This window comes from Choloepus didactylus, chromosome 10 (genome assembly GCF_015220235.1).
Source record: "Choloepus didactylus isolate mChoDid1 chromosome 10, mChoDid1.pri, whole genome shotgun sequence".
In the NCBI taxonomy this organism is placed as follows: Eukaryota; Metazoa; Chordata; class Mammalia; order Pilosa; family Megalonychidae; genus Choloepus; species Choloepus didactylus.
In genome coordinates, this window is record NC_051316.1 from 81,171,229 (window position 1) to 81,243,317 (window position 72,089).

The window sequence follows — 72,089 nt, forward strand, 5'->3', positions numbered from 1 at the left end:
AGAGCTTAAATTTTTCACAGACAAACAAATGCTGAGAGAATTTGCTAACAAGAGACCTGCCCTACTGGAGATACTCAAGGGAGCCCTACAGACAGAGAAACAAAGAAAGGACAGAGAGACTTGGAGAAAGGTTCAGTACTAAAGAGATTCGGTATGGGTACAATTAAGGATATTAATAGAGAGAGGGGAAAAATATATATGACAAACATAAACCAAAGGATAAGATGGCTGATTCAAGAAATGCCTTCATGGTTATAACATTGAATGTAAATGGATTAAACTCCCCAATTAAAAGATATAGATTCGCAGAATGGATCAAAAAAAATGAACCATCAATATGTTGCATACAAGAGACTCATCTTAGACACAGGGACACAAAGAAATTGAAAGTGAAAGGATGGAAAAAAATATTTCATGCAAGCTACAGCCAAAAGAAAGCAGGTGTAGCAATATTAATCTCAGATAAAATAGACTTTAAATGCAGGGATGTTTTGAGAGACAAAGAAGGCCACTACATACTAATAAAAGGGGCAATTCAACAAGAAGAAATAACAATCATAAATGTTTATGCACCCAATCAAGGTGCCACAAAATACATGAGAGAAACACTGGCAAAACTAAAGGAAGCAATTGATGTTTCCACATTAATTGTGGGAGACTTCAACACATCACTCTCTCCTATAGATAGATCAACCAGACAGAAGACCAATAAGGAAATTGAAAACCTAAACAATCTGATAAATGAATTAGATTTAACAGACATATACAGAACATTACATCCCAAATCACCAGGATACACATACTTCTCTAGTGCTCATGGAACTTTCTCCAGAATAGATCATATGCTGGGACATAAAACAAGCCTCAATAAATTTAAAAAGTTTGAAATTATTCAAAGCACATTCTCTGACCACAATGGAATACAATTAGAAGTCAATAACCATCAGAGACTTAGAAAATTCACAAATACCTGGAGGTTAAACAACACTCTCCTAAACAATCAGTGGGTTAAAGAAGAAATAGCAAGAGAAATTGCAAAATATATAGAGATGAATGAAAATGAGAACGCAACATACCAAAACCTATGGGATGCAGCAAAAGCACTGCTTAGGGGGAAATTTATAGCACTAAACGCATATACTAAAAAGGAAGTGTTCTAGTTTGCTAATGCTGCAGAATGCAAAACACCAGAGATGGATAGGCTTTTATAAAACGGGGGTTTATTTCACTAAACAATTACAGTCTTAAGGCCACAAAGCATCCAAGGTAACACCTCAGCAATTGGGTACCTTCACCGGAGGACGGCCAGCGGTGTCCGGAAAACCTCTGTTAGCTAGGAAGGCAGCTGGCATCTGCTCCAAAGCTCCGGCCTCAAAACGGCTTTCTCCCAGGACATTCCTTTCTAGCAAGCTTGCTTCTCTTCAAAACATCACTCCCAGCTGCACTCTCTCCCATCTCTTTGAGTCAGCATGTTTTTATATGGTGCCACTGATCAAGGCCCACCCTGAATGGGTGGGGTCACACCTCCATGGGAGTATCCCACCAAAGTCAACACCCACAGCTGGGTGGGGCACATTCCAAGCAAATCTAACCAGCACCAAAACGTCTGTCCCACAAGACCACAAAGATAATGGCATTTGGGGGACACAATACATTCGAACCGGCACATTCCACCCCCTGGACCCCAAAATGACATTATCTTTCCAAATACAAAATACATTCATTTCATCACAATATCACAAAAACTTAAACCATTTCAGTAACAAAAGTTAAGTACAAAATCCCATCAAAATCAAATATAGGCGTGGTCAGTCCTAAGGCATACTTTTCCTTTAGCTTGGATCTGTGGACTTAGAACAAGTTATATGCTTCCAATATACAAAGGAGGGACATTCATAGGATAAACATTTCCATTGCCATAAGGAGAAAGCATAACAGGACCAAAACAGTTCCTAAAACCTGCAGGACAAACTCCATTAGATTTCAAAGTCAGACAGTCATTAACAGAACAACGTTGCATCCTTGGGGCTTGAGAGAGCGGGAGTCTAACCCTTCCTAAGGACCTCCGCGGCAGCCCTTTCCTCTCCAAACACTTGGGTGAGCGCTCCAATATATCCACACATTGGGGAGACCACCTTCTCGGCCCCACCCTCCTCAAACATTGGGGCAGCTCCCGGATTCCCTTCCATCTCCGGGGCACACGCTCAACCCCTTCAGAACAGCGTGGTGGCAGCCAGGCTCTCCCCAATTCCCTGGGAATGTGCTCCACCCTCTTTGGGGCTTGGGGTGGCAGGACATTTCCTGAGCAACGAGGTGGAAGGCCCGCCCTCGACCTCCAGGGCAAACTCACCCTTTCCCTGCGTGTGGGCTGCTCCGCTCTCTCAGCCCTAGACCTCCTGACTCCAGACCTCAACCTCCACGGCTCTGTCTTTGAAGAAATTTTTCCTTTAATTTTTTCCTTGTCTGTCTCCTCCAGTCCAGACCGGCAATGGCTCTGTCTATAAAGATCTCGCAAAAATTCTGTTGGCTTTGCATGAAGCATGCAGGGGTCAAAGCCATCAGACAATAGGAGTTTCCACAAATCCTTTCTGCTTAACTCCTTATCCAATCTTGGCTTGTCCTCAGGTTGGGCTGTAGCTTCTGGGATTCTACCCACTGGAAGCCCGTAATTTTCCAAGCCATCAACTTCTGGTTTCTTTGAACCCAAGAGTTCAGTTCTAAGTTTATCTCTCTCTGCTCGCATTTTACTATAAGCTGCAAGGAGAAGCCAGGATACGTCCTCCACACGTAGTCTGGAGATCTCCTCAGCTAAGTATTCCAAGTTGTTGCTTCCAGATTCTTCCTTCCATCTGACACCAGGACTCAATTTTGCCAAATTCTCTGCCACTTTAAAACAAGGATCGCCTTTCTTCCAGTTTACAACACATTCATCATTTCTGTTCAAGTCCTCATCAGAAGTATCTTTAGAGTCCATATTTCCACAAACAGTCTCTTTAAAGCAGTTTTGGCCTTTTCTATCAAGCTCCTCACAACTCTTCCAGAAACTCCCCATTATCCATTTAAAAAGCCGTTCCAACATGTTTGGTATTTGCAAACTCAGCAGCAAAAGCACCCCACTTCTCTTGGTACCAAAATCTGTTCTAGTTTGCTAATGCTGCAGAATGCAAAACACCAGAGATGGATAGGCTTTTATAAAACGGGGGTTTATTTCACTAAACAATTACAGTCTTAAGGCCACAAAGCATCCAAGGTAACACCTCAGCAATTGGGTACCTTCACCGGAGGACGGCCAGCGGTGTCCGGAAAACCTCTGTTAGCTAGGAAGGCAGCTGGCATCTGCTCCAAAGCTCTGGCCTCAAAACGGCTTTCTCCCAGGACATTCCTTTCTAGCAAGCTTGCTTCTCTTCAAAACATCACTCCCAGCTGCACTCTCTCCCATCTCTTTGAGTCAGCATGTTTTTATATGGTGCCACTGATCAAGGCCCACCCTGAATGGGTGGGGTCACACCTCCATGGGAGTATCCCACCAAAGTCAACACCCACAGCTGGGTGGGGCACATTCCAAGCAAATCTAACCAGCACCAAAACGTCTGTCCCACAAGACCACAAAGATAATGGCATTTGGGGGACACAATACATTCGAACCGGCACAGGAAGAAAGAGCCAAAATCAAAGAACTAATGCATCAACTGAAGAAGCTACAAAATGAACAGCAAACCAATCCTAAATCAAGTAGAAGAAAAGAAATAACAAGGTTTAAAGCAGAAATAAATGACATAGAGAACAAAAAAACAATAGAGAGGATAAATATCACCAAAAGTTGGTTCTTTGAGAAGATCAACAAGATTGACAAGCCCCTAGCTAGACTGACAAAATCAAAAAGAGAGAAGACCCATATAAACAAAATAATGAATGAAAAAGGTGACATAACTGCAGATCCTGAAGAAATTAAAAAAATTATAAGAGGATATTATGAACAACTGTATGGCAACAAACTGGGTAATGTAGAGGAAATGGACAATTTCCTGGAAACATATGAACAACCTAGACTGACCAGAGAAGAAATAGAAGACCTCAACCAACCCATCACAAGCAAAGAGATCCAATCAGTCATCAAAAATTTTCCCACAAATAAATGCCCAGGGCCAGATGGCTTCACAGGGGAATTCTACCAAACTTTCCAGAAAGAACTGACACCAATCTTACTCAAACTCTTTCAAAACATTGAAGAAAATGGAACACTACCTAACTCATTTTATGAAGCTAACATCAATCTAATACCAAAACCAGGCAAAGATGCTACAAAAAAGGAAAACTACCGGCCAATCTCCCTAATGAATATAGATGCAAAAATCCTCAACAAAATACTTGCAAGTCGAATCCAAAGACACATTAAAAAAATCATACACCATGACCAAGTGGGGTTCATTCCAGGCATGCAAGGATGGTTCAACATAAGAAAAACAATCAATGTATTACAACACATTAAAAACTCGAAAGGGAAAAATCAATTGATCATCTCAATAGATGCTGAAAAAGCAATAGATGCTGAAAAAGCATCTATTGAGACCTGGCATCGTGAGACGGAGAACATCTTCTTGACCAAAAGGGGGATGTGAAAGGAAATGAAATAAGCTTCAGTGGCAGAGAGATTCCAAAAGGAGCTGAGAGGTCACTCTGGTGGGCACTCTTATGCACAATTTAGACAACCCTTTTTAGGTTCTAATGAATTGGGGTAGCTGGTGGTGGATACCTGAAACTATCAAACTACAACCCAGAACCCATGAATCTCGAAGACAGTTGTATAAAAATGTAGCTTATGAGGGGTGACAATGGGATTGGGAAAGCCATAAGGACCACACTCCACTTTGTCTAGCTTATGGATGGATGAGTAGAAAAATAGGAGAAGGAAACAAACAAACAGACAAAGGTACCCAGTGTTCTTTTTTACTTTAATTGTTCTTTTTCATTTTAATTATTATTCTTTTTATTTTTGTGTGTGTGCTAATGAAGGTGTCAGGGATTGATTTAGGCGATGAATGTACAACTATGTAATCGTACTGTGAATAATCGAATGTATGATTTGTTTTGTATGACTGCGTGGTATGTGAATATATCTCAACAAAATGAAGATTAAAAAAAAAAAAAGTGAGGGGAAGCCTTGTTTCTTTCCCCTTCCTCTTTCCTGCTGCCAGAAATGCTGATACTGGAACACCCCAGTAGCCTCACTGGACTATGAAGTGACTTTTGGAATAGAAACCCTACAGAGTGGAGGAATAAAATAGAAAGAACCTAGTTTTCTAATACTGTTGATCTGACACAACCTGATCTTAATTCCTCACTTCTGGACTATTCCTACAGACAAATAAATTTTTATCTTATTTAAACCACTGTTTTGGCGGGTCTTGTTTTGGCACCTGGAACAAATCCAAACTTACACAGGTGGGTTCTCAGGAAGGTCAAGCAGGAAATTATCCAACCATTTTACCTTCAATATCAGAAAACTTGGTAGGGGAGAATTTCACTTCAGAACTGTCCGAGGCAAGCAGAGGGAGAAATGTTTAAGCTATCAATCAAAAGGAACGTAGCTAAAGGCTGGAAATATTGGAAAAGAAATTAATGGTATTTATTATTTTAGATCAAAATCCGTTAAATTTCTTTGCAATGTTGAATATGATTTGATCAACTTTGTGCACCGCTAAATGCTTATGGCTTCCTTTCTTTCACCCACATGTAGTTTGCTAATTTTGTGCCATTATTTATGGAAGCACCCATCAAGTAAAATCGTTGTCCTGAAAGAGTGAAATTTTGATAACAGAAAGGGTATTTCAATGACATCTAAGCTGTGTTCACTGTTTTCATTTACAAATAGTTATAGTTCTTAGCTTTAGAAGGAACACATAGCAGGGATTGCCAAGGAAACACTCTTTCCAGATGATTGAAACACTAGCCACCCCTACCGCCACCACATGCAAGACAGGCAACACACTGCCCCTTTCTCTTTTCCTGCCATGGCATCGGGAGTTCATTGCAAGCACTTCATTCAGTCATACAGAACCTGTACCTAGGAGTGAGGGTGACAACACGACCCAAGAGCAGAGGTAAATAAATATCACATCCTTAACCCAAGACAGCCAACAGTTCTTTCTGTTGGTGGGGGGATGGATTGCAGTATTTTAAGAGTAACATATTTTGACATCTGTGACGTCATTCGTTTGAGTGGAATTCAAAATGAAAAGACAATGAATTACATAAATCACTTGTAAAACTGCTCACTGTTATGGATGGAACTGTTCTCCAAAAACATATGTTGAAGTCCTATTTCCAGTTCCTCAGAATGTGACCTTATTTGGAAATACGGTTGTTGCAGATGGAATCAGGCACATTAAAATGAGCTGATGCTGGAATAGGGTGGGCCCTTAAATGAAGAGGAAATTTGGACACAGAGGGGAGAGCACATGCGACGGAGGGAGAGAATGCCAGCGAGTACAGGTCAGCCACCGCAGAAGCCAGGAGGGGGGCAGGAACAGACACTTCCCCACGGACCTCAAAGAATGCACGGTCCTGTTGACAACTTGATTTTGGACTTCTCACCTCCAAAACTGTGAGGCAATAAGCTTCTGTTGTTTTAAGCCACACAGTTTGTTGTAGCTGCCCTAGCAAACTAAGACCCTCCCTTACTTTACAAGTTCATAAATAAATATTTCCCTTAGCCCTTCTTTAGCTTTATCTCTTTGATGCGTGTGACACCATTACCCTCTTTTTTTTTTATCACTTTTTTCCTTTCTTAATTTCCATGAGACGCAATTTCTCTGTTTTCCTTTTTCTTCTTCCTAACTCTGCATCTACTATGCTCCTTCCTGGGTTTTGTTTACTTCCTCCCATCTTCATTTATTAGAACATTTTGTTCCCCTCCCAATTCAGGGCTATACCAAGATACTTTTATCTGCTCTATCTAAACTCACCCTGCTTTTGGAAATTTTGTCTAGATTCATGATTTCAGCTCTCAAATCCATGACAGTGACTCTATCACCTACCTCCACAGCTCTTGCCTCTCTTCTGAATGCTGGTTGTGCATTTCTGTCTGCCCAGAATGCCCCATGGAAGACTCACCAGAACAGATCCCTTAACATATACACAGCTTCCCAAATCTGCATATTCCTGTGTCCACTATTTCAGGTAGTACCAACAATATCTCTTGAGTCATTCAGGCTCAAGATGCTACTGTTCAAAAATCTTCAATGCAGATACTGTAACAGACAAATAAAATATCTTGAGCTTTTGATTGAGGTCTTCAAATCTGCCCCCAATTTTACCAGTCTCATCTCTAATTTATTCCATTAAGGACTCCAAGTATTACAAAACTGAAAATCTGCTTCCCTCATCATTCTTCTTTTCTAATTGTCTCTCTACCTACATCTCCCTCCACCCCAACTCCACTTACCAAAGTATTAACTAATGTTCAGGGTTACATCAAATATTCTCTTCCACGGATTTGCATGAGCAGAAATACTATCTTCTTCATAAAACATCACCCACTCTTCTTTAGTGACACAAAATTTTTTTATCATAATTATATCTTGAATACATGTCTTCTTACTATCACTACATGGCTGTGCATTAAGTTGAACAAGGTCTGGGTTTATGTTTTATTCATAGTTGATTCTTCTTTTCTACAGCTCCAGTTAAGGAACCATACATGCACTAATCTATCATCTGTATTGAATGAATGATTAAGCAACTGAGTGGAGCAAATTAAACAAATTAGAAGAAAATCAGCTTGAAATGCACCAGACAGAGTGTTCGAAAATATTCTGTTTCATCCAAAATGCATCAGACAAAATATAAATGGATAATCGTGGACTTTGGTATCGCTAACATAGATTAGTATTTACTACATAATGAATCACCTTGAAAAATTATTCATGAAATTATTCTCAGAAACCATATTTCTCACTAATGCTGGTTTCCTACATATTTATATGTAAATAGTTTCAAGCATAACTAGATGTTTTTAGTATTCATATCATGGTAAAAGCAAAAGATAACATAGCATTCAATTAGGAGTGCAGCATTCAGTAAAGCCATCTCATCGGCTAATGTAATTAGTTACAGCCTCAGCCCCTTGATGTCAGAAAACATGACTCTCTGGTTCACCATTAGCTCTCCTGGAACCCAACACGGTGGCTGACACACACTAAGTGATAAATACACACCCACTCTGGGGAAATCACAGACACCTGTTAAGCCATCACCCGGACCTCAACTAACCCCACCTCCTTGTCTGAGGAAGTATCACAAACACACACTAAGTGGCCATCCTCAGGCCTTCCACCACTCACACCTCCTTCCTTATTGTGTGTCATTCCACAACTGGGGGAGATGTTAAGTCTAATAAAAATGCCAAGCCAGTTCTTAAACCTAGAAACCAGGAACAAGCAGTCCCAGATGCTTATCAGAACAGGAATTCTCAGTGGCAGAACCCCTCTCCCCAAAGTGGATAAAACCACACTCACGCAGCATAGATTTGTGGCCATTTTGAGCTGCCATCTATCCACCCTGACCTGGAGCAGTTCTCAGCCGCCCCAGGAGACTGGCCATGACGGGACTTCTTCCTCTGCCCTTTTGACTCTTTGTGCTGTGTGAGTAATAGGGAGATTGTTTGACCTTTCTGGACTCTTTATTCTGTGCAAATAATAAAAGGAGTCATTTGCTGAAAGTTTCTGCTGTGCCCTAAACCTGTGTTCTCAAGACACTGTTGTAGCAACTCTCTCTACACCCACCACATAATATTATTTTAAATAAAGAATAAAATACCTCTCTGATTCTCTACTCCAAACAAAACAACCATTATAACAATTTGGTGCAAATAATTTATTATATTTTCCTATGCCAGTACAGCTCACTACCACATGCTCATATTCTCTCTATATATATCTTACCTCTTAATTCCCATAAACATATTTTAGGTAAAGGAAATAATGCTATTCATGAAGAAAATAAATATTTGTTGAATGAATGAATGAGTTAAATGAATTTGAGTCTGGCTCTCCTTTTTTAATCAGACTGATGCATGTGAGATATAGTTTAGCATTCTGATGTTTGCCTTTCTCTGAAAGATTTCAATTTCAAGTACTTAAATTAAATTTCCTTGGGGAAAATATAAATAATTTGTATATATGCACATGAAATGTTATAGACTTTCAAAGTATCGGTTCTCCAGTCCTGGATATAAGCTCTATCTCTATGGACATCACTCATTTGGGATTGAGTATGACAAAGATTTTAATATTTCATTTCTTCTCCCTTCCCTTCCATGTCCCCACTCAGAACAATTTCAATTACAGAAGCCATGTGGACTTATCTGAGGAGAAACAGAGATTTCAAAACGTCAACTTCTGTAGCAAAAACATGATTGTTTACTCATTCCTTCTCTGGCACTCTCATTCCCCACCATATCTTTGTGAATGGCTTAACAGTCCTATCACTTCTAGCTGACCCACAGATACTATAATTTATATTTTCTTTTGCTTCAGAATATCCAAGAATTCAGGGATATACAATGGATAGATGTAGTAACTCCCTCTAGCAAAACAATTTAATGATTTGAAAGGTCTTACAAATGTACTTTACATTCAAATTTCCAACTGGAATAATAATTTGAAATATAAAAATGAACTGAGAAACTCTTACAAATAATAAGAAAAATGAAAAAAGGGTAAAAGACCAGAAAAACTATTTCACAGAAGAGAAAACACAGATGATCAATAAACACATTATTAATATTTGGGGAAGCAAATTGAAACCATAGTTGGGTAAACTTTTATTTTGAATAGATTGACAAAGATTAAAATTCTGACAATACCACATATTGGTAAGGATGTAGAATAAAAGGAATTCTTCGTCATTGTGGTAATATCGTCTCAATGACTCTTAAGCCATTTGATGTTATCTTGCAAAGTTGAAGATATTCCTATGGTGTTTCCCATCAATTCCACCCCTAGAAATTCCTTCATATGAACACCAGGAAACACATGCAAGAAAGTTCATAACAACATTGTTTGTGATAAAGAAAAACTGGAAACAAGCCAAATATTCATAAGAAGGAAAATGAGTAAATCATTCTGATTTATTCACAGAGTGAATAGAGGAGTGAAACTAATGTTACACAACATGTAAAAATGGAAACATCTCAAAAAAACACACAGTTGATTGGAAAAGGCAAGTTACAGAATAGTTTATCTAGTATGATACCATTTGTCTGAATATCAAAAATCCACAAAAATTAACAATATAATATTTATATATATATATATATACACACACACACACTTTTGTATCTAGAAAATCAAGGGCATGATAGACATAAAATTCAAAATAGCATTTACCTTTAAGAGAGGGAATGAAACAGAGAGGTCATAAAACAGCACAGGAGTTCCAATTGAATTGGCAATATTCTTTTCCTTAAACTTAGTAGGGAGTACACAAGTGTTTGACTCTCATTTTTTTCTACTTTATCAATTCATCAACTATTCTTGTTTATTTATGCTATTTAATAAATTAATTAATGCACATACAGCAAAGATTTAGTGGAAATGGTTCTCCTTAAACAAAGCAAGAAAATCAATTTAACTTAAAGATAGATGGCAGTCTATCAATGTCTATGGATTAAAAAGATTAAAAAGAAGATATGGCTACATTTTATGAAAGACACAAGGACTCTTTTGGCAAAAACAAAACTCTTGTTTGTACTCTGAATTGAATCCACTTTAGTTAAAAATTACACTATTGTACATAGTTTAACAGCTAATATAATAATTGCAACTAACAAACCTGAAGCTATAGCTCTGGAATTAAAAATTGGTTTTCTTGGGGAGGAGCTAAGATGGTGGCATAGAGAGGAATGGAAGCTAGTTACTCCCCCTTGGAACAATTCATAAGCAATAGAAAAATTAGTAAATAACCTGGAATAACTGCAGGGAGACAAATATGTCTGTCCACTCATCATACACCAACCTGGACTGGGAGGAATGCCTGAGATCGCAGCATAAAATCTGTAAGTAAAAACTATGGACCTACGCCAAGAGCCAAGAGCCCCTCCCTCACAGAAGCCTCGTGGTGCTAGAGAGCAGAACTATCTGAACAAGCAAGTGTACCTCAGCCCAGCTCCAAAAGGGGTTTTAATGTTAACTGCTCAATATAGACTGCGAATCCCCAACAAGCAGACAGAGGCTTTTGGTGATGACTGTCCTTGAGAGAGTCAGGGGACATATGTGTCTCAGGGCGGGGAGCCCAGAGGATTGGGTGCTATCTCTGGCCGACAGGTGATAGCCTTTTTTTCCCTTTCTCTCTCTGTCAACCTGGGCAGCTCAGTGGAGAAAGCCTCAGCCGTTTTCAGCTCGCAGTGCTTTGCAGCAAAGAAAACCTCAGCCATTTTAAAATGGCCTTTTTGTTGCTCAGATGTGGCCCTCTCTCTCTAGCTAAGACAACTTGGCAGGTGAAATCACTGCCCTCCCTGCTATGTGTGATCTGACACCCAGGGGAGTGAATCTTCCTGGCAACGTGGAATATGACTCCTGGGGAGGAATCTAGAGCCAGCATCGTGGGATGGAGAACATCTTCTTGACCAAAAGGGGGAAATGAAAGGAAATGAAATAAGTTTCAGTGGCAGAGGGATTCCAAAACGAGCCGAGAGGTCACTCTGGTAGGCACTCTTAAGCGCAATATAGACAACCCTTTTTAGGTTCTAATGAATTGGGGTAGCTGGTGTTAGATACCTGAAACTAGCAAATTACAGCCCAGAACCCATGAATCTTGAAGATGATTGTATAAAAATGTAGCTTATGAGGGGTGACAATGGGATTGGGAAAACCGTAAGGACCACACTCCACTTTGTCTAGTTTATGGATGGATGAGTAGAAAAATGGGGGAAGGAAACAAACAAACAGACAAATGCACCCAGTGTTCTTTTTTACTTTAATTGCTCTTTTTCACTTTAATTATTATTCTTGTTATTTTTGTGTGTGTGGTAATGAAGGTGTCAGGGATTGATTTTGGTGATGAATGTACAACTATGTAATGGTACTGTGAACAATCGAATGTATGATTTGTTTTGTATGACTGCGTGGTATGTGAATATATCTCAATAAAATGAATATAAAAAAATTAATAAGTGATGCTACTTTCATCTTTAGAAATATTTTTATATTTATTTACAATTCCTAACCCCTCTTAATTAGAAAGCTATATTAAATATTACAAAATTACCTTCAGAAGGAATGAATAAAAATATTGTTTTAAAAAGCTGTGTCCCTGCCATCGTAGGATTGAGAAAGCCTTCTTGGACCAAAAGGGGGAAGAGAAAAGAAACAAAGATTCGGTGACTTAGAGATCTCAAACAAAGCCGAGAGGTCATTTTGGAGGTCATTCTTATGCATTATATAGCTATCCCTTTTTAGTTTTTTGTATATTGGAATAGCTAGAAGGAAATACCTGAAACTGCTGAATTGCAACCCAGTAGCCTTTATTCATGAAGACAATTGTATAAGTATACAGTGTACACTGTGTGACCGTGTGATTGTGAAAATTTTGTGCCTCCCACTCCCTTTATCTAGTGTAAGAACAGATGAATAGAAAAATTAGACCAAAAAAAAAAAAAAAAGTCACAGCACTCTTACCCAGACAAGGGTGGAGACAGAGTCAGAGAAACAAAGAATCTATTTATCTGCAAATGAACTCTCTCTAGGGGGCATAGCTTCCCAAGAGGAAAGAGGAGGGGCCCAGCTCTACTACCTGCCTTACATTCAGAACCAGAACCCAGAGCATGGAGGAGGTGAGCCGTGGGCCACACCCCCTTACACCAGCCTGTGACAGGCTGACAGGCGCATCTGCTGGGCAGAAAAGCACAGGGCGTGTCAATCCTGTAAGACACACCATCAGGGAAACCGGATACTGAATATTTCCTCCTTCTGGGACCTGAGCCTGCTCTCATCTGGGAAAACCTGATTGGGGTGGCCTGGGAGATAACAGAAAACTACAACCTACACTAAGAAAAACAAAGTTATGGCCTAGTCAAAGGAACAAACTTACACTTCAACTGAGATACAGGCATTTAAACAACCAATGCTAAATCAATTCAGAAAGTTTAGAGAAGATATGGCAAAAGAGATAAAGGCTATAAAGAAAACGCTGGGCATACATAAGGCAGAAATAGAAAGTTCAAAAAACAACTGGCAGAATCTATGGAAATGAAAGACACAACACAAGAGACAAAAGACACAATGGAAACATACAACAGCAGATCTCAAGAGGCAGAAGAAAACACTCAGGAACTGGAGAACAAAACACCTGAAAGCCTATATGCAAAGGAGCAGATGGTGAAAAGAATGGAAAAATATGAGCAACATCTCTGGGAATTTAAGGATGAAATGAAATATAAGAATGTACATATCATTGGTGTCCCAGAAGGAGAAGAGAAGGGAAAGGGGGCAGAAGCAATAATAGAGGAAATAATCAATGAAAATTTCCCATCTCTTATGAAAGACATAAAACTACAGATCCAAGAAGCGCAGCATACTCCAAACAGAATAAATCTGAATAGGCTTATGCCAAGATGCTTAATAATCAGATTATCAAACATCAAAGACAAAGAGAGAATCCTGAAAGCAGCACAAGAAAAGCGACCCATCTCATACAAAGGAAGCTTAATAAGACTATGTGCAGATTCTCAACAGAAACCATGGAGGCAAGGAGGAAGTGGGGTGATATACTTAAGACACTGAAAGAGAAAAACTGCCAACCAAGAATCCTATATCTAGCAAAACTGTCCTTCAAATATGAGGGAGAGCTCAAAATATTTTCTGACAAACAGACAATGAGACACTTTGTGAACAAGACACCTGCCCTACAGGAAATACTAAAGGGAGCACTACAGAGTGATATGAGAAGACAGGAGTGCATGGTTTGGAACACAATTTTGGGAGATGATAGCACAGCAATGTAAGTACACTGAACAAAGATAACTATGAATATGATTGAGAGAGGAGGGTTGGGAGCATGTGGGACACCAGAAGAAAGGAGGAAAAATAAAGACTGGGACTGTGTAACTCAGTGAAACCTAGAATGTTCAATAATTGTGATAAAATGTACAAATATGTTCTTTCATGAGGGAGAACAAGTGAATCTCAACCTTGCAAGGTGTTAAAAATGGGGAGGCATTGGGGGAGGGGTGCAATCAATGTAAACTAGAGACTATAATTAACAGAATCATTGTATTATGCTCCCTTTAATGTAACAAAGTTGATAAACCAAGGTAAATGCAGATAAGAGGGAGGGATAGGGGAGGGGTTTGAGATATTTGACATTGGTGTGTTGTCTGACTCTTTATTTTATTTTGATTTAAGGTTATCTTTCCTTTTGCTGCTTCCTAGCTGTCATGTGATTTTTTTCCCCTCTTCTTTCTTTCTTCTTTTCCTTTTGCCTCTCTACCTTCTTTGACTCTTTCTCCTGCTTTGTGGAAGAAATGTAGATGCCCTTATATAGATAGTGGTGAGGGTGGTGAACACATAAACATGTGACTATACAGGGAACCATTGATTGTTTACTTCGGATGGAATGTATGGTGTTTGAACAAAACCATCTTAAAAAAAAAAAATGGGTTGATGACGAAAACTTGAGGGCAATATACCAAGTGAAATAAGCCAGACACATAAGACAAATATTGTGGGGTAGGAACTAATTATAATATGTAGACTCATAGGCATGAAATGTAAGTTACTAAGATATAGAACGAGGCTAAAGAATGGGGAGTGGTTGCTTAGTATGAACAGAATGTTCAGCTAGGATGACCTTAAACATTTGGAAATGAACAGAGGTGACAGTAGCACATTGTAAAAATAACTAACAGTGCTGAATGGCACGTGAATGAAGTGGAAAGGGGAAGCTCAGAGTCATATATGTCACCCAAAGGAAAGTTGGAGGTCAAAAGATGGGAATGTATAAAACTGAATCCTGTGGTGGGCAATGTCCATGATTAACCGTACATATATTAGAAATCTCTTCCATGAACCAGAACAAATGTATGACAGTACAACTAGAAGTTAATAATAGAGGGGCATATAGGGAAAAAATGTATACCTATTGCAAACTGTATACTACAGTCAGTAGTATTTCAACATTCTTCCATAAATAGTAACAAATGTACTATACCAATACTACGAGTCAACAATGGAGGGGGGTTGGTTAGGCATATGGAAGGATTTGAGTTTCTTTTTCTTTTCCCCCTCTTCTTTGTCTTTATTTCTTATCTGGAGTAATGAAAAGATTCTAAAAATTGAACAAAAATTAATTGTTGTTATAGATGCACAGCTGTATGAGGGTACCAGGGGCAATTGATTGTACACTTTGGAACTTTGGCTAATTGTATGGTATGTGAACAATCTCAATAAAAATTAAAATTAAAAAAAAAATGGTTTTCTTGAAGAGCCAGTTTTATAACATTTTATGGTTCAATAAATGAAGTGTTGCATTGCCCTGCTTCCTACGTGCTAATACTGAATTCAGCAGCAATCTGATTCAATCCCTTAAAATTCAAACCCATACATCCTAAGGCTGTCATTCTTCCATTTCTTTTATCTGAAGTTCCTGATTCCAAGCACATTTTCCCACTTTGTTCTTCAAATTCTTTAAATCCCTTTTTATTTTCCTATCTAGAGTATAGTTACATATTTAACCATAATTTAAATGTAGTATTTAGTGGTAAAGAGCACAGGTTTGAATGTTAAGTCCCGCACTCGACATTTGCAATGATATTAACCTCTCTGTTCCTCTGTTTCCTCATCTGTAAAATGAGGACAATAATAGTACCAACCACATAGCGTTCTGGTGAGGATAACGAGAGTTAACGTGTATAAAGTACTTAGATCAATGCCTGGCAAAGGTAAGTGCTATATAAGATTTTACTATTAAATGATGATGATGATGATGATGGTGGTGGTGGTGATCAGTAGTAGCAGCAGTTGTGGTAGTGCTAATGCTATGAGTGGCATAAGCACCTCCCATCCAGGTACACATATATTTTAACTGGTGTGGTATACTCCTAGATATACAAGTCTAACTGTTTCAATTCTTTGAAATTTTTCAACTATTAAACAACACTGTGATGCTTGAGACATCCAGTAGGCAAATGTCAACCTAGTATTTTCTCATTTACTTCTATTCCCTAACCTCTTGGAAACAGACAAAGAAGAGGGAGGGGGAGAACATGTGAAAAAGGGAGCAGCAAAGAGGAGATCTGCATAGACGTTGCTTCATTTTCATGTAATATCATGAAACAAATATTTGAAAAGATTTCTTATTTTGGGAACTGATAGAATGTATTGCCTTATCAATATAAAGTGTCTTCTAAACACAATTCAAGTATGTTTATAATCTAAATTCACTCATTGTCTTAGCAGTGATTTAAGAGATTGTATGATATGAGAATTTTTCCAAGAAAGACCATATTATATGCTGCCCCTGTCTCAGTTTAGACTTGAAATTTTTTAGACCCAGAAATTCTTTGGATGAACTAACTATAAAATGGGATTTCAAAGTAGAGTTTATAATTACAATTTATCCTTTGGAAGTGACAGCACATATTGTGTTTCTTCATGTGTTTACTAGGATAAAGTCATCTTCACATGTGAAGAAATACTAAATACAGCATTCAAACTCCTATGTGCCGCATTACCTGAGTGATGGGCTGGCATCCAAGTACTCGGATGATGTGACAAGTGTGCACAACCCTTGCTCTGAGTGGCTCCATGTGGCTGCTGTAAACCTTTAGAAGTGTTTGGTCCAGAGCCTGGTTCATTGCAGAAGTAATACTCATGTACCTTCTGCAATGTATAACCAGTCCCATGCACAGGACCAAATAACAAGCAGACAAACAAATGTAGACTCATTCCTCTTCCTGTTTTTTATGGCAGTGGTTATTAACTCAGCAATATGTTGAAATAATCTTTGGTATTTTAAAATATACTGATGCCCAGACTCCATCTGCAGAGTTTCTATCTAACTGTTCTGGGATATGTTTCTCAGGCAATGCTACTTTTAATTTGCCAGTGATTCTAATGAACAAATGGGTTGAAAAACACTGATCTAAGGTATGCGGAAACAATCTATATGTTATTGCTACTCAGGCTTATTACAAATGTGTTCTTTTCAATAGCAAAGGAGTCCAAGGGAGATGCTTACCTCAAAAGATATTAAATTGGTTCTCTGATATAGATTCATAGCTTTACCTATATATATAGAGAGAGAGATCAATATAATCTGATCAGTAGAGGGTGTTAGGAATACAACCATTTTTCAACCAAGCACATTTATTTAAAGTTATTGCACAAAATTATTCCATTCCCTTGGAGACTTCTTATGAAGTTCCATGTCCTAGATATTACTGATTGAAGCAGTGATTAAATGAAAAAAAAGTTTCCAGTTACATTTACGTGGCTGGTTCCTTTTAGCTCATATCTTATCAAATAATAAAATGTTAAATTAAAAATTCTTCTGAGAAATTCCTGGTACTCAACATAAAGATATTTTTAAGGATCTTAAAAACAGAGAGTCTTGAACTCTCTATGGACTTGAAAGCTCGGAGTACTGGACACTTTCAAAGGTAGAGCAGCCACTAACAGACCCAGGGGCTCCTTCCACAGTAACTGTGGAGCAACAGCCCTGACCATCCCTCCCTCCCATAGTTCAGGATGCGAAGGCAAAAGAGAGACCAGATTTGTGGAGGAGAGGCAAAAATAAAGCAAATAATAAGAGGAGATGCCTGTACTCGGATCTTGAGATAAAAGGGACCTCTGAGTATAGAGCATGAATATCGACAAAAGGTACACACTTAGGCATACCCTAGGGAAAATTCTGAATTTCAAGGACAAAAGAACTCCTGAAAGCATCCATAAAGAAAAATAAAATAGGTTGCTAACAAAAGAATCAGATTATCTTTAGATTTCTCATCTGCAAGACTGATGCTAGAAAACAATGTAGTTATGTTGCAGAGTTCTGGAGAGTTCTGGATACAAAGGAGTGTAATCATGGAGTTAGACCCAGACAAATTTTATACACATATATGGGGGAAAAGAATGCATATTCAGACATGTCAGGACTTGAGGAATTACTTTAGGGAAATAAAAATAAAAACAAACAAACAAAAAAACACAAGGTAGTTCTCAATAGGATATTTTTAAACTCTTAAAAGGCTATCATGCAACCTTATGAACTGGAATGGAAAAGAGTGCACAATTTATTAAGGGAAGGGGTTGATGTTAAAACAGTAACTACATCATTATTTATTCTGTATAAAAAATATATATGATACCAACTGGATTCTGAAGTTTAGCATTCTATTTATCAAAGGGAGAGAAAGATAATAGAGAAAAATGCCTGATTCATTGGCAGACATCTGCTTTATGTTTTAAATCCTATCCAGGCTTAAGTAATAATAATTGGACTTCATGACTGCTCAAGCTGGAACAGCAGCTCCTAGATTTCTAGTGAACTTGGATCAGGGGAGCCCTTCATTGGCCCAGCCTGGGTTACCAGAATTCTGATTTGGGGGTTAGAGACAAGGCCCCAGCCACATGGTGCTGTTCTTTGCATCTTTGCACATCTCTCTCCCACCCACCTTGTGGGAACGGTAGTTGTGGTCGAACGCAGCCGTCAGGCATCACCAGGACCCTCTTCAAATGCTGTCAGGTTGTCATCCACTGCCATCATTTACAGGCACCCGAGCTGGGCCAGACATAACGCGTGCTCTTGGTTGCATACTGGCGGGTAGGATGGTTTTGCCCCACTCAAGTTGTATTCACCTTCATTTATTTTCAAACTAGCAAACAACAGTGCAAAGGTTAATCATAAGTTAAAGATACAAGTGAGTGAGTCTATACAGTCCCAGAAGCAAGCCTGAAGTTTGGTGTAGTCAAATGCCCTCCTCATAAATTGAAAACCAGCCAGGTCAGAGGTCTGATTGCATTTTACAATATGCCATTAAGCTAAGGAAGGATTCTCTCAAGGGTGCACTTGCTACCAGTTTCTAGTTCTTCCTGCAGCAGCCCTGCCAGAGCCTTACACACATACAACTTCTGACTGTGAGAAACCAATTCTCAGCTCATCTACAGCTCCTTCACAATTCTTTCACAACTTAACACTCAGAAATTTATTCACGCTTTTGGTTATATATCCCCAGGTAATAACCTAAAAATAAAAGTCTATAATATGAAGATATTCATTGCAGTGTTGTTTATAATAACGAAAGCCAGAAATAATATATTAATGTCTAAAATTAAGATGTTGTGTAAATTGTGGTGTTTCCACTCCATTGGATATTATGCACATATTAAAATGATAATTATAAAAATTTATCATAGTCTAGAAATGTTTTTAACACAATTGAATGGAAATAAAAGCACATCTAGGAGTACAAAATTGTACCCACTCTTAACATTGTAATTTTGCAAAATCACTATTCAAATAGATGATAACTAGAAGGGAAACTAGAAATATGAGAATTTTGTTTTGTTTTTATTTTTGTATTCCATTATTTTTACTCAGAGTCCTGTCTAATAAAAACTTTTTAATTTTTGAGCTCCTACCAAGTAAGTCACTTTGCCAAGCATATGGAATAATGCAAAGAAAACAGTTAAAATCAATTCCTGCCTTTGGAACTTACAATGTGATTAGTGGAAAACAGATGTATGCAATTTTCGCAAAAGGTTAAGGGTCAAGCACTCTCAGAACTAATAAAGAAACATAAAATTCATTTTAAGGAAGTTGATTACCTGTAAGTAGTGGTCACGTCAGGATAGAGGAGCTCCTGGGCTTAAGGAAGAAGGAACAAGACTTAGCCCTCAAAAGTAAGGGGTGATGAATGTAATGTAATTGAATGTAATGTTTCAAAATTACTCTAACAAAGGGAAAATTTTTTAAGAAGGAAGAAATTAATTAGAGAGGTTCATTTATCATTGGACCATAAGAAAATGAGGTCAAAGAGGTATAATTTAGTAATATCCACCCAGCACTGCCTAAGAAAAGAAGCAGTTCCCAACAAGGGAAAGAATACGGTCTTGAGTCAAGCCTAGCCCCAGAGTGGAGATGGGTGCATACAATTTATCACTACCTGGCACGGTTACCTATAGAGGTTTTTAATTCATTGTTGACATCCACCTGATTATAGTCTGTCTTTGGAACATAATCTGCCCTTCAGGTTGTTCATTCTGTTTTAGATAACTTTTGGTACTGTTTCCATTGAGAAATAATAACTTTGCATCTTGACCTGTGTGACAGTCTGGTTACTGCAAGCCCACCTAGGTCCACTCAGTGACCTCACAACCTGTGACTCTGTGCCTGCCAAGCTGAGGACTGGGCACTAGAGGGGATGGCTGCTCTGCGGGACCTCTGCCCTCTGACATCCTGCCCAGGGGCCAGAGAATTTCCTCGATAGCAATCGTGCTATCTTCCCTTCAAAGTGCAACCTCCTTCACCGTGACCCAGAAAGTAGAGTAGGTTGGACCAAATACAATAGAAAAAGCAAAAATCTCTGATTCAGGCTCAGAAAAAGAGAGGCTACATTCCAATGGAAGCATTGGAAAGAGGACATGGGGCATTGATTGTGAGGGTGGGGAGGGATTCTTGGAAGAAGATGGCATTATTGATAAGCCTGTAAAGATGAATGAGCCTTTGGAGTTGGAGGAAACAATTTTTCATTTTCCTGAAGGCTTTGGATTCGAGTGGTGGGGAGAATGGGAGCTATGGTTTACATGTCCAGTCAATTATGGGAACAGGCACTACTGCATGATATTGTCCCTCATGCCTGGGAATCCAGCCTAAGGTATAAAGATGAATGCAGTGAGGTGTGAGGTATAACTACAGAAAGATAATTATAACCTGAAAATGAAATTTCAACATACAAGGTAGATTACATCTACTGGTTGGGAACACCTGAATTAAAAGGGATATACTAAACTGCCTTCAAACACAGCAGGCATCAGTTGAAATGATGTGCTTTTCCTACTGCAAAACTTACCATAATTAAGTTTTGTCTTTTGAGATGTTTACACCCAAAAGTTATCAAGAGAAAGATGTGCACTATTAGTCCCTGCAGAGCATTATTCTACAAGGCAAGGCAATTCTTCCAAGGTAAAAAAATACTCTCATAAATGGTTCAATGAATATACACTCGTTGGACATTATACTCTTTTAAAAATATGTTTAGCAAACCAAAAAGGATTTGTTGTAACATGAATATGTCATGTCTTTATTTGGTAGCATTCTTGAACTTGCATCCCCAGAGTAGATGCTCAGAACATCTGCAACGCTGCTAGTATAGCTAATTGAAAATATTAGAAAATTGCAGTTCATGACATTTATTTCTACTCTCCTTCACAGGCTCACCCACTTGTCTGTCCATGTCCAGAATGTACTCATATGTTCCATCACACAGAAGAACCTGGACCATAGTTATTTGATCCACTTTATTCCCATTCAATATCCTCAGTGGTATCAGAATCTAAACTGAAAAGGAAACATTTTCGGCATATGATTCTCCAATAATCCTCTTTTCTATTTAATTTGCTAAAGTCACTGATGTGGCAAACATTTTGGAGAAACAGTCATTCCAGGTCCCAAAGATCTGGAACTCAGAGCTCACCTTCTCCATCTATAGACCTCTGACCTTCTTATTGCCACAACTTTCTACTACACCTGCTCTGTGCTTTAGTGGGAACACTCTCCTCCTTCTCACAATCCATCAGTGCCTCTGAATTGATTACCTGGCCAGGTGTGTTGATGCTGGGCTCAGAAGCACTCTAAAGGCTCTCCTCGTCTTTCACAATGCTCACCACACCAGTTCTCAAGCCCAAAATATCATAATCTGCTATATCCATTCAAACTCCCAAGAGGTCAAAAATTGCTGACTGGGTCTGTTCCAAATCCATATTTTCTAGTCTCAAAGCCTTCCTTGAAAATTTATTTATTTCTTATTGATGCTCTTTTGCATCTTTTAAACCATTTGTGTGGATGATGTCTCACAATTTTCTAGGACTGCCTCCTCTACTCTCAGCATACAGATTTGCCATCCAGCCACAACCACTAACTAAAGGCATTTATTTCCTATCTGAAAATATCCAACATCTGCTCCCTTTCTGACACCCATCTCACCATTCTCAGAAGAAACGTTTCTCATACTTCCGGAGGTCAACATCTCCATGCACCATATTGATCCATATCCAAAGCAATAAATTGAGTCCCTTTTGTTTTGCACTGTGATTATCACCTTCTCCAATGAGTAGCTCTTTCCATGTCTTTTACTTTAGTTGATTCAAATTAATTTTGGAAAGATAGTTTGATTCATGGCAGCTTTCACAGGTAATGGTTGAGAAGTCCCAGGAAATGAATATGAGAGCAGTTCTCACAGGTAATAAAGAAGAGTGAAAAGAAACATGTTCATGTTTAAAGAGCCTGGAGTTTGGAGTAAGAAAATCTTGGGCTCCAATCCTGATTATACTCCAATTGAATATGGGATGTTGACCTCAGTGAGCCCCAGTTTCATCTTAATCTATCAAATATAAATAATAATAGTAATAGTAGTAATACCAGTAATGCAGGGCTGTGGTAAGAGTTGTTAATATTGGTGAGTTAATTGGAGGATACTGAGACTGAAATTAATCTCAACCAAAACTATAGGAAAAGATTCAAAAGGAGGCTTCTCAGAGGCAAAAAAGAGAAAATGATCTTCCTAGAAGTGTCATTGTAATTGCAGAAAACATCAGCAATTATCAAAGTGTTCATAATGATAGGTGATCTGGGATGATTTCCTCCAATAATATACAACTTGAAGATTCAATATGTGTCCCATATGCACTAGGATAACGATTCTTATCTGAAGATGTCTACAAATAAAGATATTTTCATATCTTTTGTTTAACTCATATTTGCCCTTGATATCAATTGCCACAATAATGCTGTGGGACAAACCACTCTGAATTTCAGGGACTTGAAATGATATCCATTAAAATTGTCATGCTCTTATCTCTATGGGCCAGCTGGGTACTTCTGCTGATCGGGGCCATCTCACACATGTCTGCGTCAGTTGGCCTGTCAACTGCAGTAAGTCTAGACTAAGATGGCCTTGCTTGGAACAACTGAGCTCTGCTCCTTGTGGCTTTTGTCTTTCTAGGAGGAGAGTCTGGACTGATTCTTATGGCAGTGGCAGGGTTCCAGGTAAGAGAATGGAAACATGAAAGGAATTGGCTCACTGCTGCTTCTGCTACTTTCTATTACCAGAAACAAGTCACAAGAAAAGTTCACATTCAAAGGTAGGGCATACACTCCACTTCTTACCAGGAGGTGCTGCAGTCACATTACAAATTGTGTGACTACAGGAAGGGTGGAGAATTGCCATCCATCTACCACAAGCATGAACATTATCCAGGGGCAGGTATCTAGCAGTATCTTAGGTAACCAAATACGATGAATCCTCCGTTTCCGACACCCACAGCATACACCTTCTTGGCACACCTGAAGGAAACAGAAGCACAGTGATGAGACAGCATTCACCTAAATCACCAGAATATTTTATAAACAAGAATACCATTTTATCACTTAGTAGGATGAGCTGCCCCTTTTCAAAAACTAGAACTCCTTTCTGTCATGCAGGATTCTCCTTTTCCTGCCATTGAAATACATGGGAAACCAAACCAGAAAGTTACTTAATGAGCAGGGAATTAGAGAAAAAGGTGGTGAGTCTTAGATGACATTTTTCAGACTATTGTGAGGCCTGATGACACACCCCTGCTCCACAGCTTATCTTATAATTGGAATGTTCTGTCTCACACTGTTTCTTGGGGCACACTTTATGCTCACTGAGCCACTTCGATTTTCTGTGCCTGCTTTATGTGTTCATCATCCCCTTTCTTATTGATGCATTTTCCCTCCCCAACTGTGTCACCACCAGGACTCCACTTCTGTCCAGTGGATTCAAAACGCCTCTGCCTCTTCTTATTGGGTGAGAAATTTATCAGGCCAACTCTTATTTCAACAGATGCCCCTTTGGAAGATATACATATCCATTAGAACAGTGCCTGCACATACTTAGCTCTCTGTAAATATTAGCAACTCTTACAGGTATTCACTCCTGTCTTCCTATAAACAATAATCATAATAGCTTTTTTGTCTTTCTATTTAATTAATCTAACAAATAAGACTCTTTCTGTCAGTTTCATATTTTCTTGTTAGAGACAGTCTATTCCTTATGGACTATTGACACCAGTCTTGCAACCCTACACACTGGAATTTTCATTGAATAAACTACTATTGAACTTTTTCAATTTGGCTACAAGTAAGAATGACCTCAAGTAAGAGTGTCTGAAGCATAGATGAATTTCGTTTTCTTACGTAACAAGAAATATGGATGGAGGCAGCCCAGAGCTGGTGCACCACCCCAACGATGGATGCAGGGAATCAGACTTTTTTTCCTACCCCACTGTCATCAGGAAATGGCTTTTGTCCCATGGTCCCAGCATGGGTGGTGCATGCCACGTATCATGTCCACCTTTCAGGCAAGAAATGATGGTAGGGCCAAAAGCCTTCTCCTCGAGGTGGATGCCCTGCCTAGAAGGCTTCCACTAATGTGCCAATAGCCAGATCTACTCCTGGCTGAAGAGAAGCAGGAAAAACTGAGTGCTTTAGTTTTCTAGCCTTTCTAGTGAAGGAAAGAACAGAGACATATATTTAGGAATGAGGTTGAATAAGCCAACTTACAGTATGTTCAACAGAATCCCTACTATGTGCCAAGAATTGTGTTGGGAGCTGATGCAATGTTGAATTTAAAAAAAATGGATTTTGACAACAACAATGAAGATAACAGTCTAAATACTTTTATTTTGTTTCTTTCATATGAATGTTTTAAAATGTTTTTCTTAGTTTTTCCTTCTCTTCCAACTCTTTCTACTTGTTCTTCCTCTTTCATTTTTTGACCTGTTTAATCTTTTATTGAACTAATGAAGAGAGTACCAAGGACTCAATAAATAATCGGAGTTCACCAAGGAGACTTGGCAGCAAAGAACTCCAAGTTCAGGAATTAAAGTGCCGCATAGTGTTGCTTCCTTTTCACTATTACTTTACAACCATTCATGTCTTTGTTCCCTCTAATAAAGCAGAACAAAATATAAGTTGTCATAACCAGAGAAACCTCGGGAATGCCACCATTCATCAAAGTGACCTATTTATGGTAATGCTGAAAGTAACCTATTTGAAAAAAAATTTTTAATGCCTTTAGGAAAGAACCACTTGGCCGGGTGTATCTCCCAAATGCTCTTGACCCAGAAATACAGGGCTGCAGAGACATTAGCTTGACGATTGCTCTTCTATTTGCTTGTTATGTGTTTGCTGATGTCCCCATGGCAACTGTCTTAGCTACTGTAAGAAAACCCTGACCCTGGGGGTGGTGCAGAACAGGGGTGAGGACCCGGGTGTCAGAATGGCAGATCGTGCTGACCATATGCCTATTTTGTGACTATTAAATGCCTGCTTGTAAGGATTCCTTGCTTGGTTCCATATTCTTTAGATTGTCCTTATTACCTCTGCATCAAAATCTATATTCTTGACCAGTTTTGTTTAAAACTTCTTGACATAATAAATTTTCTATTACCAAAATTCTGGCCAAAATCTGAAGCTCAGCTGATTTTCATTTGCTTCTATCAAAAGGTGTATGTAGGAAAATGAAAAGCATTATCAATTCCAAAATATAAGTTATTGCTCCAAAAAAATATTCAGAATTTGACCCAGGTCCAGGACAGATCCTGACTAAATCAAAATTCCTCAAATCGATGATAGAACATTAAGTAATAAAGACAACTTGAATATTTAGTATAGATATTAATCAAGACTCAAACTAATCTATAATCTTATGCATGTATTTGAATACAATCCACTGATGTTTTCATAGTTCTATGTGGCAAGGGTCTTGTTTGTTTTGCTCCTTGCTGTATCCCCAGTGACTGGGACAGAGACTGACAGAAAAAAATGCTCAATAAATATTTGTTGAATGAATGAATAATTAATCTCTATAAGGCAACAGCTGGATCTAGTGAACTTCAAAGAGAGGAACTTGCCTCTGGCCTAGTCTTCCATTCTTCACAGAAAAATATAAAAATCCATTTTTAGAAATGTGTTCTCAAATGCGGATTTCTCACCTCAGGTAATTAGCCTGTTACCTCACCACCAAAGGAAAAAAAATTTAATCTCCACTGGTCCATTAGTAACAGACTCCTACCTGGGTTTCTAATACAAAATCAGATCATCTGAAACTCTCCATTTTAAAAAGTTTGTCTATACAGCAATCAATTAAATATCTGGCATTTCTGATGATAATATGCAGATCTAGATTAGACTTCCAAAAATCACTTCATGTTGTAGCCAAGAATAGGGAATTTGACATAACAATCCATCAAGTACCCTGGAATCAGCCACAATAAGCAGCAGAAACAATTTGTGGATTTCATCATCGTAGTAAGAAAAGTGGTGCAATGAGTTGGGAGTGAGGGTCTAATACTTGATTCAATCATTAAAATTGCTACAGCAATTGTATTGCAGTCTTCACTAAGAAAATGGAGATATCTGTTAGGCAATTAAAATTCCTGTAACATAATGTGTTTTTTATCTATTATTATGTAACAAGATACCCCAAAACTTACTGGCTTAAAACAACAATAATCACTTATTATCTCCTATGATTTCTGAGGGTTAAAAACTAAGGAAGGGATTGACAAGACAGTTGTGACTCAGAGTCTTTGATGATGATGTGGTCAGATGGTGGCTGAGAATGGGACCATTGTAAAGACTTCTCACGTATGTCTGTAGCTTGGGCTGGGAAAACTCAAATAGTTAGGGGTTGGAACAGCTAACATCAGTCTGGCGTCTCTCTCTATTTCACATAGAAAGATCTCTCCAAGATGGTAACATCAGGGCAACTGGACTTCTTACATGGTAGCTCAAGATTCCAGTGAAAGAGTCAAGTGGAAGCTACGTCACATTTTGTGGAAGTCACACACTGTCCTTTTCACAGCACTTTATTGTTTGAGGCTGTGATAAAGGTCTGCCCAAGATCAAGGTGAGAGAACACAGATTCCAGCTTTTGGTGGAAGAATGTCAATGTCACATTGTCAGAAGAGCAGGTGGGTTATGTTGTATATTGATGAGGCTATCTAACTCATGCTTATTTCTTTGTATTTTCTCTGCTCATGAAATTCTGAGAATTTATATGAAAGGTGCCATTTTTCTAAAAGTCATGATCTTGATAGAGTCCATATATAGCTTTGATATGATAGATTTTACAAATTTGTCAATACTTTGAAGACTTAAATGTTATAATTTTGAGTTAAGTTTTATACAGTTTAAAGTTAGGAGTCATTAAGGCATAATTTTAAAAACTTTTACAACTCAGGTTCAGTCTTTCTATCACATTGAAAAGTTGTAGTAAATAAAGCTAAAAATGCAGAATAGCTTTTTCACCTTCTTGGTTGATATTAAAAGACATCATTGCTTTCTCAAAGGATTATTTTAGTGTCTTAATTACAGTAAATTAGAATAATTAGAGTGAAATTATATGAACCTTACAATTCCCCAAAGCCTTTATCCTGCCTTTTAGTCAGATAATGAATGTTAATATAAATAATTGATACATTCTGAGTGCCTCCAAGTCTTCACACCTTACATTTTTCTTTTTAATTTTGCTCCAGATAGAAGGTGAATCATGTCATGCATTATTTCTTTGCTCTAAAGAGTGCTAATTAGCTTTCGGTGAACCTTATTGCAAATTAAACAAAGCAATTCCATAGTAACAGAGTGGCATATTCATTTCTTTCTTTTCTTTCCTTTTTTTAATTTTCATTAAAATAGGGGCAAAAGTCTTTCAAACAAACACAGCCAAAGCTTTTTGGTACTGTTTGTTTTTATGAACATATTGTTTTATGCTTAAAATTTTTACAAAATGTGTCTGGTTATATCTTAGACATGAAGGTGTAGTCAGAATAATTTGAAAGCATACTGTAGCAGGTCAGATATATACAATGACTGAATATTCAAAGTTTAATCTTGACTGGTACACAGGGAGTGTTATACTGTGTGCCTTGGGTTGTGCTTATCACTGGAAAGCTGGTAGAGTTTTGTACATATTATATCACCTTTGCTGTCTTGAGTTTATAAAAAATTACAGATGCCATGCCACTTACCAAATGGGAAATGAAGGTGCTAGAGGAGGATGTGATGAAGGGACTGCTGTGGTCTGAGAAGCCATAGAGGACCTTCCTAGGGAAGCAACAGCCCAGGGATGGGCTGGCTGAAACAAGGGCTATGGTGGCAGAAGAGAATTTCTGGTAAGGGGAACAATGTGTGCAAACATGCAGGGTCGAGTCTGCTCCCACAGATGGAAGTAACTTCAGTGAGGCTCTGGAGCACAAAGCCTGTGTGTGGAGGGAGATGGGTCTGGAGAGGGAGGCAGTGCCTCAGAGGCCACATTGTGCCTCTTTGGGCAAAATGCTCATTATCAGGGGAATTAGCAGAAATGCAAATTAAACTACACTTGAAGGACCATTTTATGCCTAGCACACTTATTTTGGAGGTAGGATAAGAAATGTCATCTTTACACACGATGATTTACACAATAGTACTACCCCGCTTCCTGCCACCCACAGTTCACAATATAAACAATGTTCAAATATTAGCTTCCCGTGTGCAACTGTGGCCATGGGAAACCTGCCTCAGCTGGCTAAACCCTGGTTTCCTCATCTGTAAGTCTGACATGAATGTATCCATCTCAGAGAATTGCTGGAAAAGATGAATAAGGTAGTGAATGTACACGACCTAGCCCATGGTGAATGCCATGTAGTATATTATGCCCTTAATAAATGCTATTTCCTCTTAGCTTCACTCACACTCAGTCCTGGATGTGCAAGATGCCTGAGGTGTGTTGTGTGAAAGCATGTCCACATACCCTCCAATCTAGTCAGACATGGGCAGAGCCTGGAGCAAACAACCAGCCGTCTTCTCTAACTTCATGGTGCCTTCTTAAAGTACTTACAGCATCACATGGGTTTCTGCTATTGGTATAGCAACATGGAGTTTTCAGCCATCTCTGCTTCTGAATCCACACTCCCCTCTGCTATGAACAAAGGATTATGTAGAAAGGATAGGCTCTAAACAATTTAGTTTCTTCTTTTAGTTCTGATGCTTTAATTGGGGTGACTACTTAATTTTTCATTCAAATAGGGACAATTTTGAGAGTGAAAAGGGTATACTATTAATAATTATCCCAGGACCACAGGGGCAAGCTGGAATAGATGGTCACCCTAGTTATAATACACTTCACAGACACCAAAAGAAATGTTAATAAGGTACATCCTGAACCAATCAATTGTGGCTGAAAGAGGGGAGAAGTGATTACTAAAATGCTGAGAATTCTTGCTTTCCAGATTTTGCTGTAGGTATCATTAATAATCAGAAAAATAAAAGTTAAATAATACCACATAGATGAAAATCTAAAAATGATTCCTACTCTGGTCTTATTCTTCTATCAGTCTCATTTCTCATATGAATTTACAACATGGTATTCTTGAGCATTACATTACTTTGAGTAAGAAATAGAGTGGCACTCCTTACCCTAAAATAACACATTTTACCCTACAAGTTTAGATTGATGTTAATATTAAATAGTGAATCATTAGGGCCAAACAACAAATGTTAGTGCATCTTGTTAAGGCGGCCACCCATTTAGAGTGTTAAAAAAAAAAAAAAAACAGAATGTCCGTTTTATGCTCATCTATGGGACATTTATTTCTATCAGTTATAGAATGCATTTTGGGATTGCATGCTCTTTTTAAATTATGATGCCCAAAGGTCATTTCTTCATGTGACAAATATTTATTGAGCAATGAGACAGCTACTGTGTTAAGTATGGGGAGAGCAAAAGACTCAGACTATGCCCTCAGTAAAACTTCAGTTTCATGGGGCATGCAGAAAAGTAGCTGAGGAATTGCAGTGCACTGTGATAAGGACTATGATGGAGAATGTACAAGAGCTCTGAGAATACATCTGAGGAGTGGTTAACCCAGCCTCACAGTCATCAGGGACAACATGCTATCTATGCTCTAACCCAAAGTGTGAGTAGGATTTAGTTCTGTAAAATGGAGTGGCTGAAGATGGTACTGACAGCTGAAGAAACATGTGCAGAAGTACAGAGAGAACATGACACATTCATGGAACCACAAGCGAGTATCCTGGAGCATCACTGTCATGGAGCAGCTTTCCTCTTTATGCATGAGCTGTTCATAGTTGTATTCCCAGCACCTTGTGCAGGACCTAAAATATTTAAAGTACTTTATTTTAAAATAAACAAACAAGGTATGAGATGCGTCTGATAAGCCACTCTGAAAAGCCAGATCATGAAGAGTCTTACATGATGGGCTAAGTGGTTAGTATTTAAACTTGTGGGGAGCCAGAGAGGGGTTGCAAGCAAGGAAATGATATGATAGGTTTGTCTTTGGCAGTTTTCCTGCGGACACATGATATTGGCATGATGTTTAAGCCTGCATCTTACTATTTAACAACCCCCCCCCCCAAATTATCTTGATTAAAAATTATGGCTTTTATACTTAATCTAGACAATTCAATGACAGACATTTGTCAGGCAGTACTTCTAAATATAAAATTATTTCTGGATAATTTGCCTCAAATATTTCCAACTAACAGAATTGATTTCTTATAGGAAACCCAGAAATTATGGTTTTATAAAGCCAGAGTTAGAACCAGTATTGGTAACTTTTCTGTACTATAGGAAATTAAAATGCTGGCACACATAAGTTGTAGCACAAATGAGAGGAAAAAAACAAAGATCCGGAGAGAGTAGCTGGGCCTGCAGGATACAAGTGAGCCACGAAATGGCCAGAGGGAAGTGGGGCATGCCTAGGAGGGGACATCTGAGCAGGAATTCATATAAGGTGGGAGAAAAAACACTTAAGTTGCCTTCTTGCAAGGACACAGGGCCGGTGTGTTTTGATATTACCATCCAGTCTCAGATACGAAGGGTAAGCAGAATAGGACAGGAGGCAGCTGTAATTTTGAGGATTGCTGAGAACACAGTTAGGCACTGTCTTAGTTTCCTGTTGCTGCCGTCACAAATTGCCACAAATTTGTTGGCTTAAAACAACACATATTTATTATCTTGCAGTTCTGAAGGTCAGAAGTCCAAACTGGGTTCCACTGGGCTAAATGCAAGGTGTCTGCAGAGCTGGCTCCCCCTGGAGGCTGTAGGGGAGAATGTTCCCTTGCCTTTTCAAGCCTCTGGAGGCTGCCACCTTTCCTTGGCTTCTGACCTCTTCTTCCGTATTCAAAGCCAGCAGCATGGCATCTTCAAATCACTCTCTCTCCCTCTCTGACCTCTGCTTCTGTCTTCACTTCTCTCTTTCTGACTCTGATTCTCCTGTCTCCCTCTCCTAAGAAACTTGGGCCCACCCAGATAATCCAGAATACTCTCCCCATCTCAAGTCTTTTTGCCATATAAAGTTCTATATTCACAGATTCTGGGGTTTAGGGCATGGACATCTTTGGGGGATCATTATTCTGTCTACTAAAGCCACACTGTAAAAATGTCAGTTGCATTCAACCGAATTTTCATGAGCTCAAAATTTGCATCTTCACTTGTCATCCCCTGGTCTAATAGCCTCAAAGTTCATTTAGAAGTCTGTCAAGATCTCAGAGCCAGCACCTCTTATTAACAAAATTTATATCCCTATCAAAATGGGTTGCTCCCCTTGATTTTCTAATTTCTGATAAGGATTTAACCAGCCTCCTACAGTCTTACTCATGGCATATTCTTATCATGTATTGGATATAGGTATTAGGTGTTTTCCTTATTCTCCGGCTTTTAAATTTAAGAATTGAAAAATAGTCCAAAACAGATATATGTGAGCCCCATGGAGAAGTGTACAAGGGTAAGGGTATCTGCTGGGTATGTCATGAATTCTGTTCCAGCAACGTCTCCACACACTTGCACCCTGCATCTCACTTTTGTAAGGCACGTGTGAGAAAAGGTCACACGGATGAGTGAGTCACAGGTCACTTTGTCTGGATTTGGGGAACCAGATCTTTACAGGTATCTCAGGGCATCAGGACTCATGGATCATTACAGGACTTCCTGACAGGGAAGAGAGCCACAGTTTCTGTGGGACCCTGAGATTAGGTGCTGTCCCTTCAGTTGGAAGAAGAGAGAGAACCCCAAACCCCACCCAACTTGTTGTCCAGGAACCCTAATGTGAGCAGCCCAAAGTTTTGGGAACAATCATATTCTTTGCATAGCAGCTCTTGAAATGTACAATGAAAAGGATATATTTTAAAGGAAATGTAGAAATACTACCTAAGTATTAGGGAAATTGGAAAGAAGTATAATTAAAACATCAGTCAAAGACAAATTGAAAAGCACCTGGAAAGGAACTGTCAGGTTTAACTGACAATGTTCAGCATGAATTAATGAAAACAGAGATTATGCCTAAAGGCTTTGATCTGCCTGATTGGGAAATGTGTTCACATTCTAAAATTTTTGTCTGCTATAAAACACTGTTTTAAGGAATGACGCTTTGCCATATGCTTGAATACACAAGGTTAATTTCTTTCCTATACATATTGCATTTTATGGAATAAATATTATACTGTAATATGGATATAATATATATAACTATATATAACTATAATATGATACTATACTATAATATGGATATAATATATGTAACTATACTATGATACTACAATCACCCTTGTCTCACACAAGAGTTCAAGAATCCATGGATTCTCATGGATAAATAGCACTTACTGAATTCCACAAAGATGGAATGGCCTTTCTCTCTCTCCCTCTCTCGTTCAGAGATCAATAGGCATAATTAATAATTACAAATCACCAAGACTATTTTCATCAACTATAAAACATTTTTTGCAGACATTATTAATGAGACATTTAAAGAAACAATTGTCTGCACTTGCAAGGAATCAAAATTCTTTCCCCCTTCTCAATTTCTCTGCAGCATTCGTAAATTTACTACTTTGGTGCATGCTGTTAGTAAAATACCTGATACCATTAATCTTTCAATGTTACCAGCATCAATGTTTAATCTCTAACTATTACCCTGGTATAGGTCATCCTTGTATATTGGTGAAATAGCCAAAGACCTTTTCCCAGAGACCAATCATTCTACCACAGAGCTGGGACTACAGAACAAAGGACATTGCCTTACATTTCTGGAAAAAGGTTTTGGCATTCCATGTATGTCCCATACAAATCATAAAGAGGAAATACTTTGCTAGATTGATTTTCAAAAACCAGTTCAAACATGGATATGTTTAATAGTATCTTTCAAATACGATTTAACAAAATACAATGTACCTTATATTTGGAACAAATAAGAAACTAAGCAATTCCAGCTTCAAGTTGGAATAAGAAAAAAGTATCTCCCTCCACATATTTTGCAAAGATCTAAATCTAGGCCTGTAATCATTTCTGACATTTTACTATCTCAAGGTTCATTATGTGTAGAGTTTTTCTTCAAATAATCAGACTCCCTACACTGATTTATATTGTGCATAGCTGGTTAATCTTCAGATTTTAATTGCAATTTAACCATGTATTTTAATTTAATTTATTCTCTCACATTTAAAAGCATTTCATATCTTTTCTTTAAAGGTAAAACTGAAGGCAAATAATATTTCCATTATGAATCCTCAGTTTAGATTTGACATTTCCTATGAGAATATTAAAGATAAATTATGTCACCTTGTAACCTAGAATCTAATTAGTTTTTAAAATATTGTATTAAAGAATAAGAGATGTAAAAAGTGAACACATTAATATAATCACTACTGAGACCAATACAGAGACTACTACCAGTTCCCAAAAAATCCCTCCTCCTTCTTCAGCATGGAAGTCATTACCAGTCCCATAGGAAGTAACCATTACCCTGACTTCTATCACCATAGATTAATTGTGCCTGTTTTTGAACTCCTCATAAATAGGATAATACAATATGTATTTGTTGGGCCTCTTCCCCCAACATGAAGTTTGTGAGATCGAACCATGCTGTTATGTGTTGGCAGTAATTCGTTTGTTCTCAGTGCTGCATATTATTCCATCACACGAAGAGACCGTATTCATTCACCCATTTTACTGTTAAATGACTTTTGAAATGTTTCCAGTTTGAGACTATTAACAAATGCTGCTATGAAAATTCTTGTATATGTTTTGGGGGCACATATGTTCACATTCCTTTTGGGTACATATCTAGGAGTGGAATTGTTGGGTTAAAGAGTCCGAGTATGTTCAGCTTTTTAGAAACTGCTAAACAATTTTCCAAAGTAGATGTACTACTTTAAACTCCCACCAGCAGTACCTGAGAGCTCCAGTTACTCCACCTCCTCACCAGTATTCAGTATTACTGGTATTTATTTTAGTTATTCTAGCACATATTTAGTTGTATCTCATTGCAGCATTGAAGTTTTAATTTCCATTTCCCTGAAAAATCAATAAAGTTGAGCACTTTATAATTTGTTTACTGGCTATTGGGATATCTTCTTTGCGTGAAACCATCCATTTTGTTAATTGGGTTGTCTGCCTTCCCCCCATTCCCCACCCCCACCCCCACCCCCCATTAAGTTATAGTCATTCTTCATTTATTCTGAATAGAAGACAACCTTTGTCAGTTATACGCATTGCAAATAACTTCTTCCAGTCTGAGGTTACTAATTTCACTTTCTTAACGTACTCATTGGCTGAACAACAGCTCCCAATTTAGGTGAACTCTATTTGAATTTTTTCTTTTTTAGTTAGTTCTTTTAATATCCTATTAAGAAATTTTTATCCACCACGAGGTTATGAAGATATTCTCCTATTGTTCCACTTGCATCATTTAGACCAAAACTCCATCAGAAATATATTTTGTGTAAGCTATAACATGGAGGTAAAGAGTCATTTTTTCCTTCAGATGAATATCCAATTGATCCAACACTGTCTAGTGGAAGTCTAACCATTTCCATCAAATCGCAGTGTCACTTTTGTCATAAATCAAGAGACCATCTACGCATGGGTCCAGTTCCTTTGTTCCTTGTCTGGTTCTCTTGTTCTGTTTGTCTATCTTTGTGCCAATAACACACTGTCTATCAGTTACTGAGAAAATAGTGTTGAGTCTTTTTCCATGATTGTGGGTTTTCCATTTCTCTTTTTAGTTTTGTCAGTGTCTGCTTTATACATATTGACACTTTATTTAATTATGTGGATACAAATTTAAATTTAAATATGGAATGGCCCACATTTTGCAATGACTTTTTATCTTGTGTAATGCTCCTTGTCTTGAATTCCACTTTGGCTAATACTAATCAACCAGCTCTTTCAGGGTAGGGTGTGGAAGGAAGTGGGTTAGTAGAGGGCAGGATTTGCATTGTATGTGGCTGTCCATCCTTTTAATGTTACTCTGTACTCATATTTAAGTTATGTCTTGTAAGCAGAATTATAGTTGGTTTTTTTGTTCATCCACTGAAAATCTTTGCCTTTAAATTGGAGTATTTAGTCTTTTTTACATTTAATGGAATTATTAATATAATTGGATTTAAACCTACTTAGGTACTAGTCATATTATATGCTTCGTTTCTTTTTTTCTCTTTTCTTGTCTTCTTTGAAAATAATCAAATATTTTTTATATTACAAGTTCACCCTTTATTAGCTTGTTCATTTATTATTCTTTTAATGGTTGCTTCAAGATTAAAATGTGTTTCCCCGGCTTATAATGCTGTAACATATATTAGTACTTTTGTCACTCACCTGACAATGCTAAGACTTTAGAACGCTAACTCCATATACATCTCAGTGCCTTAGGTTATTTTTGTCATGTGTTTTAGTTATATAGTTGAACTATATATTTATTTATATATTTGGCATACACATTTAACCCAACATGGCATTATTTTTATTATTCTGCACAATTATTACTCATTTAGATGTACCTAAATATTTGTCCAGGGGCTTTGCATGGGTCCCTAGTCCTCAGCACCCTGAGTTCTGCTTGTCATCTCCCCAGGACAGTGACACCCTTGAAGGCTTGCATTTATAATTGTCTAGCCAGAGGTGGCATACAGATCACCAAAAGCCTCAAGACGGAAAGGAGCAGTAAGGTCGAGCCCTCTTCTCTGTGCTTCTCTTCTCTCTGGAATCTGTTTCCCTGCCATGGTAGCCAAGAGCTCCCATGTTTTTCTCCTCAGTCCTAGATCACCAGATACTCGGCTCAGCCACCATTTTTGCTCAGCTTCCTGCTTGCTTGGCTTCTCTGCCTCTTCCTCTTCCCATTTTACAAATTAAAGCAACATAGGACATCAAGCCATACCCCTGTGTTTCCTTCTCTACAGGATTTTGGTTCCTTATATCTTTGTAGGTGGAACCGTTTTGTTTTGTTTTTAATGCAGCTTGACTATTTTTCCCTAGAAGGAAGATTTGATAGGCTGACAGCTATTTCATTGTAGTGAAAAATTGGAAAGTAGTAGTCTCCCCAAATTCTCTTATGAGTTTCAACAAAATGTTTCTACTTTTTGTAGAAGGAAGGAGTTGAAAGGGAAAGTTATGTTAATATTTTTTACCAAAATATGTTACGCATATTTTTATTTTGACTTCAGGTTTTGAATTTAGTCTCTATGCTGATAGAAACATTTATTTGCTGCCTCTTTATATTGGTAATTTTTTGAGAAGGGTTTCGGGAGCTTACCCTAGTCTGTTCATTTTACAGAAGGAAAAAACTGAAGCCAAAATAAGTTAAGGAAATGTGTCTGTCACATAATTACTTGTTAGCAGACCCAGGACTAGATCATAGGCCTTGAGATTCTTAGTCACTTGTTTTTGAAGGTTTTTTGGCCACAGAGTAGGGGACACTTCTTTCTTCTTGCCAGGTTATTTTTACAAGGCAGTGAGTGAGACATTCATGATTTCTGGAGTCATACATCAGGCACGTGGTTATTGACTTGATTACTCTTACTTTTCATTAAAGATAACATTGATTTTAATCGGTATTACCCATATCACTTTTTTGAGTCTTTTCTGGTTTTGTTATTTTCCTTGAATTTTTAAATACATCTAAGCAGACTGGAGAACATCCTGTATTTCAAGGGTCAGCCCAAAGAGGTTCTTCCTCAGCTAAATTCTGTTCATGACCTGGTCATTTACTTTCTTTTATGCCTTAGGGATTAGTAAGATGCTATCCAAGGAAAAATACATTTTACATTTGAGGAACTTATAAACTTGTTTTTTTCTATTCTATCATAGACATATCACAAGGAAGAAAGCATGCAAAATTAGTGGGAGACATAATATTTTAAAAAAGCAAAAAACTTTAAAACATTCCATGCTATGGGATGTTTCTTGTTGTAACTTGTACAAAATGTGACTTGTGACAGTTTTTCAAGTCCATCTTCTTTCCAGGTTCTTACAAGGCAAGTGATCACTATCCCAAATCAGCTAGAAAAGGTGGTATTTTGTGCAATAAAGTTCATCAGCTACTGTGCACAGATTTTCCTCATTCACATAAAACTTTATTTGAAGGGTATAATAAAAGCCATTCAATTTTTCTGAGATGCATTTTAAAATATTTTATCACCTCTGAAATCAGAATACATATTACAATTGCTAGCTTGCCATATTTAGTAGGCAGTCCTTTTTAACTTTTTCAGTGATACATAAAACAATGGTGTACTTTGTATTTAATATGGCAGGAGCAGATTATTTGCAGTATTAATGAAACACTAAAGTTCTGCAAACCCAGTCAGATGTGATAGAAATACTTCTCAACTACTTGGTTGGATTTCTGTTGTTACTGTTTTGTGTTGTTTTGTTTGTTTGTGGGTGATTTTTCCTTTGGTAATTTGTTAAAAGTAAATTCAGAAGTATGTTGTTTCGTTATATTTCTGTCACCAGTTACCCAATATTAATTCTGAATTTCAGGTAGGGAGGGATTCCCCCTTAGTTTTATGTGTCACCATCCCACCCCTCTCGAAGAGCTCACCTTTCCAACACTTTCATTTCCTTTGACTCTTTCCTCTCTTGTGCTCCTCTGTCTCCTTCATTGCCAATTACCTCCATATCATTTCACCTACCTCTTTCTTTGCTCTTACAGCTGCAAAATCTGTTTATTTCCTCTTATCTTCCATTTCAGTGAACAGAAGTCTGCTTTCTAGCTTTGTTTCTCCCACTCACATCACATCTTAGAGCCTGTTTTTACAGCTTTGAAATAGGACAAAAGAAAAGTCTGCCCCATGTACCTCATAATGCTGTGAAGATCAAATATAGAAAAACCCATGGACAAGTATCAAGATTTACACAAAGATAATATGTTTCATTTTATTTTATTATGTTTTATTTTTACCATATCTGTTTGAGACACCCCTGCTCACTGCTGGAACTCAGGTAAATTTTGGCATGTTTAGCCAACTGAAAGACAGGCCTGTCAAAAGCCTATTTCTGGTGTTGAGGAGGCTCCTAAGAAAGATCTGGAGTTGTTGCCATTCCTGGAGTCAGACACACCTGGACATGTCTGGCAAACTGATGGGCAGCCAGGCTAATGTCTCTAAGCAGAAATGAACCCATAAACCCATCTGTGATGGTTTGGTTCACATGTCACCTTGGCCAGGTGATGGTGCCCAGGTGTCTGGTCAGGCAAGCACTGGCCTAACTTTTACTGCAAGGACATTTGTGGCTCCTTAATAAACCTGAAGGCTGGTTTATTACATCATCAGTCAATTGATTGCATCTGTGATTGATTACATCAAGAAGGGCATGTCTTCCACAAGGAGATAATTCAATCAGCTGGATTTAATCCAATCAGTTGAAGACTTTTAAGGCAGAAGAGGGAGAACTTTCATTTCTTCAGCCAGCCAGCCTCTCCTGGGGAGTTCATCAAAGACCTTCACTGGAGTTGTCAGCTTGCTGCCTGCCACACAAATTTGGACTCGTGCATCCCCACAGTAGCCTGAGACACTTTATAAAGGCTCATATTTATCATATTTACAGCTATCTCCTGTTGGTTCTGTTCCCCTAGAGAAACCTAACTAATATACCATCCTACAGAGGAAGGAGCCTGGCACAAGGAGCTTAAAATGAAACAAAGCTCCAGTGGTTGGCAAGGAATAAGGTCTTCAAGCACAGCACAATGGTACTGACTCTAATCAGTCATTAGTCCTGATCCCTGAAAGCAAAGGCTTTAAGTAAAAACAGCAGATACTCAAAATCCCTCTCAGAAAAGGTAATCTGAAGACCAAAAAAAAAAAAAAAAAGTTCAAACATTATCCCATTATCCAACAGTTTGGCAAACATGTTAACATATAGAGAAAGAACATACACAAATTCAAATATCAAACCTCTAGTCAGTGATCTTCCTTCCTATGACATGGCTACTGCGTATCAACTTTCCTCGCTGTCACAAAGTAATCTTTTTAAACTAAATTCATTATTTTACTCCCCTGGTAAATATTCTTTTACAACTCACCATTTCCTACCTAACAAATTTTCAAATTATTTAACATGTTCTACAAAACCTATTATAATCTGTCCCCAGACTAATTTTCTGCTTATAAAATGATATGTACGGTACTAAGATGGAAAGCATGATAATAATACTAAGCATAAAAACTATAAAAATGGATCCTGTGATGTCAACAGAATTAGATAAAATATATTTAAACTGAAATACAGCCCCCATTTAACTTTTTTTGTTTGTTTGTTTTAGAATTTGGGATTCAAATGTTGATATTACATTATACAGCTAGGGTTAAAACCACACTTTTTGTCACAAACTCTGCTACTTTGAATTCCAAGAAGACTTCAGCAAAATAGTCCTGGCATTATTGTTGTTCAGATTTCATCTTTGATACAATTTGCTGTGAAAGTGACCTTTTCCCACTGCAGTTTTTTTCACCATTAGACAAAGTAAGATGTGAAATTGTTTCCACCTTAGGCAAAGCTGACTGAATCTTATTATGATGATGACATGATAAAGGCCTGATAGTTAAAATGCCCTTTGTCTTTGTCATTTTTTTCCTGTTCAAGTTAATATCACCATTTTTAGAAGATTCTCGTAAGTTTTATTGTTTTGTTTGCTTCATTTTGTTTTAGGATCATTGCTCATGGCTGTTATTATTTAAGGTACATAAACGTACACAAAGAAAAATAGGTTTTTATAACTTTCATATGTGATTTCTCTATGCAGTTTATTTTATGGGCAGATATTATAGGAATTAATTTTTTTTTCCACCAAAACTATTACTTTTAATAGAAAGAATTTATCACATTCAACAGCACTCATTTTCAATCCTTTTATTGTATCTACAATCATTTACCCAGTATCATGTGTTTTTCCTGTTACATTAAGCCTAATTTCATAAGAAATAGATATTTTTGTCAACAAGCCAAGAATATCTGCTTAAAAACTAAGATGTTTCAGATGTTTGCTTATAACCTAGGGTTAGCTATGAATTTATAAACAAGTCCCAAGGCTTGTGTCAGTCAAGATTTTGTTTGTTTGTTTGAAAGGGAGAGAATCATAATGGAAAGTCAGCTCAGCAGAATGGAACAGCTCATTTTATGGATTATCGGGGCAGCTCACAGGATGGAAGAAGGGGTCCCAGGACCCCTGATTCCCTCCCCCATACCTCCCATCATCCCTCACCTCCTCTTCATGAACCTCCTCAGACAGTGCCTGCCCTTGGCCTCTTCGTCTAGCATAGCCTTAAATTCCTAAACTCTTTCTGCCTCATGCCTATCAACATGTTCCCACCTGGAATGTCCTCCTCCCACCTAGACCAATAGACTAAGCTTCCTACCTTCCTCCTCCTTGAAAAATTTCTTCTTGTGATAAGTGGGGATGCTGAGCTGAGGCCTGCATCATCAACAAAACTGTTAACTTACTACATATTTATTGAGTGACTACTATGTGATGGTGTTGCTCCAGGGCCTGAGGATAAAATAGAAAGAAAAGCTGTAAGGTGTTCAACGGTTCGGTGGGAGAAAAACATGAGTTAAGGTTAATCAAATCGTTACACAAAAGCAGAGCTTGCTTCTTATCCTCCAACATAATTTCTCTCATCTCCCATGGTAAATTAGTTTTTATCTGGGCAGAGTAAACACTACTTTTCCCAAACTTCCTTGCAGCTGGAAATTATCATATTTTCAAGGAGGGGAGTGTTTGCCCCCTCTTCTCCTTCCCCTCTCCTGCAGGCAGGGTCGTGAACATGGGGGCTGGTTACGGCCACGCACAGCAGGGCTAAGTCCCCAGAGATGGCTGAGTAACAGGATAGAAGGAGCTCTGCATTCCTGCAGGAACCCACAGACCAGAGCTGCTCTGCAAGCCCTGAGGCTGCCTTCCTGCACACAAACACACCAAAGAGAAATCAGCTTCCCTCTTGCTGAAGCCACTGTTATTGAGGTCTTCATTACATGGAGTGAAAAAAAATAATAATAACATATGTGTGTGTGTATATATATATATATATATATATGTATTTATATACACACAGCAATTGGTATATATTTACAGATCGTAATAAATTCTGTGAAACCTTGAAACAGGGAATCTGGCCTACTAAGAAAAGATCAAGGAAGATGTCATCATTCACTTATTTAAAAAAATAAATAAATAACTTCGTGCCCATGAAGTGCTGCCAGGTGCTGTTGTAGGAATTAGGAATGAATAGTGAAGAAAGTAAAATCCTTGTTCTCATAGATTTTACATTTTAGTGTATAACAGACAATCAATGGATAAAAAATATAGTAAGTAACGATAAAGCTCCAAAGGAAAGCTTTGGAAGCAGTGTAGTTAATTTTAGGTTGTTTTTCTTATTTCTTTGTTTTGTTTTGTTTGAAATGATTTTTTTAAATTTTGTGATAAATAAAGTTTATAAAAAAGGGAAAATGGAGCATAAAGGAGAGAGAGAGACAGTGTTGCTGTTTAAGACAGGAGAATCAAGGAAGAGCTCTCAGAGGTGATGTTACCATTTGGGGAGTGACCTGGGTGAAGCGAGAGAGTGAGGATCCTTGGGACCATCTTGAAAAAGTGTCCCAGGAAGAAGGAAAAGGCAGCACACAGAATCTGCTGTAGACATGTGTTTGAAATGTAAAAAGAACAGCAAGAAGGCCAATGTGGCTGGAGCCGTATGAGCAGATCTTCCTTAAGGAATCAAGCAAATGCAACTTAACTGAACACATTATTTTTTTGTTACTGCAGCTCATTTTGACTAAAACTTTGCTACCTTGAAAATAACTCCTTAAAAGGGCAGAAGAATACCACAGAGAAGAAGAACTTACATTATTGATATTCAACTAATTAAAACTTATAAATGATTGATTGTTAATGTTGAAATTCTATCTTTTGAAGCAGGAGTGCTTGAGCTTTCTCCTCTTTCGGCTCACCCTCCCCTACTCCATTTAGAGAATTTCCAAATAACAAGAACGAGATGTCATAGGGTTCTCTGGTTTCATGTGACATTCACAAAATTAAGAATATTCCATGGATTTTTTTTTGTAATAAGATTTTTAACATAACTTTTTTACTGAAAGTGCTTTCATGAGCTCTCTATAAGATATATTTCCTCAAATAGTCTATCTGGGGCAAGATTTGGTGAAATAGTAACTGCATGTAATTTTGCACCAACTCTCTTGGCCCTTCCTCTATCTGAAAGCACCCAGAGATCTTACCAAAGACTCTTACGGAAGATATGGGTAATTCAAACCACTGCTCCCATTACACCATGAAAGTGCTTCTGTGAGAGGCATGGTTATAACAAACAATAAGGAAAATGTGCTTTCAGCAGTACAGAGCATTTTTAGGAAAAAGTATATTTTGATACAAAAGTGCATATGTCTCATCTTAAAAGGAAATGGATTAGAATGTAGCGGTGAGTTGATTGGCCTTAGGAGTTTAGTTCTTTAAGGGAAAATAGCAAGCGTTCCCAGTTCATCCTGGCAACTGGCTCCTCAGCCCCCAATGCTGCTCCTCTCAGTTTCTCACTAAAATGTCCAAAGACAGAGAAAACATATGTACCCCCACAAACACAAAGAAAACTATAACTATCAGGCAACCTAACACTATAATCTTGGGAGAATTGACAACAATTGCAAGGCTAGATTGAGAAAAACAATTCAGAATTCAACAAATGGCATACACAGGCTTCAATTTATGGGAAAATAAAAAGACTGTCTAAAAGTATAAGAAAGAGAGTGTATTTTCTCCCAAAGTATCTGTCCTCCTGACCCAGAAAACTAGGGACTGTGTAATCAGAAAACCGTATAACTGTCCCTCTTTTCTCTTTAGGTGCCAAAGAGATGGTAAACCCTGGCTTCCAATTGTCTATATTCAGGATGAGATTACAATTCCAGAGAAGAGTCAGGTCATAATATTGGTAGGGAATCTGGGGATTGGTGGAAGCACAGAGAATTCTGACAATTAAACCCATGTGGACAGCCCTGTAATCATGGTCTTTAATAAAGATTGGAAAGGAAGATGTAACATCCTTATTCACAAATGATTTGGCCATGTAAATAGAAATTCATGCAGATGCTACCAAAAATACTAAATTATTAAGTGAATTTATGAATGTCACTGATCACAAAAATGAATATACAAAAATAAATTGTATTTCTGTGTATGGCCAATTAATAATTATAAGATAAAATTTAGAAATACTATTTATAATAGCATCCCAAACATGAATTTTAACAAAAGATGTGCAAGGACCTCTACACTGAAAACTGTAGAGCAATACTGAGAAAAACTGAAGAAAACTAAATAAATGGAAAGTTATGTCCACCTTAATGGATGAGAAGACTCAATATTGATAACATGTCAATTCTCCCTAAAATGATCTTTAAGTTCCATGCAATCCCAATCAAAATACTATACGGCTTTTTCTCAAAACTGGCAAGCCAATTCTAAAACTCATATGGAAATACAAAAGACCTGGGGTAGCCAGTCACATGAGCAAAATAACAAGATTTTTATTATATGTCACATCTACAAAAATTCATAAGAAAATGGGGTGTGGCCATAAAAACCTAAAGCATGTAGTGGTGCCTTTGTGGCTGGGTGGAACGTGTCCAGCAGACATCAAAGGAGAATGAAGAGGATGAAATTACAAACTGGGCTGTGGAGAGGCAAAATAATGGTTCACCAAAAATAACTTGGAATATAGAAAAGGTACCTAATGAATCCATGGCTTTCAGCAAGGAGGTTTCTGGGATAAATGTTGACAGCATGAGCTGGCTTATTCCAGCTGCATTTGATAGGGCAATACAAGAGAGAAGACAGCTCAGATTAAACAGCCCAGAATAAAAAATTGAGAACATTTTGAAAGCCCCAAAATTCTAGGACTTGCTGAGCTGGAAAGTAAAAGTTTGTCATTGGCAGTCCATATCTGTATCCACATGTATATCTACCCACAATCTCGTGCCTATTCTTGTTCCTTTTTCATAAACTTCCATTCTTTTATGTATGTAACATCTTATTGTACGTTATTTTTGCTTGAATTTCCACAGTGTAGCCAAACTTTGAGGCATTACAGGTAACAAAGTTTAAGTATATCTATTGCTTAGAAAGAAGTTGACAATAAATTAACTGAAAGAAGGGTGTCCAAAATGTTAATATAAGATTCATTTCCTGTTAAAAAAAAAAAAATACACTCCATAGAAGATGTTACCATATGAAATACATCATAGTATTTCGGCAGCTACTTCTGAATGATTGGTAGGAAATTCTATATTCAAAATTTTGTATTCAGAATTCTGTATTCAGAAAAACATCACAAAGAATGACAGGTTTTGATTGAGAAAAGAAAAAATTATCAAGAATTGAAATCTTAAATGATGCCGTAGTGCTTCCTGTAGCCAAACTATATATTAGAAAAGTTAAGTTTCCATGCAAAAAGCAAGCAAACAAATGAAACAGTTATGAAGAAAGTAAAGGCTGGTACATATTAATAGAACTAAAACTACAGATTGCGAACAGAGCTCATTAAATATATCATAAATATATATACATATAATTTATGAATAAATTATTTCTCAATGAATCACTAATGTATCTTTAAAACAACACCTGGAAAAGAATTTTGGCTGCTCCCAAAATGCAGATGGCCAGTTAACTCAACTTTCAAACACATTTACTTTATATTTTAAACCCCCAAATTTCCAACAGCATATTGCTTGAGGATTATAATTAACATGGAGTCACTATTAGCCTGTTAGACTGAATCCTGATAACAAGAAAAATTCCTAAAAATAAACAAAAATCCCTTTTTTATCTTAAATGTGAAAGTTTAGTACCATTTTTCCAGAATTAGTATCCAAAATACTAGAGTATATTCATTCTGACAGTGATTTTATAAAGATGTAATAACAAACACTCATCATGAAATCTAAAAACCATATACTTAAATTCTAAAATCCATTTCCAGGAGGCAAGTAGCTGACACTTTTTTATAATTAATCTATTTATTTCTAATTGTGTTAAAATATACATAACATAAAAATCATTTTAACCATTTTAAATGGACAGTTCTTAGACATTAAGTACATTGACAATACTGTGTTAAGTTTTACTGCCATTTCCAGGCTATTTTCATCATCCCAAACCAAAACTCACATTCATTTAGCAATAACTCCCCATTCCTCCCTCCCCCCACCCCTGGTAACTACTATTCTGCTTTCTGTCTCTATGAATTTGTTTATCCTATTTCACATAAGAGAAATCATGCAATACTTGTCCTTTTGTGCACGGCTTATTTCACTCAACATGATGTCATCAAGATTCATCCATGTCTCAGCATGTCACTTCTTTTAACAGATGAATAATATTCCATTTATAGATATGCCACATTTTGTTTATTCATCTATTGATGGACACTTGGATTGCTACCTTTTGGCTATTGTGAATAATGCTACAATGAATATTGGTTGGCACCTTTTGACTGATTTAAATATCAGAATCGATCAAGCCACCAAATACCATTAAAGTTGCTTTAAATATTTCATGCTAAGATGAAGACATTTCAGTGCCAACCACCTACTACTTTACAAGTTTGGCAATCACGATGTGTAGCTTCCATGGTAAAACAGTCTGGAGTTTAGATTTAGTCCAGACAATGGTCCGATAAGTTAATCCTGTTGGTTGAACTTCCACAATGTACAGTGCCCAGAACACAGTTGTAGGAAGGCAAGGAGGTGCAGTGATTGCTTCACAAATTAATTTCATTTTACGCTCATCCCACTCTATTGGTAGCAGCTCAGAAAAACTGCTTGCAAAGGACCCTAAGGCCACATCTGGGCTCAAAGAGGAAGGGGTACAGTTCCACCTGAGCTGTGTTAGACATGGGGGAATAAGCCACGGCACTGAAGGTGAATATTTGGGTACTCTGTTGTAAACAGTCTGTAGATTTGGATTCTAGCCTAAACAAGGAGTTTTTAGAAATTTTTTCCTAAATATGCAAAGTATAATGTTTCATGACTTTAGTTTTCATTCTGCCATCAATTCACTCTAAAAACTTGGCCGGGCAAGTTGCTTAAACGCTCAGTATTCTTTTCAGTTGGAAGGAGCATACAGTGGAGGAAAGACTCTAAAATTATTAACTGTGTATCCTTAGACAAATCGCTTAACACCTATGAGTCTCAGTTTGCTGCCCATTAAAATGTGGATGGTGAAAAAATCCTAGTTAATTTACCAGGTTTTAGAAAGAATCCATTTAGAACCAAAAATCATGTTTCAAATTCATTAAAATGTATTAGATTTCTTATTATAAGCAATAGTTCCATAATAACTGCCTAATTGCTATGCAATGAGGAATCACATGTCTCTATGTCCATGATCCTTCCACAAAACTGTTACAGAATAAAAAGACCTTTCCTATTGACAATAGTAGTTAGTAAAGAAGCATATATTTAAGCAAAGAGCATTTCATAATTACATCATTTTTTAAAATGGAAAATTGGTGTAAAGACACTTTCACATAGAGAAATAATTCTCTATCGCAATGTTTTCCTGTTCTCAATTTTGGTCAGGCAATTCATCTGTATTTGGTTATACCTTCAATTTGTTTCACTAGAAACTCATATTTTATTACTTACAGTCCTGTGTTGTCTTGTGGCATGCCTGGGTATCTGAAAAGATTAGTGTAAATTGAATTTTATGACTTGATTTAAGTTGTAAGTGCTCTAGATTACCTGGTAATTCACTTCTTAAATATATTTTTTAATTCATCTATTTTGCAAGCTCAAGGTTTTTTATACTGGTTTTCTTATAAAGGATATGTTGGGAAGCAGAAATGAAATTAATAAGAACTCATCAGTGCTTGGGACTTTTAGACAATACGTTCCTTTTATAGCAAAATTGGTGCACATGTGGGAAAGCATGCTGTCAGCATTATCTATTTAGGGAAAAAACAACTTACCATTTAAATCAGAAATGCCACTGGAAAGGTTTTACTGTAACTGTTGAAATTTCAAATTCAAATGCTATTTGTTGGTGTGAATATCTGTGTAATTTTGATTTCTCTGTTTCTGTGCAAGGAAAGTAGGATCCATTTGTGTGGATGTCTTATCATAGAAAATTAAGTGCTTTCACAGAAGGGGTAAGCCATTGAAAGATGAGTTAGTCAAGATTGACAAGTAAGCCTTTGCCGAGTCAGGTGGGGTATTGCATATCTTGCTTTGTTGATTTTTGTCTTGATGCTTGTTACTGATTTTATGGTGATATTTAATACATTGAATAAAATAGTCTATTCAGATTAAGGAGAAAAAAGATCTCTCAAATAAATGTAAAATGCAGTCTGCAAGATTCTTAGGTTATGAGTGGCATATTTTATGTAGTCAGTGCCTCCTGATTTCAAATCACCTTTTTATTTTATCTTTGCTTCGAAGATCTCAAGATTCTTATACATGTATGGGACTATCCATTTGAAAACATCTTCCTCTAAGGAAACCTCATTAAAATATGATTTGCAAACATAATGCTGATGGGGTTAAGCTAATTTCTAATTTAGTTGGGAAATTTCTAATTTAAAATATAATTAATTAAATATAAGCTATGATACTGTGTGTGATAATGTCAATGACTTTGATAATTAAAAGATATTTGCAAGTGGATACTGAAGAACATTTGCATTCCAGCAATATAGATCAGCTAATGAAGTCAAGCAAATGAGAAAGTAAACCCAAGACTTTTCACCAAGGACTGGCTTTATCCTCACTGTGTTTCTCCAGACCCTGTGCAAAACAGCAGAATAGTTTCTACCTTTGTGTTAAAATATAGTTTTATCTCTGCAAACTACATAAAAGTTTAAATAATGATCAAGGAAACATCAGACATTTAAACTTTACTCACTCTGATTGTTTTTTCTTCCATTATTATTTTTTTTTATTTTGAAATAAATTCAAAGTTACATGAATAGTTGCAAAAACAATACTAGCCCCATACACAGGATTCCATCATACCCTGACCCCCCTCCCCCGATAGCTCAATCCACCAACTTTAATATGCTGTCGCATCGCTATTTCTTTCCCTCCCTATCATCCATCATCTATTGCTCTATCTTCTGAACATATGAGAGTTAGCTGCACACATCCTTGAACAAACACTATAATTCACGCATGTACTTCCCATGGACAAGAACATTCTTTTATGTAATTCCATTAAGTGCAACTAAGAAGTATAAGAGATTCAACAATGATACAATGCTTACATTCTGTATTTCCTTTTCCTTATGTCTCAGCTGTGTCCCTTCGAGCCACCTGTCCTCCACCCTCCAATCCCACCCAGGTTCATCCTTAGCATTCAATTGTCGTCTAGTTAGACTGTCTTTTTTTTTTTTTTTCGGTTGCAGAAACATATATACAGCCTAAATCTTCCCATTCCACCCCCTCCCTAGCCTTCCATTAGTGGGATTAATCACATTTAGAATGATGTTATGCTCTTTCCCATCATCCATTACTAGAAATTTCCTTTCACCTCAAACAGCAACCCTACACTCCTTTCTTAACTCCCCATTGCCCCTTCCCCCATTTCTCTTAACTCATATTCTACTTTTCATCTCTATGGTTATATTCTCTGATAATTTCTTTGTGTTTACTGTGGGGCTTAAAATTAATCTCTTAAATCCCTATCAATCTTTTTTTTCTTTGATACCACCTTCACTTCAATAGGGCACATAAACTATGTTCCTATACGCCCTCATTCCCCCACCTTTATATAGTTGTTTAAAATTACATATTTTACATTGAGTTCAAAACCACTGATTTGTCATTAGAGTTTGTGTATTTTTATTCATGTAGGAAGTAAATAGTGGAGTTATAGTTCAAAAATTATTGACTTCTATTTGTATTCCATTGTGGTTGGAGAATGTGCTTTGAGTATATTCAATTTTTTTTTTCTTTTTTAATTTCTTGAGGCTTGTTTTATGTCCCAGCTTATGGTCCCCTCTGGAGAAAGATCTGTTATCACTAGAGAAAAATGAGTGCCCTGGTGATTTGGGATGTAAGGTACTATATATGTCAGTTAAAATTCTCTATATCTCCTTCTCCTTTCTTTGTCTCTCTGTTGGTAGGGCTTCCTTTAGAATCTGAAGTAGGGCACGTCTTTTATTGGCAAACTCTCTCAGCAATTGTTTGTCTGTGAAAAATTTAAGCTCTCCCTCAAATTTGAAGGAGAGTTTTGCTGGATAAAGTATTCTTGGCTGCAAATTTTTCTCTCTCAGAATTTTAAATATGTCATGCCACTGCCTTCTCGCCTCCATGGTGGCCGCTGAGTAGTCACTACTTAGTCTTATGTTGTTTCCTTTGTATGTGGTGAATTGCTTTTCTCTTGCTGCTTTCAGAACTTGCTCCTTCTCTTCGGTATTTGACAGTCTGATCAGAATATGTCTTGGGGTTGGTTTATTTGGATTTATTTTATTTGGAGTTTGCTGGGCATTTATGCTTTGTGTGTTTATATTGTGTAGAAGGTTGGGGAAATTTTCCCCAACAATTTCTTTGAATACTCTTTCTAGACCTTTACCGTTCTCTTCACCTTCTGGGACACCAATGAGTCTTAAGTTTGGACATTTTATTTTATCTATCGTATCCCTGAGATCCATTGCGATTTTTTCAATTTTTTTCTCCATTCTTTCTTTTGTTCTTTCATTTTCTGTTCTGTGGACTTCTAGGACACTGAGATGTTGTTCAGCTTCCTCTAGTCTTGTATTGTGAATATCCAGAGTCTTTTTAATTTGGCCAACAATTTCTTTTATTTCCATAAGATCTTCTATTTTTTTGTTTACTCTTGCAATGTCTTCTTTATGCTCTTCTAGGGTCTTCTTTACGGCACTTATATCCTGGGCCATGGTCCTCTTGATGTCCTTTAAATCCTTTGCCATGTTTTCGTTCTTTGATTGTAGTTCTTTGATTAATTGTGTGAGGTACAATGTTTCTTCTGAAATCTTGATTTGTGTGTTTGGAGCTGGATTCTCCATATTGTCTGGTTTTATCATATGTATTAAGATTTTATGTTGTTTTTGGTCTCTTGGCATTTGTTTTGCTTGATAGGGTTCTTTCAAGTTGTAACAAAAAAAAGGATATCGATCTAATTTTTCAGAGACACCGTTTGGTGACGTACACTTTCTCTAACTAACCAGCAGATGATGTCTGTGAGTCACCTATATCCCTCAAGTCAGTTCTCAACCTTTTTTCCACAGTGTGTGGGGAAATGATTCTTGTGGGTTCAGTTGGAGAACTCAGTTTGGGTGTGTTGCTGGAGCCATCTGCCCTGAATGTGGGGCGTGTGTACGGGTGGCCAGGGATGAAGGGCAGTTCTAATGTTCAAATCTCCCAGGTTCCAGGAGATTCCAGGCCGCCGCAAGAGTCTAAGCCTTCATTTCAGTTCAGCCCCAGACCCTCTCGCTGTCCCACAACCACTGGACTTGGCGTAGCCTCTCTGGGTTCTCCAAGCAGTTCCCCCATCCCAGTTCAGCCAAGGGAATGCTGTGTTATGTCATCAGTGTGTGCTGTCCCTTAAGGGAAGCCCTAGGCCACTGGGCTGTGCCGCGGGGCTCTCAGCTCATTTCAGAATGCAGAATGTCTGAGGCTGTCTTTACTGCAATGCCTTGCGGGCTGAGAACCGCTGAGGTTTTCTCCACAGAGAGAGAGCGAGGGATAGAAAAACTCCCAGGTTCACCCTCAGCCAGAGATAGCTCCCAATTCTCTGGGCTCCCTATCCTGAGACAGATATGTCCCCTGACTCTCCCAAGGTCAGTTGTCACCAAAAGCCTCTGTCTGCTTGTTAAGGATTTGCTGTCTGTATTGAGCAGTTATTATTAAAACCTCACTTGGAGCTGGGCTGAGAAAGTGCACGGCACGGCTTCCATGAGGGAGGGGCTCTCGGCTCTAGGCTCTCGGCTCTCAGCGCGGTCCACGGTTTTACTTACAGATTTTATGCTGTGATCTTGGGCGTTCCTCCCAATTCATGTCAGTGGGTGTTGAGTGTACAGTCACGTTTGTCTCCCCGCTACCATTCCAGGTTATTTACTGGTTTTTTGTTCATTTATGAATTTTTCTGGGGGAGACTAAGTCTTCCGCTTCTTTCTATGCCGCCATCTTCCCAGAATCCTCTTCCACTATTATTTTGATGAAAATATAGGTGTTTCTGCTAATAGCTAAGACATAAAGTCCTACACAAGACTATACATTTTCTTGAAACCATTAGAAATTTTTTTAATAAAGAATTACCATTAGAAATTTAAAAAGAAAATAAAGTCCTTTATCATGGCTTGTCTCTTTGTTCAAATCAAATATAATATCATCTTCAGAATTTTTTCATATTTTTTCCCAGCAAGAGTGGACAACTTAGTGAACTCCAGTTCACTGTGAGATCAAAGTAAAATAATGCTCTCATTTAAAATCAGAATAAAACAGACTACCTCTAAAATCACTGGGTGAAATTGAAGAATATTTATATAATCAATTTTTGCTTCTTTTTCCATGAGCAGGTTTACAGGACCTAGGGCAGTATTGCTCAGACCTCCTTTAGTTACAAGTAAAATAAACCTATATTGAGTTCACTGAGGTGAAAATAAAGGCATTTATTGATGCATGTAATAAAAAAGTGGGGAGAGCAAGAATTCAGTTCTCAGGAACAACTGGAACATGGAGCAGTAAAAACAGGAAAAATCAGAAATCTCTCTCTCTCTCTCTCTCTCTCTCTCTCTCTCTCTCTCTCTCTCTCTCTCTCTCTCTCTCTCCTACTTTCATTTTTGTTCTCTTCACTTAGCGATAGTTTCTTTCACAGTCACTTCTGTGGATATAGCTGGAATCCTATAGCCAGAGGTGCTCAATTCCTGCCATCAGCAAGTCAAGGGCTTTTCACTTCCAGTTCCAACTTGTAAACTCTACTAGACAGACTCCGATGTCCCAGGTTGAACTCATCTGTTCCACCGTCTCTGGACCTCTCACCAGGACTGGAGAATAAGGGTCAGCTATAATTGACCTAACTTAATGAAGTGCCTGCCTCTTCAAAAACTGTAGCCAGAGAGGCATGGATCTAGAAATACCTAAAAAAAGACCAGTGTTGGGGTGAAGAAGTGTTTCCCCAATAGAAATGGAATATAGCAGAAGATAGCAAGAGAATCACTCCTATTCAGATCAAATACAGTGGTGCATGAAAGGCAGTAAAGCAATACTTACCCCTGAGCAAGTGAGTAAATGAATGAATGAATGGATAACACTGCCACGCTACTGCCACTCCTATTCTTACCTTTTCAGTGAAGCAATTCAGCGTCATCTTCCTTCCAGAAACTTTTATTGGTAAACGTTATTTTCTGTCCTGAGGAGAGCAGCAAAGAAATGGAGAAAGAAAACGTATCAGTAAGATAGGTTCTCTTATTTTGGTGACTTCCATTTGTTATCTAAGAGCTACAAAGCTGACTCGAGCATGAGGATGTTAAGATAGTAAATTAACCTATGATAAACACAGATAAAAATAAAGGAATAATTATTTTTAAAATTTTGAAAAAGCCAAGATTTATAGTCAGTGATAGGGCTGGAGAATCAAGAGCATGGCTTTTCAAAAAATTGTAAGGGAAGGGCAGATTTCAGAAAGTAGGCAGAAGTCAAGTGAGTGTGAACAAAACTGATTATTTTAGCAAGGGGCAGGATGAAGGTTTTGGAGGTAAGAGGCTGGGATTAATGTTTACACAAATTTTTCAAATCATGCCTTGTACTTCTCCTGTCTCTGTTTTATTTGCATAGATAATTGCCAATATTCTCACACCCTTGAATACAAATTGTGGTAGCCATTGAAAAATCTTCACGAAGCATTTTTATTTTCCCATCAGGCAAATAGTGGCTTGAACTTCCATGCCTTGGAGTTAGATGCCTTGTCTTGGCATTTGAAATGAGCTGATGTAGTATTTATCACTTCCAGAGAGAAGTTCTAAGAACTAGTGTACAGTTTACCACACACTCTGTTTCCCTCTGTCTCAGAGACTGGCAATTTTCCACATAGTAAGCAGCTGCTGTGTCATGCCGAGAACATGTAAGGATGACATACATGTTTACATATAGCTAATGCAGCAACATATAGCAGGTGCAAGAAATATTCCTTTCTTTTAAACCATTGAGATTCTGGGTTATTTGTTACTGTGACATAACCATCCCAAACTGACTGATATAATAATTATAGAAAAATATGTATTAATAACAGTAGCATTTGACAGTACAGTAGTTTCAAATAATAAATATTTAAGAATGAAAATTCAGTAGTGGATATTATGGCATGTTAGATTAGGTATTAGGGTAGGTCTTTTAATTTTCCATATGTTTCAAATTGTCTTAAAGTATGAGTGTTTCTTTAATAAGCATAAAATAAGTAGCTCTTATATTGGAAAAAGAAGTATATTAAAAATAAATAAACCTCATAATTTTAAATAATAGATGCTTACATGGAGACCTTTGATTTCTATTGTCAAATCTTTTAACTCACTTTATTTTCATATTATCATTAAATGTTTCTTCAAATACAAACCTTTTGTCCTATACTGCATATGGATATTTATACATATGTCTGTTCAGTACAGATATAAAATCATTTCTATATTTTGAAATATATTTAATGCACTGTAGGTGTTCTTTCAATGCATGGTTTGTACACAAGAACATTTATAACCAATTAATTCAGCTTGTTATCTTTTATTGCAATAACATATTTGTACATATTGCAATTACTTATTTTTATGTGGTATTAGGAAGAGCAATTAATAAATACAAAACTTGTTTTCTCTTAACATTTTTTTAACAGCTAAAAAACATGGAATGGAACAAAGGACTGACCAATGGAAATACAGCTTCCCTTCAACATAATAGACACTCTTTTTGAGCATCTACATTGTGTGAAAACTGTCAGGAAAATATTACTAATCCTCCAGAGTAAGCATTATTAGCTCCATCATTCTGATGAGGAAATTGGAGCTTGCTTAAAGAGATTTTATATGTTACCTTGTCAGGGAACCTCCCCAGGCAGGTGATATATGCCTTAACTCAGTACTGATGTCTGTTCATATCATGGCTCTTACACATTGATGATATTATTTTTCTTCATTCTGATCCCCAGATTATAAACTCCATAGTAATAGGACCTAGGTTGTGTCCATTTTTATAACTCTAGACCCTAACACAGTGTCGAGCAAGTCTTCACAGCTTAATACAAAGACTCTGAAGGGATGACTGAGGCCCACATTCCACTATGCTTCCCGCTGCCTCAGTGCTACCTATATTTTTATTCACCAACAATAAATTTGGTTTCGCTCATGATTTCCATGCTTGGAAACATTATGCCTATCAATCAATCAAACTGCATGCTAAAATCATTTTCCCATTATAGTTATTTACAATTAGATACATATATTTAAATTAAGTATTTCCATATTTCAAATAAATATATAGAAGTGTCCAATAGTGTCACCAACAGAGTTGCCTCAATTCTACCAAATTGAAGAATATGCAGTTTGCTTGTGAATGATTTACACAGGACTTTCTGAATTAGTGACTTCAGTTGAATCCCAGGATCCTGAATGCATGTAATAATTTCAACATGTAAAAACATATGCTAACCCAGGGAAGCTGCCTATGAGTTTGAAAAAAACTACTGTATAAATATATTTTTTTAGAAATATTGGATAATTGAAAATTTGATGATCAAAATCCACAGTAAGTTGTGGAATCCAAGATATTAATAACAGAGAGTGAATGTGTGTATGCGTGTGCATGAGTGTATGTCTGTATTTTCACTAGACTCTTGTCTATGTTCAGAAATAAAGGTTTACAAAAAATGTGTCAGTGTTTTTCTGCAGGATATAAAAACAGAACACAAGACTTCCAACACTGACACTTCCATTAGACATATTTGGAAGCACTTCAGTTAGAAGTAAAATGTTGAGGTACAGTAAATGGAAAAGCAAATTATAAGGAGAGGACATTAAACATTTTCAAGCAACTTTAATTTGATTTTGGTTATGTGACAGTTTTTGGACAAAGTTTCATGCTAGAGTGTTTTGTCATAGTTCTTTTAAAACCCTTCTATTGAGTGTTTTCCTGGACTATAAAATGAGAAATACAATTCTCACTTGTTACTAATAGGCTTTTTTGAAACACGCCATCATGGGAAAAGCAAATGGCAGTATATGTTTTCTGAAATAAATACCAAGAGTAAAGCAAGAGAAGAAAAAATCTATTCTGGCCTTAGAAATATGCATGGTCCAGCCCCTTTTCTAGTTAAAGAGCCAATAAAGATATAAAAAAGAATGAACCATTTTTCCAATTTCATGCAATAAATTTACTTGGAATTTCTGAAATTACAGTGAACAAAGATGAAAACATTGATGGAGGAATAGGTACAAAATATCATTTGAATCACCAATTTAATAGAAAAGCAAAATAAATCAAGACACTTTTTTAAATTTCTAGAGAAATTCTGGGGAAAGCTTCTAGAAGAAAACTTTGCTCTTCAGTTCATTTTAAATTATTTCTATGGGTTTTCACACACAAGGAGTTCTTTCACTCTTTTTAAACATGTTTGAAAGGGATATCTGACTCATTACTGTTTAATAATTAAAGACATTTAATGATTCATTTTCTTCTGTAAACAACTTAGACTGGATCTCACACATTTTGAAATATGAAATTTAAGTTCATCTTTCCTGAATACCATGCAAACAGTCATGAATTCTACTTTCAACTAATGACTGTTTAGAAAAGTAATATTTCCCCATTTCCAACGGGCATTTCTGTTTCTTTTTTGTTTGCTTAAATTTTGGGGTTATTTTCAATTTTGTTGTATCATTGTTAGAAAATGTAGTAATTTCAAATGTAGTTTTTTCAAATATATTATAATTTCTATTATGGCTCAATGTGCCATCAATGTATTAAAATGCTCTAATATTAAAAAGGTGTATTTCATTTTTCTTGCATATAGAATTTGACAAATATGTATTAACACATCTATTCAGATATATATATCTCAGATTCACTAAATGCTTATTTTATTCTGTTTGATAGGTGAAGGACTGAGAGGATAGAAATCTGCTATTGCTCTTTTGATTCTGTCACTTTTAAAAATACATTTCGTTTAGGATTTTTTTTAGAGAAGTTGTAGGTTTATAGAAAATACAGAATTCCATAGACACTCCTCACAGATACTGTTTACAAAATTAACCCTTTGCATTAGTGTGGTACCTTTGTTACAACTGATGAATCAACATTATTATAATTATTATTTACTATAGTCCACAGTTTACCTTAGGTTTCGCTATTTGCATTGTGCAGCCCTATGGCTGTTGTTTTTTGTATTTTTATTCTGGTAACATATGTACCATCTAATATCTCCCCTTTTAAGCACATTTAAATATGTAATTCAGTGGTGTTGATTACACTCACAATATTATGCTACCATTACCACCATCCATTACCAAAACTTTTCCTAGATATATTTTGACAGGCTCCTCTTTCTCCTCCAAGGGAGCTTTAGGTCCCCCTCTACAAAGGCACCAGTTATGGTTCTGTGAGTGAAGGAATTCCTCTGAATTTTATCTTCAGCCATTTCTTTGAGCCACTTTCACCAGCATTCTGTCCTATTTTCATGTATTCGGATTTTCCTTCTCAATTCAGCCATTTGGATTAATAGCTTGCTTTTGTTTTCCTTTTTGCTCCCGAAGCCTCTCTGATTCCTCCCAGTTCTGCCTGCACCTCACCTCCACACCCAGCCCAAGGTCTCAAGGCATGTGCCACCGCCTGGCTCCAGCACTTTGGAATCCCTGTACCCAAGAAACTGCATCAGATGTGGATATTCAGGAACATCTAACATCTTCTTGAATATATCTGTATTTCACAGATACAAATCCCTGCAGTAAAGAAATATATAACTTCACCATAATAAGCTGTGCTTCCCTTTAAAGAGCATAAAAGCAACCCCAGATCTCCTGACACTCCTGTTTTGGGCAAATTCATGTGCACTTACATGATTTATGGAAATTGATCATATATCCCTTCATCTTTCTTCTTACCTGAATTTTAATTTTTGCTTATCTATTCTCTTAAGGGAGACACTCCAGACTTCTGAACAGCAAAGCAGCGGCCATAAAGTTTTATGTCAACTGAAACAGTATTACTCTTTTCAATTTATGTTTTAGTTTTGATTGTTCCTGGTTCATGTTGCAGTAATAAACATTGAAGGGGAAAAAATGTAAGAGGATGTCATGTGGAACTATATAGATTTGCAATAAAATTCCAGCTTGGGCTCTTTCTAGCACAATATTTCATGAATGTCCTTAATCAAGTTACTTAACTTCCCTCAGCCTTAGTTTCTGCAACTATAAATTGGGCATAATTCCACCTACCTGTCAGTGCAGTTGTAAGGATTATAGACAATGTATACAAAGTGCATAGAGCAAAACCTGAAATATAGTTGCTGCTATCATGGTAGAACACAAAGTCCCCAAACTCAGCAGTGAATTTGTCCAGCTGGTATTTCATGCTGTTTCCATTGGCATTATGTCACTCATGTTCCCTGAGCCCTCTGAATATAAGCATTCAGGCAGCTCCAGGCCCAATGCTCATTTCTGGCTCAGGCCTCACCAATACTTGCTCCAGACCCATCACCTATTACTTTGCTAAGATTCCTGCCATGCCTGGCACATTCCCCAACACAACCTATAGCATCAGTGCCGCATCTCCTTCATTCAGTATTGTTGCTTGTCATTCCACTGAAAATTGGGTATGGAAGTGAATAAACCCGCCTTGCAAGGGGCTCTTTAACTAGATCCTACAGCAAGTTTGCTTGGACCCCAAGATGTTTCAGATTTCTATATTCCACACATACCAGGTTGAATGCATGGTGACAGATGACTGGATGTTTTGGATCAGGTAGTCCAGAGAAAGCCTCTTAAGACCGAGATTCTCACACTAGAAGTTTATTGAAGAGTGTGCTCAGGAACAACACCTGCAGAGGTGTGCAGGAACCAACTTGTATCGACATGCAAGAAGCGATTGTGAGCATCTCTTCCCAGCCTGTGCTCAATGACATCAAGTTCGGAGCTTAAAATTGGCCATGGTGACAGTCTATATCTTGGAAATTGAAAAATACAACAAACGAGCGGTTTTATTTCCCTGGAGATCCAGCTCTATCCAGGACTGGACAGAGGAAGAAATTGAACTGCTTTGACTTGGCCTTACTCACCATGATAACACTTAACCCACAGACCAAGGAACCAGTATCCAGTGTTCTGCTTAATGTTTAGTTCATTCCTTCTCATTACACATGCAGGGACTGGGTAAAGACCATTGGTCCCTGGTCCCTAGTGGACACACTCTTAGACAAACTTGGGCCAGAATTCCATTTATTACTTGGTCCTCCTACCCTGACTCTAACCAGGGGATCATAACAACACTTTGGGTCTCCAAGTTTCAATATCAATACGTCCAAGAGTCCTTGAAATACCCGAGCATTCCCCCTTCTCAAGGGTAAGAGTAACCTAAGGAAATGGCTAAGTATCTGTTACAAAAATATTGTCAGCACAACTCAAGATTACCAGCAGTGATGCACCTATTTGGGATCCAGAGATTTGTGGACATCTTTTGGGATGTGCAATCAAGATTAACACCTACAGGGGACTGAAGGAAGCAGGCAAACGGAGAAATTGAACTACTATGTAATTGCAACAGAGGCCTCAGGGATCAAGTATAACCTTGACTGAGACAGCTCCCCTCTGCTGAAAGCAATTTCCAAAGAGACTTAACCCAAGATATTTAGTGTCAGGAATAGTCCTAGGAATCAGGCTAGCAGTGTGTCATTAGCAGCCAATATTCCAGAAGCTGGGGGAAATGAGTGTCTTGGTCCTGACAGGGGGAGAAGGGGTCTGAGCAGCATACCACAATGTCTCTCACACTGAGTCAGGGCAAAGAGCCCCTACTATAGGCAGAATCATTATTCACTAACAATCATAAGAATATGAGTTCAGCTTAGCATGCCAGCCCCCTTCTACTCTCAGCCTGGACTCTCTCTCATTAATTCCAAGGTTCTTCCTGGAGCTTTTACATCATTGCACCCACACACACCTCAAAGGTTTCCAGATATGTTTATGTATCTATGAACCTTGATCAATGACACCTGGGTTTGTTTTCTTGAACACTCATCGGCTACCATGTAAAATTAGTTCATTCGGAAATACATCAAAAGCACTGATGCTTTTCCAGGGATCTATTTCAACTATTATCAGTGGACCTGAAATAGGTGCCTCATTGGTAGTAGCTTTGGGTTGTGCTGATGTTTTTATCATAAACATTTAGCTTACAAAATAGATAGGGTGAAGTCAGCAGGAAGAAGAAGAAATAATTCTAGGCAATTAGGGGAGGACCTTGACATATGGATAATGTTTTTAGAAAGTTTCAAAGGCACCATTATATGGTAGTTGCAATTAGCATCAAACAAGGAATTAGTTTAGTTTTTATACACTTCAAGGAAAAGAAAGATTAGCAAGGATATTTTCAAGACACTGAGTGTGCTGGCAATTGATGAAATGTTGAATGACATCCCCAAAAATAGCTTTTCTGGAACTTATACTCAGGGTTGTATATCTGTTCATACTGAGAGAGGAGTGAGCTAATGGGTTTCAGACTGAGTTTCTATCCAAACAAGATTGGAGTAGTTTAAGCAATTAACAAGCTTCCAGGGATAATTCAAAATTGTAAGGAAAATTGTTATGTACAATATGACCATGTGGGAATCCTCAAAAATCATCTGTGTGATTATCAAGAGATGAAGCCGTGATCACAATGCTGGCAACCACAGAGCTCCTGAACAGGAGGTTTCTGTGAATCAAATATTCTCATTAGTTGTATTCCTTCCAGAGATGTGATTTAAGAAATAGAAAAAATGAATCTTTTATGCATAGTGCCAAGATATGGTGTACCTATGTGACTCTATACTTATTCTTGCCTTCATGACACGGTTGATATTCTACCACTGTATTTATAAGAGTAATGGAATGACTTACTCCCACCAAGAAAGGTAGCACCTGGAGAAGACAGTGTTCAGGCAAACCTAACTCCTGAAATACCTGATGGAACACAAGAAGCTCACTGTGACCCAGACCATTTGTAAAACTCAGGACTAAAGACTTAATGTGTTGCACGGAATCCGTCTGTGCTGGAGATGACTGCCTATATTTACGATGTAGCTTCTACAGATTTGATTATACTCAGGACTACATTGAAGAGTTCTTGTTTACTGGAGACAACCGGAATCTGTGTGCCCATTTTCGCTCGTTAAAAATATAGCTTGGAAATCAGTTGGAAAAGGGTGACTTGAAATGACTTAGACAGAAATGAAGTATCTTATTCATCCTAGTAGTCAGGACACACTTTCTATGCCTCTTCCTCTGACATTAATACCATTCTCATTTTTTAATAAAATAAGACAGTCTGATATTCCCTTTGCACATTGTGTCCAATCAACAAAGAATGAAACATGGATACTGCTTGGGCCACAATTACTAAATAGCATGCTCCCCTCCTCTCTCCTTTTTCTTCTCTCTGCCTCCAGCCAGGCCCTGCTGGGGGAGATATAAGCCCTTGGCCCACGGGTGCTGTGGACTACAGCACAATGCTAGCCCTTTGTGGCAGGAGTTGGGTTAGGAGATAAACTGCCAGAGGCATATTTCAGAAGACTTTGACCTAGAGAATATTAAGAATATTAAGAGGTGTGTTACTATCCAAGGGGGGTGACAAGTAGATGAAACTTCCCTATTGTAAATTTGAAGAAAAATATTGTCATTCAGCCCTTAACGAAGTAATTCACACTTGTACTGTGTTTCTATGTAAAGATAATATTTTCCTTTGTGAATAATCCAGTATTTCAGATGTCGTCTTCATATCTAACAGTGTTGATAACATACATGCGGCGGTGCTTTCTCTAAATATTTGAGATGACACCACTGCTAGTGACACCTGCCAAAGTTCTACTCATTTATAATTTTCTCTCTATCTCATTTGCCTTGTCCTTCTCTTCCATGGTCCAAGCAGCTGGAAATATTCTGGGTCCTGGATACTCTAAGGGCAAGTGCAGCCAATAAGCTAAAGTAGTCTGTTCTGGTTAGCTAATGCTGCTGTTTTGCAAAACACCAGAAATGGATTGGCTTTTATAAAGGGGGTTTATTTGGTTACAAAGTTATGGTGTTAAGGCCATAAAGTGTCCAAGGTAAGGCATCAACAATAAGTTACCGTCACTGGAGAAAGGTCATTGGGATATGAAAAACCTCTGTTACTGGGAAGGCACGTGGCTAGTGTCTGCTGATCCTGGGTTGTGTTCCAGCTCTTCTCTCAGCTCCTGTGTGTTCTTCAAAATGTTGCTCTTGAAAAAAAAAAAAAAAATGTTGCTCTTGAGGCATTTGTCCTCTCTTAACTTCTCCAGAGCAAAAGTCTACTTTCAAAGGCCGCCTCCAAAATGTCTCTGTAAGCTGCAGCAGCAAGCTCCTTCTGTCTGAGCTCTTATATAGTGCTCTAATAAACTAACCAAGGCCCACACTGAATGGGTGGGGCCACACCTCCTTGGAAATTATCTGTCAGAGTTATCACCTATAGTTGGGTGGGTCATGTCTCCATGGGAACAACCTAATCCAAAGGTTCCAACTTGACCAACACTAATATGTCTGCCCCCACAAGACTGCATCAAAGAACATGATGTTTTCTGGGGGACATAATATATATAAACCGGTACATAGTCTCTTATGAAGACCCCAGGGCTCCTCTGGGGATCAGGGGGTGGATGGTGGGGCTGCATCCTTAATTCAGCTGCTGTGCCTCTAAATTAATAGACCTTGTGGAGCTATAATCCCTGCTACTCAATTCTGTATCTGGCCAGTGGCCATGAAGATGGACCCAAAATACATGAGGAGAGAAATCTTTCCTCCTCCCTTCCACAGGGACTGCAATTCCCATGATATGTCTGTTTTCTCTTCTTCAGACCCTGTTCTATGTCCACTTCTGTCTTAATTCAGCTTAGATTCCTTGTTCCATTACATACGACACTCTCATCAATATATTCAAGTCTTTCTCTCAATTTTCCTTCCATTATTCCTAACTGATAAACCTGAGCCCTAGGTCAATCCAACTGTTGGTTTTCTCCAAGATTGTATGTAAAATTCTGAGCAATGCTGGAGACAATCATGCAATTTGCAGACTTATGCCAGGCAGAGTTCGTGATTTTAAAACTCAGACTGGCTCCCTATGCAGACCAATGACCCTTCAACTATCTGTTAAACCTCACCACTTGATGTCTTGCAGGCCCTACAAGCTCACTCTGTATAAACCATGTTTTATCTCCACCAACCTTTTATCTACCCACTTATTCAAGCCAGAAGTCTTGGCATGATGTTGGCTCCTCTTTGTCTCCCACTCTTCACACATTTGCTTCATTCTTCTCTCTACATATCTCTGTTGAATCCATTCATTAATTTTCATCTCACTGCCATAACCCTAGTTCACATCACTCTGTCACACTCATCTCTCACTGAGACTATTTTAAAGGCCACATAACCATCATTCTTTTTCAAATCTTGTGTTTCTTCAATCTAATCTGTATCCTAAAGGCAAAATGCTCTTACAAGAGATCACATTTAATGGATTCCTATTGTTATAAAGTCCAACTCCTCCCCACAGTTTAGGAAGCCCTACCTAATCCCTCTTTCTTTATTACCATTTTCACCTTTCCCTATTGCCTTACTCCCTCTCCCAGCTGCCCTGTTCTAGATATACTTTTCCTTGAATGAGACTTGCTCCTAACTCTTGTTTCCAGGGTTTCACACAAGACTTTTCTCTGTCTTGATAAATCATAAGCCACTGTGTGCTATTTTTCTCTCTCATCTTTATCCACATATTTGATTGTTCAAATCCTCCTCATCCCTTCCTTCTGCTGGAGAAGCCTGAGTCTTGCTGAAATGTCCATTGTCCTTGCTTCTATACCACAATTACTGCACGTGCTCCTAACTGCCTCCACCCAAACTCAGGTTTTTCTTTCCATTCTCTCATCATCCCCCTATGTCAGCATCCAATTCAACAGGGGGTCTATTCTTCCTGCCAAATATACCCCAAATCATTCCGAATCGAAGGCCTCTCACACACCACCTGAGGTGTTCTTGACCTTGCCTGTCTCTTAATATAGCTTTGCCTGGAGTCTGACCAAGGTCAAGCAAGCAACCTGAAAGTGTTGCTCCTTCTGTCCCTGCACCCCTGGCCTCCCAACTCGGTGCTTCCTTGTTCTGGTTGCTCACACAACCCAGAAGTTCAGGGAAATCAGCACACCAAGCAGAGACATGAGCCAAAAAAAAAAGTTATTCCCCCTTTCCGCCCTTCAGGGGATGGTTTTAAGATGCAGTTTATCCAGTTTCTTAAAAGTATGATCCCACAGACCTAGCCATCAGTTGCATTTAGCAGTGGCCCAACTTGGTAAGACAACCTCAGAGTGGATCTCCTTCTTTCATCACTCCGGCACTCCTGCTGCCCCTCATTCCTGCTCCTTTGGATTACTTACTCTCCCAGTAATAATCAAAACAGGCTCGGCCTTTTCAAGCTAAGCCATGTTACATTTCTCTCCTCTCCACAGCCAGTTCTCCATGTTCTGCTAAGATCACAGATCTAATGTTGCATGTTCTCTTCATTTTTTTGTCCCATGGTGAATTCTTTGTTTTGGTTTTGAATTTGGCTGTGTTTCAAATACTTTCTATTTTATCTAGCATTTGTTTGTGTGTGGAGCTGTTTGCACCTTATTTGAGATATTTCTTATGAAATCTAAAATTTAATCTTCATGGCATTTTAATTGAGATTGAACTACATATATAAAACATAGGCATTATATAAATAAAACATAAAGAGAATATATATCTATCACATCCAAGATAATGTCACAGGTCTGCATGTACTTAATATTTCTTCTGTATTCTCAATATCCCAATAAAGCTTTGAGGTTTAATGTAGCAGAAATATGAATATCTTTCATTAAATTTTATCCCTGTGAACTTTCTAAACTGCATTTTCCACCTGCTTACTGATGGTATATAAATACTCGTAATACTTTAGTAAACTCTCCATTATTAGATATAAATGTAGATATTAACCATTAAGAGACTATTATACTAGTCCAAGTAGAAGTATCTTCTGTAATAGAGTAATAATAGTAAAAAAATGAAGAAAAGCTCATTTTTAAGAGAGAATTCTAAATTATGATCAACAGGACTTGACGGATCTGATGTGAGTGGTGAAGATGGAGAAGTCAAGGATGACTTCCATGTTTCTGCCTTAACATTAGGTGGATCGAGTTTGCCATCGAAAGAGAGGGAAAGGACTGAGGAAAGAGCAGATGTGGAGCCAAGATGGGAAAACTATGAGTTTAGTTTTAAAAAAATATTTAAAATTCTTCTTATAGGATATTCCATTGACCCACTGAAGGCACATCCCTGTGGAAACAGACAAGCCATAATTGTAGAGTAACTAGAGAGGGCAAGGTTGAAGGACTAACAAGAAGGCCCAGGACATCGACAGGATGTCAGACTCTCCTCTCCCAGAAGGTGTTGGGATGAAATCAGATCAGGAACAGCTTCTAGACCATTGCTGGCTCAGCTTCTTTTTATGCAGCTGGAGGAAAGATCCTGAGAAGACTTTTAGACCACACTGCTTCTATATCTGACCAATCACATCTATTACAGCCTCCAGTAATGAAAAACAAAACATGTCTCCCTTTGTTCAAAACCTGCAGAGCAGGAGCCTTCAAGGAAATAAAATGTCCTGTTGCTTAGAACATTCTAAATGTATCTGGCAGTGGCGAAACATTTCCATTTCCATAGCACTCCAGCGGCTTCACGCTACAGGCATCAGCCGTTATTAGCATATTAACGAAAGCTGTGGACCCTCGGTGTGTGAACTAGAGGGAATGAATTTTTGAAGGTTTTTGCTGGATGGTGGCTGTGACGGAGTGTTGAAAGAGAGCCTGAGGCACTTCTTGTCCAATGTTGCGCATGTCCTTAACGGGAGAGGAACAATTTCACTGCCAGACAAATACATGTGAGAGACTAATTAGTCAGTATGGCCATTACCAGAGCAAATGAGCCACCCAAGTGACAGCATGACTGAAGAGTAGGCTACATTCTCCTCCACCTTTGTCTGCAAACCTGAATTCACAGGCAGGCACACTCTTTACCAGTCTGCTTACCGAACCCATCGTAGAATTTAAACTTTTCAAACTTCAGAGTTGGCTTCTTTCCAGGCTAGGAGAGGATATACAGTTATACCAAAGATGACCCCACAGAAACAAAATTAATTCCCTGTTGGGAAGAACAAAAGGCCATATTGCTGTACTTGTTGCTTTATATGTATGTATGTCTGTATACACACTTGCGTGCATATATTTATATTCTATACACACATACACACAAACACACCTTTCCTGCTATGTGCAAGGGACTGAGGTAGACAGGTATATAACCATAAGCACAATAGCCAAGATCCATGGTTTCATGGACTATGTAGTCAACTCTGTTCTGACAGAGAGAAGAGGCAGGGGAAAGGGGCAGACAAAAAATTTCCCCAATGTAGCTTCCTTTATGGAAGGGAGGAAGCTTTGGGAAAGATAAAATATCTTTATTAATTAGTTGACTCCACAAACATGTTGTTCCAGTTTGCTAATGCTGCCATTTTGAAAAACACCAGAAATTGATTGGCTTTTATAAAGGGGGTTTACTTGGCCACAAAGTTACAGTCTTAAGGCCATAAAAGTGTCCAAGACATAAACATGAGTACACCTTCACTGAAGAATGGCCAATGGCATCCGGAACACCTCTGTTGTCTGGGAAAGCACGTGGCTGGCGTCTTCTTCCCATGCTCCCAGGTTGTGTTTAAAAAATGGCTTTCTCCCAGGATGTTTCTCTCTAGGCCTCTTGGGATATTCTCTTAGTTTCTCACAGGCAAACTCTGGAGTAGCAAAAGTCTACTTTCAATGGCCATCTTCAAAATGTCTCTTTTGGCTGCCAATGTCAGGGATACACAACTCCAAGCAACTCTGAGCTAAGCCAGCTAGTGTCTGGGTCTGTGCCAGCATTTTTAAAGGACTCCAGTGATTAAATCAAGACCCTCACTGAATGGGCAGGGCCTCACCTCCATGGAAATAATTCAATCAGAGTTATCACGCTCAGTTGGGTGGGTCATATCTCCATGGAAACAACTTAATCCAAAGATGCCAACCTAATCAACACTAATACATCTGCCCACACAAGATTGCATCAAAGAACATGGCATTTTGGGGGACATAATACATCCAAACCAGCACACATGTAAAAGATTTTCTAGTACTAATGAGACTTTCGTATCCCCAGGTAAACAAAAATGAGAAGAAATGCATCCCCAGTTGAGCTTAGTTATGTATGGCCAGCCAAAGACAAACCTGTAGAGCAGTACAATAAATTCAGCTTCCTTTTTTGCCTTTCAGGCATCTGCTTTCAGAGTTTCTTCTCAGAAAAATCTCTGACAATATTAAATGGCCTGCTGAAATTGCCAACTGAAGTAGGCAAAAGAAATGTTCATTATGGTAATTTAAAAATATGAATTTTAAACCAAATATCTACAACACCATTTGCACTTGCAAAAATCTTAAATAAAACAAGAATATCTGATATCAAAATATTTTTTAATGTTTTGAAATTTCACACTCGTTTCTCTGCAAACCATTTCATGAGCAAGTGAAAGAGTAAACTTAGTAAAATGCAATCTAATCATGTCACCTCTCAAATTAAAACTTTTCAATAGCTTTTTAATGATTTAAGATAAAAAATAAGAAATCCTAAAATAGTTTTCCAAGCTTTGCATGACTTCCTATTTCAGATAGTACCCTCTCCCTTTAGCTCAATAAGCATCAAGCAACTTGGCCTTCAAAAGAGTCAATCTTTCTCTGCTTCCTTTGCATGCCATGGCACAGTCTACCCTCTATTCCCCACACCCCCAACTCTAGAACCATCCCCTATATCCACATTATACATACGTTTTCTCTCTTTTTCATCACCTGCAAAACTCCTCTTTCAGGTCCCCATTCAAAGTATCCATTGCTTGAGGAGATATTAAGTCTCCCTATTGCTTCTCCATTATATTCTCTCAAAGACCATGATTTTCCCTCATAAGACTTTTCACATGTGGTTATTATATTTGTGCAATTACTACTTAATTTTCTTTCTCCCCTCTGTACTATAACCTCTGCAGAGGCAAGAACCATGTTTGGTGTTTTGCTTTGTTTTGTTTTTCCCCAATACCCAGCACTCAGCCTGGTACATAGTAGGCATTCTGCAATTATTTATTAAATGTACAAATGGCTAGAATATTAAGATCAATAGAAATGAAAACAGAAACATGCTGATCATAAGGCCAATATACTTTTGCAAATTTGGCTCAAATTAATTCTGAGTTTCCTGGCAAATAGAATGAAAATGATCAATTGGGATCAATTGTATAAGGAGATTTAAACCATTTCCTCAGGGCAAAAAATGTGGAACTGTTCTATCATACGTGCGGAAACTGTTCTCAGAAAGAGAATTTCCCTTCATGGTACTGAGCAGAGTTTATAATTATTTGTGTGTGATCGCTGGTGCCTGTGTCATATTAGATTCTGAGTGGCTCTCTGAACTTTTCTGCTTTACTCACCATAATATCCCAGCATATAACACAGTGCCTAAAATATTAGGAAGCACTACTAGCAAGCTCTCCTTTATCAATCTACTTATTCATTCATTCAACAAATATTTTCTGAGCAATTACTATCTGTTTAGCACTGTGATGGTCTGAAGCTTTACATATCCCAGAAAAGGCCATGTTCTTTTAATCCATTCCGGTGAGTACAGACCTAGTGTGGTGGGACATTTTGATTAGTTTATTTCAGTTGAGGGGTACCCCAGAGTGGGTGTTAATCCTCTTACTGGAAGAATACACAGAAAAAGCCCCCAGAGTAGCTAAGAGATGAAATTCAGGAAAAAAAAAGCCCCAAAGAAGCTGCAAAAGAAAAGCCAAAGAAGCTGAGAGACAAGGACACACACAGAAGCTCAGAGAGGAAGCCACTGAACCCAGAAGCTAGAAGTAATGAAAGCCAAGAGAGAAGGGAGAGATGAGCAGATGTCTCCATGTATCCGGCCATGTGACAGAGGAGTTGAGGGTCACAGGTAGCTGGTCTTTGGGGGGAAGGTACCATCCTGTTGATACCTTGATCTGGACATTGTCACGGTCTCAGAACTGTAAACTTGTAAGTTAATAAATCTCCATTGTAAAAGCCAACCCATTTCTGTGTATTGCATTTTGTCAACTTTAACAAACTAAAAAAAGCACTGTCCAAGATACTTACAGTTACACCATGAATCAAAATTGGAAAAACTATGTCTTAGCCTTTTACGGCAAAAGTAGCCACAAATGCTATATATCTGTTTTGGGGTTGTCTTGTGGTTGCTGCTCTTGTTGGCATTTGATAAAGTATGAGGAGAAAATGTTAAATCATGGTGAAACTATGTAATCAGGAGCATAACAAAAGTTCTCCATATACTTCACTTTCTAGATATGTTCAATTTGGAGTAACTAGATGGGATGGGTGGGTTCAGACTCCTTAGCACCACTTCTCTCAGCTGGGTTTTTGGCAGGTCCTGGAGAAAAAACACTCAAGTCTGAACTTGCTGATGTTGGCTGGTAGTTCTGGGGTTCTTCTGTGCTCACTCGTGTCCTAAAATATTGTGCAGAATGGGAATGGTTCACCAAATCTTTTCTTTATAGCAGCAGATGTGATGATTCAAACTACTTTTCTTTCTTCTTCTAAGTAATTCTAGTTTTCCCACTGCCCTGACTCTTTGTAGCTATTTCCATTGCAAAGTTTTTGCAGTTAATTACTATAGACATACATAGAGAGAGGGCAATGGGGTACCAAAAATAAAATCATGATTTTTGAGTAATAGTTTCCAATTCCTTTTGCAGATGGCAGCTGGATGTTACATTCAACTTCAACCATTCTGCTTTGATCTCCAAAGGTAGGGCTCCACCTACCATCTCAAACAGCTGTGATCTGGCTTCTTCTCCTTCAAGAAGAGCATGTTTTGAAGCACAAAGGTCAAAAGAGGCAATGAGAGATGACTCACTACTGTTCCAATGTATTGAATGCACACATAATGCTCCCCACCATAGAGATCCTATTTCATAATTCCTCTTCATCTACAAAAATCTGATATGGGCATAATGAAGTCTACTGAGACTTCTGGAGAAAAGACCATTCCATTTCTCCATGAGGTTGGGCAATAAGCAAACTCAGTCTTTATCATAGAGCAGTACTACCTTCTGCTAAATGGCTAAGTCACTTATTAGAGGCATGATGTTATTATTTAATCACTCTAGACTTCATTTTCCTCAACCATAAAATGGGAACAAAAATATCTATCTTATTTCATTGGATTTTTCTAAGAATCAAGTGATATTAGGTATTGTTAGAGAAACAGAATTAAAAACAAAATCTTCTCCCAAACCAGAAAGCCTCTCCACAAAGGTAGAAGAGGAAGAAAAACTGCTTTAATATTGAATAAGTGTTAAACCAGGTGTTTTAATTTCCTAGAGTGCCAAAAGCAAATAACATGAAATGGTTCAGCTTAAACAGTGGGAATTTATTCACTCACAGTCAGACTCTGGAAAATGTCCAAACCAAGGCTTCATCAGTGCAATGCTTTCTTCCCAAAGACCAGCTGTCAGCCTCAGCTCCTCTGCCATAGGGTAGCGTCTGTTGGTCTCTCCCTTCTCTTCCGGTTTCATTGCTGTCAGCTTCTTGCTTCTGCCACTTTCTCTCTCTTTGTCTGAATTTCATTCTCTTATGAAGGACTCCAGTAAAAGAATTAAGACCCACCCTGAATGAAGTGGGTCACACCTTATCTTAAGTAGCCTCATCAAAAGGTCCTATTTACAATGGGTCCACATCCACAGAATGGATTAATTTAAGAACATGTTTTACTGGGGAACATAGAGCTTCAAACCACCTCAGCAGGCAATCCACTAAAGAGATTACAAAGAAAGGAAAACAGATATTAACAGATATTAACCATTACATACACATTCTCAAGATAACCAATAACTAATCTTCAAGTAAAAGGACTTAACAGCACCCTTTGTCACACATAGTTCATCTTGGTAATTAGGGTAGCCTTTGTGTTTGCTAATTGCCTTTCTCAAAAGAAATAATAAATCTTCTCATGTCTCATGTCTCTGTGTCAGGTAGATAGTTAGAATTTGGAGCCAGATTCACAAGTTAGACACCCATGGAAATGGGGAGATAAGGGTGCTACCTTCCTTTTACATTTCAGAGAAATGGCTCTCTGGTCCTGGGGAAAGACATTCCTGGGTTGTTAAGCTGGCAAAAGTCTTACTTAGCTTTTAAAAAGATTTGCATACATCTCCAAGGGGCAAAGAAAGAATTTACAATTACAAGTTTACAAAAGAAAATGCTCTAAGAAAAGGGAAGGCGTGGAGAGTGTCTCTTTTCCTTTCTGCACCAGTGACCATTTTTTTTCCTTTTTCAATTTACCCTTACAGTATATGAAAATGCGTCCTGACATTTGCAAGGGTGGAAAGGGTATGAGGTTGCATTTCTCTATCTTGATGAGGAAAATATACTCTTTTTCCTTCCTAGACAGGTTTTTTTCCCCCAATTCCACTTAGTTTTCCAATGGGAGTTGTGTGAAGTCTTTCATTGAGGATTAAAAGAAAGCTTACATTTCTTACTACTATCAATGTTTACTATCAGGAATATATTTTATATTTTTTAAATACACATACTCTTCTTTTGCCTGACAATATGCATACTTGAATCTCTTTAGATGAAGATACAACAAAATTATCTGGCTTTAAAATTAATTCAATTTAATTTTAGCCCCAGTTACTGTCCAATATTAAATCTATTTGGACATTTCATAAACAATACAGTATAAGTCAGATAAGCTTTATTTCTTAGCAAAGCAGGAAAGGAGAATACCAAATCAGAGAAACAAAAAAACTTTCAAAAACAAAGCATAAAATTGCACATCCTACTTTCAGTGAAATAGTCCAAACGAGAGAACCAAATTGCTGTTACTTTCATTTGAATAGCTCAGAATATCTAAAACAAATGAATTCCAAGCTTGTTTTTGTATCACTTATCTCAGATTTATCTCAGATTTCCTTTTTCAGGCACATTTTTGAAAGTAGAATAATGTCAGTGATAGTTTCATCTCATGTTCTGGAAAAAATAGGGCAGAAAATTATCCACCCCTGATGCATTGGATGTAGAACTTTCTAAATTATTCAAACAACCACAGTACCTTGCTGGCACTGACTTTTGAATGATTCTCTTTGATGAGTTATTTCACTGTAGTGGGTACTAAGCTCTAATCTCCACTGC

General features: G+C 37.8%; 1 long non-coding RNA gene across 1 annotated transcript; it reads right to left on the reverse strand.

The window, feature by feature from the left end:
• Nucleotides 1-23,482: 23,482 nt before the first annotated feature.
• LOC119545521 lies at nucleotides 23,483-58,734 on the reverse strand. The gene is made up of 3 exons (XR_005219104.1): nucleotides 58,488-58,734; nucleotides 52,872-52,940; nucleotides 23,483-23,559 (listed from the first exon to the last, which is right to left on the reverse strand). It is a non-coding gene; the product is annotated as an uncharacterized LOC119545521 (long non-coding RNA).
• Between the last annotated feature and the right edge of the window lie 13,355 nt (nucleotides 58,735-72,089).